This window comes from Lepeophtheirus salmonis, chromosome 3 (assembly GCF_016086655.4).
Source record: "Lepeophtheirus salmonis chromosome 3, UVic_Lsal_1.4, whole genome shotgun sequence".
Lineage (NCBI taxonomy): Eukaryota > Metazoa > Arthropoda > Copepoda > Siphonostomatoida > Caligidae > Lepeophtheirus > Lepeophtheirus salmonis.
Window position 1 is genome coordinate 14,037,872 of NC_052133.2, and position 72,089 is coordinate 14,109,960.

A 72,089-nucleotide genomic window follows, 5' to 3' on the forward strand; every position below is an offset into this window, starting at 1 on the left:
CATTAATATCATTTTACATAATCATATTTGGTTATGTGTTGAAGTACTAGAATACTACTTTCATGATTAGTTGGTTTTCTAATATTTGATGCAGTAACAATATTCATATACATGTGTTAAGAAATGTCCCAGTCTATGATAAATTGTCTTAGTTTTATATTGAATGTTTTGTATCTATCAATGTTCCCTCATATCCTTTAAGTAAAACAAAAAAATTGTCAAATATTAATAAACGATGCTCATAATAGTGGAGTCTGAAATTGATACAAGTGGAACATTAGAGGGGGGTGAGGGTTGTCAAATTATTTCTATATACATATTAATCTGATTGGGTTCGATTTGTATGTAGGTAATGGATTAAAATGTTATATGATATCGAAATATAAATTGATTAACCCTCTGACAGTGAAAAACCATTTTATAATACAGTTAGTGAACTAGGTAACTAAGAATTCCCAACAATCAATTATTCTGCAATCGTAAATATCAATTAAAATACCAAAATACTAGTATAAGAGATCGATAAAAAATAAATGCAGATTTTGAAATAATATTAACAAGATGAGTCTTAAATTGTTTTTCTTTCGCATTTTTTCGCAACAAAAAACAGTTGCTCTAAGCCTTTTTCTACCATCCTAAATACTTGAATTTTTATATAGAAAACTATATCACTATGTCATCAAATTGAGTCGCAAGTATTCAAAATATATGCTCGAGTCTTTAGTCTTGAGTCCAATTCCCCTCCTTTGTTTAAAATTGATGGTTGATAGAAATTTGCATTTTGTCAACTGGATAAAAGTAAATGTATTACTTTTTGGGGAAATAATTGAAAAATGTTTTTTATTACTCGTTGAAAGTACATCATTTTAATGTTTCCATTAAATAATCAAAATTTCGAAAAATATAATTTGTAACTATATCATACCAATGTATTATTATTATCAGTTAAAACCAGAGTGATTTTTGAATAAAGAAAATTTGCATTTATTTCAATATTGAATTCCATCAGAAATGAATAATTATGTTAATTATGAAATATTTATTATTCAAACCTGTAAACGAAATCGAAGAAACAACGAATCCTTCATCATTTTTCTGAGAGTGTGCTATTTTTATGCTAGGAGGTGCATGAATTACTTTACAATTTACTATGCAACCTCCATGAACTAACATTGTAAATTGTGTTTAAGCAAAAATGCATCATTGAAGACAATACTTAAATAAATGATAAAGAGCTTAAACGTAATAAAGTTTAGCCCCTTGAAATATATTAACTATTGAAAAAACACACCTATGTTCGTTAAAATTCATAGGGTCCACCTTAAACCCCAATTTTAACGCCTATACGAGGTTCAAAGACTTTGCACACTCTGATGAAATACTCATCAGACATGATCATCTACTCCTGCTAAATAGATGCCTTTAAAAACAGTATTTCTGTGGGGAAAGTACAGGTCTTGGCGTCAATGGTGTTCCAAATCCAATAGTCAATTAGGTTCAGGCTCAGAAATTGGACAAATTCTTTCAGCACTATTCTTAAGTGTCCTTTGACTTGTGCCCAGACCTGCTTCCACACATAATTGCCCTCCAGATAGTTTCTTCAAGCCAGGTCTTTATGGTGTTCTTTATTACGTCCAAGTACACCTTACTACCGATCATTAAGCCCTTTGTAAAAAAATAAATATAAGTGGGGGTGTTATTTTTTTCATCCAAGGTCATAACGTTCAACATCATTACAAAGGTAAGATTTTTGGTAGGCCTGTTCACTTCCACAGTCTTAACCACCAAACAAACAGAAACTCCCACGCGGAGCACATTGAACAATCAACGTTTCTTCGACGACATCACGAAACAGACTTTGTTTAATAGAAATTGTAATACGTAAAAAGGAATCTCTTAACACTGCTCATTGAGTCATTAAAAATTTGAAAACATTTCCATATTCCATTCCCCTACATTGATTTGTTTAAAAAATTTATTTAAGTTTTAATGTATGACACATTTCTACTTACGCACACTCTAAATGCGTTGAGAGAAAATGACTTAATTTGTATTTTCTAAGTGTACAACTATCTAATATAAAGTTACTTGTTACAACATTGACTTCTATCTGAGAATATATAACCAAACCAACGATGAGGTTTATTTATTTTTATTTTATAGTCTTGTTATTACTTGTTTAAGCTTTATTCAAATTCTACTTTAGAAATAATAATAAAACAAGGTGTTATTTATTGGAAACAAACTCCAGAAAAAGTAAGGATTTGAGTCCTTAAAATTGAGCAATTTCAGAATAAATGTAAGCAAGTAAAATATATTTTAATTGTACATCCTGATTTGTGGGGTTGTTTAACAGATTAATTATTGAGTACTTAATTTCAAAATTTTCCTTTTGCAAATTAAGTTAAAATATAATTAGGAAATAATTTTTTGTTGAACTCTTTGATAATATGTATAATATTTTTAATTAAAATTTTTTTGTTTTTGTTTTATAAAGTAACGAAAATTATACTTTGGAAATTTTTAATTCAAATCATTAACTCATATTCAAAAATTCTGTCTAACTTTACATAAGAATTATGCGAATTTTTGAAATCCATGATATAAATTTAAGCTTTTCGAGGGAATGTTGTTTCTAATATACAGAAATATTAGATTACAAATGTTATTTTGAGCTAAAAAGTGGAACAAAAATATGCTAAACCCTCTTTCTAACGAAATCAAATGAATAAAGATATAATTTAGTGTTAAAAAAAAACGTTTTATGTATCTATTATGTAAACAAAATATATCTGCAAAAGTGGAACTTTATGTCATAATTTTGTTGATAGATAAAAAAACATTCTTGTTTGTAATTTTTTAAAGTATCAAATGTTGCAAATGTTTTTTGACATATTTCAAATGTATGTATGTAATTAATTTATTATGTTAATATATCAAAATAGTTATTTTAAATACATATGTAAATATTGTATATGCATATCTTAGAGACACTATTACTATATATTTAGGTATACGTAGAGTTGTAAAAAAATATGACCCACCGGTATGCTAAAATCATCAAAAAGTAACATGGTAACTCTAATAGTCAAATGAAAATTTGGGAAAATAACAGTAGTTCTCATAGCCTTTTATTAGATTAGCTGCAAGGATCTATGAGAGGAAATAAATACACACAAATCTCAAGCCCATTTTGAAGACATGAAGAATGTACAATGTACTTTTGCTCATTGACAATAATTTTTTTCCTTTGTATATTTTCTATAAAGAGTTTTTATATCCTTTACTACGTAGACAATGCATAATTTTTTTTAAATCTGGGAAATTATTTATTGTTTTAATTAAAACTATATAGTTAAGCTATAATGGTATATTTATTCATAAAAGGTGGAGACGGTGAGTTATTAGTTATGAATACAACTATTTTTCTATTGGCTCCGACTACTTAAAGAAATATAAAATAGTATAAAAAGCAGCCAACTTTAAAAAATAAAAAAAACTCCATTGTTATTTGTTTTCCAGCATTTATTAATGGGTCATTAAGAACCCATTGAAATAATTTTTATTCATCTAATTTTTTGAAATAAAAACTGCTTTAAAAAAATTTATATAAAGATAAAGTATATTATCATATAAGTGAAAATGTGGCTAGCCAATACGAAAGCAAATTGCATTTCAAGTTACAAAAATTCATCGTCACAATAAAATAATTACATTTTGCTAATCCAATCAAAATATTTTATCATACAACTTTTGTCTTCATTATTTTTGATTAGGAGGTCATTATTTAAATAGAACAATGAAAATTTATATTATCTATGAACAAATGGTCGTTTTTACGACTGCATTTGATTTTCAACCTAATAAATTCGCTAAATATAGCTTAATGTATTTTTTTATGTGAATATTGTTTGTAAGACTCTAAAAGGGAACAAATTGACATTTTTAGTCCTAAAAGAAGATAAAATTGTTCATTTGTGACGTCATTGAGAGTATTTTTTAATGCTTTAGTTATATATAATTAAGTACATATAAAATTTTGCATTTTCATGAACACATGATTTTTGTGTTAATCTTCTTCTAATTGGTCAGATGGAGTTGCACTTATTAAGTATAAATAAACATTATAATATTTTAATTACTACATCTGAATTAGGAATTGTCTTAGAAGTCTAAGAAGATAATTGACAATATTTTAGGCATGTTAAAATAAGCAGCTGTGACGTCGAAACAAAAGGGAAACAAAAAAACAAAACAAAGACAAGCTCAAGAATTACTCCGATGTTGATCTCCAATTATACTCTGAGTCCAACAAAAACTTACAATTACAACTCCTCAATAAATCCTCAAGGTTACTATCCTTCTCTTATGGCACACCAAAATGTTCAATCCAGTAGAAAATTAAGTTAACTCCTCAGGAGTAAAATAATAATGACAACTGATTAAGAAAAGAAAATTATTTCTTCCGTTTGCCAATTCTAAAAACACCGGATGAGCTAGAAAATAAACTTGGTTTTTATTACTATCCATGACCAAAAAGTATATTTTCTTCTTTAGGTAGGTTTGATATACAAACCTACCTACACTTAGTTTAAGAGAACAATTTATCCTGAGTGCGTTGTCCATTGGGCTACATCATTCTACTTTTGATTGAAGGTATGTGTAGTTCTCCTGATATATCTTTTTTTGTTTAATAATCGATTAATTTTTTTTTAGAAAAGTAGGAAGCCTGAGTGTTTTAAGGACAGATGCTAAGCACTGATTCCGAGGATTAATATCCTTAAAGACTATTAAGTACTTAAACTAAACTGGATCGAATAAATAAATTGAGATCAGCATAAATCTTGTTATTATAAGATATTATAATAAATAATTTCCCATCCTTTACAAAAATGAGGCCTACTGAAAAAATATACAGCTAAAAGGACTTTTTGTCGGATATGGTGTTTCTATTTTTTCTTTGGATGTAAAAAGGGAACATTATTTTAATGTTTACAATTCAATTACATCATATTGGCATAAAAATGCTCAGTATCGCTTATTTAACAATGTGGCTGTTTTAAGAAAATTAATGTAGTAATTTTTTCCATAAATATTTATATAGTATCTATTTCGAGATAGGCAGATTTAACTTATTTTCTTTCACTAATCTTTTGAATAACGAAACAATATTAAAACTTCCTTTAATAATTTATGCACAAAAATAATACCTGAATAGTATAAGGCTTTAAAAAAATATCTGTATATATCTTTGAAAATTTTAAAGCGAATATTTAGGTATTGTACAAAAACTTTGTATAATCATTTCTAATTAGATATACATTTATACATCATTTAAATACATAAGAACTGGTTGTATTTCAAATTTGCTTAGAAAAAGTAACTTTTTAGTGTAGGATAATTAAGTTGTTTAAATAAATATTTTTTTTTGTAATTATTTATAAATACAGTTTGACTAATATTATGTGGTCATGCTAGAGAAAGAAAAAAGTGACTTCTTAGTCTAGGTTAGCTGCTATATATGATTTTGTGTTTTGGAATAATTTAAAATAGTTGAAAATTGTGGACAAAAGAATACAATAAAGAATAAAATTTTCAACTGGGCAGAAATGTGATAGCTTTCATTCCCAAGAAAAGGGATTAAAAGGAAAAAATCTCTAGAAAATATTCATTTATGTGCATGCATACCTATTTCATTTATTAACTCGTCACTCCTTCTTTTTTTTCATAATAGACAGTTTATTTTAGTTTGAGAAAGTGACCTTTATAATTAAGTTCATCTATATATTCGTTTAGTGATAAAAATATTTGGCTCACGCCTTTTTTTATTTGGAATTGTTCATCTGAAGAATGAATTTTTTTTTCCCTTAGCGGTTGTCATTATTACTTTACTAACTTCATTAAACTTCATTTAACTTCCTTTTCTACTACATTCAACTATATTGAAAATCTGATTTAAAATTAATGTGTGTTCATAGAAGAACATATATTTAATATATATATCGAGGAGTTATAATCGTAAGTTCTTGTTGAACTTAGAGTAGAATTGAGGATCCTCACCAAAGTAATTCTTGCCAATGATCTTGTTTATATCCTTCGTCCTTTGCTTGAAGTTAATCTAAAGAAACGTAGGAACAGCTTAATCCACACCCAAAAACATTATTTAAATTATCAGGGTTATAATGTTGATTTTCTGATTTTTTTTAACATACCCAAAATACCCACGATTTTTATAACTTTTGTGACTCTAGGCCACGGATTGCTGGGATATTCTAACAACAGTTTTTAATTTTTTGAAATTCCTGCCTGGGATCTAGATATGGGCGCTTTGTGAGGTGATACGCTTAAATCAGGTGACTGTTCGACAATGTCTTACTATACTTTGAATTTCTATTGGAAAATATATAACTTATACTCATTACAGTATGCAAAAGTTTCAAAAGTGCATTAGAATAAGTATATAAAATATGTATATATATTGGGATGATGCAGTTACCCCTTAAATAAGAAATATTTGTCAGAATCAGCGGAACCTAATTTTGGTTTTGCAGCTAAATGGATATTCTCCTAAATAAGTTATTCTATTTTATCAAAAACCAATCCCATATGACAGCTGAGTCATAATTGTTTTTCTTCAATAAAATTGACTCTGGCATCAATGGCGGCCTCGACTCGATCTTGGAAACGGGACATATCTTAAATATTGTATCCTTTTGTAAATTTCTGGAATTCCTCTCAGATCCTGGTGATCAGTTCTGATGCTGTGTTGCAAGAAGATCTGTTGGTGTTTCTCTCAACTATGCCCCAAACAATGAAGTCCATAAGGTTGAGATCCGTGAACTTAGAGGCCAAATAGAGGGTCTAACAAAGTAAAAAATATTTATAACAGCTTATTCAACATTTATTTTCCATGGATCAGAGTAATAATCACTTACATACTCTCCAGACAAAATACCTACTTAGGTTCTAGGAAGTTATTAATTTGAACATTGTATTATCCATAGCAGATCGCCACAAATGCCCTTGCCTTTTCCACGATTGTGGAATACATACATACTACGTTGATTGATGCTTTTTTTTTTTTCTCAACTGCTAAGTCTTTATTTATAAATATTGAGATGTATAAAAATAAAATATACATACTTACATATAAAAGGAAATTTGTGTATGTATAAAAAACATTATTGTTAAAAATTTATTTCCTTCGAAAATACCTATGACCTCAACACAATCAAATGATCAAACGAATAAATACGACGTTTGGCATAATCACATATAAATGTTCAAATACTGTTACTCAATGTACTTAACAGAAAATAACAACAGCAAAACTACTCAAATAAATAAAAAACTAAAAGAAAAATCCAACACAATCCGTAATTTCTTTCCTATAATTCTTATATTACTGAATAATCATTCTAAGGGTACATTTATATTTATATTACATGGATGGAAAATATCTAATTAATTCGGCGTCATTTTTCCACAACGAGTCTTGTAATTGGGGAAATCCTCAGAGATATAGCGGTGTATTTAGGTGTACCCATTATTAGGGGAGTCCTTAGATTTCTTCGGTCAATCACCCTCTCTTTTGTAAGCTGTCGAGCAATAAACGCTTTAAATCACTGACAGCCACACTAATTGCTTTTCCTCATCTGAACTCTGCTTCATGTTAGAAGGAAGAACAAATAGCACAAATGCTTCCCAATATCTTGGCTCAAGATCTAAAATATTTTTGGAATTAGGTAATGCAAAATCCTTTATAATTTTCAAAAGTGTTAAGGAGGGAAAAGTGTGTTTCATATCGTCGTATATTTTTCCACAGTCTTTACAATATAAAGGAAAAACTAATCGACTTAGTCGATATCTGAAATTGTGAGGTGATCTTCCGACCGTCATTGAGAACGCATAATCCTCCTTTCGTATTATTGAGGACGATCTAAGCTCCTTATGTATTCTGTAGTTATAAGACACGCAATAGGAGATTTCAAAACTTCAGATACCAAGGAGTAACTGGAAGATGCCCTTTTGCTGATCTCTGCAGAGGGTAGTACAATTTTCCAGAATTCAGAGTTGATTAGTCATCCATATTATAAAATTTAAGAACGTCCTCGTCGATGGTAATCGTTTCCAGGTATCTCAGTTGTTTTTGGAGGTTCTTAAAGATTAACTTCTTGTTTCCGTTTTGGTGGATGACATCAAACACAGAGGATTTACTCTTTTACTTTTTTGGCAGCTTCCTAGTCTATGGAATGCAATGCCACTGCATCGTTGGAATATTCCGTACCATACATCAACATTTTATAGACGGATGACTCAGATGAATCTCTTCCATTCTAACTGAGGTTTGGTGGTGATGTCCGTAAAAATCTTAACATAAATTTTTGGTAGAATATTTGATAGTAGTACTAGTCCTCCTCCATGTTGAGACCAAGATCTCCATTTATTTTTTTGACTGACGCCAAACACTTCTGGCTTGCTGCCAAAACAACAAACAACGTCTAACATGCGTATGAGCTTTAAGTTCGTAATTAAAGAACGACTCCACGCTGTATATATGGACCAAATCGATATACGGATGGGTGAGAATCAAAACAATGTACTCCTGTCTAGCAAAAACAATTGAAAAATAGAGGTTTATCCTTTTGTAGCCATTAAATTGAACTATCTTAGGATTGCAACAGGAAATCAACATTCAATTTCCCCAAGAATAATTATTTAGTTCGCATGTAGATATTGTGTTTTTTTTCAATGCAAAGTTGGTAAATGCCTATAAAAAGGCTAAAAATACTCAAAAGTTTAATTGAAAAATTGTCCAAAATTAGATTTGATCCAAAAAGACTAATTAATTATAGATTTGAAATCATTACATTAAATATTACGAGAAATGAATATAAAACTTCAGATTTTTTTTTTACCTTGTGTAATCCATAATTGCTTTTAGTTAAAATCAATATTTTTTCTCCTAAAAAAACAAAATAATCAATTCTGTATTTTATATATCCATAAATAAATAATAAAAAAAAACACATAACCCCAGGTTAATCTGGAGCAGCCATTTTTACGGTTGTATTTCAAATTTATATACTAAGAGACTATGCCAAATGACATATACAAAAAATATTTTCTTTTATTTTGACAGCAAACAAAAACTGGTATAAATTACCACACGTGCAAAAACTGACCATTAATAAAATAAAATGTCTTTGTGTCTTATATGCACAAAAATGAATCCATAACATAAAAAATATCATATATAATTTTTTTTTAATGCTAAATCCTTACAGACGAGTTAATATTTTATGTTAAAAAAGAACATTGTATTATGGTAATTATAGGTTTTAATTGTTAGCTTTTTATATTTAAATTTAATTTCTAACTCCCTATTAAACCCCTACAGGGTTTCATCAACTCCAGAAACTGAAATATTCTTGTAATATCTTTTAAATATCAAAATTTTACTTCTAAATAACTATTCATTTATCATATAGTTCCTACATTCAATATTTTGGGATTATACTTAATTAGTTTCTGAAGTTTTATCAAGTTGTGGAACTAATTATCGATATTTTTAATAATGATTTGTAGGTCTTCAAATTATTTTTCTATCCCTAACCATTAAAATGAAAGGGAGTTGGAGATATATAGTTATTTTATATCAGACGTGTTTTGTTTGATAATAATTTATTACTTTTAAAATAATATAGCCTCTACATTCTAAAAACTATGAATAGTAAAATTTAAGATTATAAGTTCACATCCATTTATATTATGGTCAAAAAGTATTCAATTTGTTCATTGATTAAAGCATTATTGTAACATATTCTTTTGTTAAACCTTATTTTGTAGCATATGGTAATTCAAAAAGTTCAAGGCTAGTAGTGATGAAATCTTTATTTATTTTAGTATTTTGAGGAGTGATTCTCAATCGTTTTACTTTGACACATCTCTTTTGAAATATTTTTTCAGTTCGTATTCCCTAAGCAGTGCAAAATATTTTTTTATGTAAATAAATATATATTTTTTGTAAATATCATCTCTCCCCCCTGGTGTATGTACGCGTAGCTTCATTTGAAAATCACTAGTACCAACAACTAAAGTTGGTTTACTGGTATTTTAATAAATAAAGAGGAAAAAGTTTAACGGAAAAGAGACAAATCTCTTTTAAGTTGTTCAATCTTTGTTATGTTGTTTTTTAAGACATTTAATATGGTATTATATTATAAAAATACTCGTTTAATTTTATGCATCGATCATCATCAATAAATTAGCTTCAAGACATAGAGGAGATTAATCTCTTTATTCCATGTATTAACATATACTTCTTATCTAAATTTTGATTAAGTCATGTAAAGAAATACTCTAAGTGTCAGGGAAATGAACAAATGAAAAGTGAGGTACAGATTAAAAATATGTGTATCAAATTCAGTGTTATATTTGAAGGTCCAGTTTTAGATGAAATTTTTTTTTAAATCCTGGAAATACAAATCATTCAAGATGGCTTACTACTGCTAATAGGATTCTACGTCTGTAAGTTTCTGAAGAAAATGCTTTTGATAAGTTTATCTGTCTAGTAAACTTTGTATTGTATGATGTTTGAAATCCTTGCGAGCATAAATTCAAAAAAAGTATAAGTTGGTAACCAGCAAGACATTAGTTTTCTTATTAATTATTTCTCTTTATTCTGAAAATTCAAACGTATTAGCGAGCAAAGAGTACTAGAGTTTTGTTTAGTGATATCCCTCAGTAGATATGACGTCTATCAAACTTTCCAAAATTTATAGGAACTCATGAGGAAGTGCATATTTTTCACATCCCTATGTATATACAATATGTGACTCACTACAAAGAAGAATTCATTTTTAAAAGATGGGGCTGAAAATATGTTATTTTTAGCTATAAAATTGATTAAAGCGCAAAAGAAGGATTTTAATTTTTTTACCAGTCATACAAAAAAATCTCCTTTACGCTCATCCTTGAAATGTTTTTTCTTCTTAGTGTGATTTATGAGAATAAACCCAAGAATTTGAAAACTGCAGCCGAGAGAATTTGGTAATAATTAGTTTCACAAACGTGATTTAGATTGTTTTAAATACCTGGGTTAAGTTTTAAATGTTGTGAATATGATGGCAACATAAACTGTACAATGTAGAGGTGAACTAAACTACTTTTTTTGTTTTTTTCCTTACAAACTCTTTATCGGATAAGCAAAATTATAACAATATCAAATATGAAGAGCTGTTTATTCCAGACATAAACATGTGACATGGGAATCATCAAAATATTAAAACGACGTGAAAGGAGATAGTTATGCATTTGCAAGAGTGATATATCTAAGTTGGAGTCCAAAATTGACTATGCTTTTCAATAACAAATGTTTATTGTATTTTAAAAAATAACGTCTATTTATTTTAACAACGAAGAATCCTTTATTTGAATATTGTTTATATTACATTATATGTATCTAATCGAATATATGTTTTATTATAATTCAAGAAACTATAAGATAAAGTGTCACTTACACTGATGAACTATTGCTATTCTTCATATTGGGGAAGGGGTACGTACAATAAGTTTAATTGGATGTATTTGCAAAAAAGGGGTGGGATGTCTTCAAAGTATGTTTTAAAATGAATGGGATCTAAAATAAAGGTAAAATGCAGGGCCTCTAGAACAATGGTTGTAGTAATTGTTATTGATAAATTATTCTAATGATGCTTGTTAAAACAAGTAGGAGTATTCTTAAGATATAAGAACTCAGAAAATATTCGTTTTTCTATTTATTTCGACTAAAAAACTTTTATTGTTCTCGTTTCTGCTTGTTACTGAAATAAATAACATAATATAGGAATCTACTAATGAAAATGATAAGCAATTACCCATAAAAATATAATTTATCTTTTTGTCGAATATTTTTTTAAATATTAAAAGTCAGCATTTTTGCAAATTTAAAACATAAAAAAATTTAATGGAGTTTTGGCAGGTAATTTTTTTTTTCTTTTGCTGAAATTTTGGATACTGATTTTCAAAACTACTTATCAACTTTTTAATCTATCCATTTATCAATTTGCAAAAACGGTTGGAAAGAGTAAAAATGTTTTGTTTTTTCCTATAGAAAATTTTACTACATCAGAATCGAATATCTCAACATTGTCTTAGCTTTAGTAAGACAAATTTTTCGGAACAAAAAATCCATCCAGAACTATGGTCTTGGGTATTCTGGAGTCTCCCCTCCCATTTTTGTGAAAAGGAAGGAGCAGCTCACCTCAGATGCTTACATCGAACTTCTGGATAAGAAAGTGCATGGACTAGAAAAAAGATCGGCACAACATTGATTTCGTTCAAGACGAAGCTCCGTGTCATTGCGTCATTAAGATCCAGCCCTTCTTGAGATACAACTTTCAAGACTTTTGGGATCTCAATATGTGGCTGCCCTCCTCTCCAGACCCAAACCACTAGGAATACTCTATGTAGATGCATCTGGAGGAGAGGATGTGTGCTAGTCCTTGTAGGAGTGTCAAGTCTCTAAAGGCTTCCATCAAGAATAATTGGACCAAGCTTGAGTTTGACTACATAGTCAAAGTCTGCAAGAAACATAGCCCTAGTAATGAGGTAATTATTACAGATGAAGCCACACAGATTTAAAAAAAGTTGTACTGAGTACAAATTCCTAATGATTTTGTTAAATATTACACACTCAAAAACTCTTGCTTACATAATATGTGTACTACTTAATAAGATTAACCCTTTTTGTTAATAAAATAAGGTTTTGTCTCTGTCTACTTGTTATTAAATACCAGTGTGCTAAGCCTAAGCTCAGTGCATCATATAAAAAAAAAGAAAGTGTAGTATATACAAAAATGAAAGTCACTTTTTTTTATTATAGCAGAAAAGAAAAATGAAGTACACATGCAACATAAAACATGTGATTTAAGATGAGGTTTAGTGTCAAGCGTTTGTAGAATTAGGAATCATATTTACAAAAAAGAGGGAGTACATATATTTAGGGCTGTAAATCCTAAGCACTTTTTACCATGTGATTTTTTTCTGTTGGGCACCTGAAAACTTTATTTTTTCAAGTTATTATTCTTATATTCTTGCGGAAATAACATCTAAGTATTGAGTAATGCTATGCCGTCTAATATCTCCGAACAATCTCGGGTACAAACACTAGTTTGAAATAAATTATAATCACTTTTGATACAATGGGACAATAGATTAAAATTGTTTATAATCCGAAAAAATCAGTAGTAAAATTTATTCTCATTTGATTAAAATACTTTTATTTAAAAGATTTAATTAAATTTTTAGTAAATTTAAATAAGATATGACATAGTTCAAGATTTGAAGTTTTTTTGTGTGATCAAATTCCTTCTTTAAGGAAGCTTATCATGGGCAATTAAGGTCCAGAAAAAATTTCTAAGTTGTCTTATACCCCTTAAACATGGTCATCAAATTTTTCTAAAAAATTTCAAGTCGAAAAAACTAACCCTTCATAAAATAATACAACTCAAGTAGGTAACATATAAAGTCACACAGACTTTACAAAATTGTGAATCTGTAGTATATTTTGACATTTTAAAGTTCAATATATATGGTCCTGACGGCTTTCCCATTTTTGAATTGCCTTGACACTGATAATAGTATTTTTTAGCTGTACAATCCAATCATTCATATTTTAAAGAAACCAAAGAGTGGTTCTAACGCCAAAATAATGATGTAATCCACTAGAAAATCTAATCTTTTGCTAATCTGCTCAAAAAAAAATTTCAACATTATTGGGGAATTTGAAGGTAAGGAAAGTTCCTAATTTTTCATTTATTAATACCGCAGATAATTTTTTACAATAAGAATACAAAATAAACACAAACCCACTCTAACTAGCAATGATAAAGACAAGAAATACTCCAATGTCGATCCTCAATTCTACTCCGAGTACAAAAAGGACTTCAACGTATAAATCTGCAACAAACTGTCACTGTTTTTGTTTATCACGCATTTGTGATTACTTGATATTTATATGTACTCTCCTCAAGAAAAAAATAGTTATGATAACAGCTTTGGAAAATAAAAACAAAAAACATTCTGATAGAAACTACATCAAGCCAGTTCCTTTTCCCTTATGATACTATTTTCTTCCATGATAATGAGGATCAACGAAGGGGTTTTTAAGATTATATCCACCACTTGTTCATTTGTAACAATTACAAAGACCACATCAAGTAATGCGTACATATACATTAATAAGATGCCTATTTTAATTTTGGGTTTGCTAAGATTTGAAAGGATAAACGGAGAATTAAGAGCAAAGTTTGAGATACACTGTTATATACTTTTTCCTTCCATTACTTAAATCAGTAATGCGAGTTAATGTTTATAATTATAGCACAACTCTCTCTTGATGCATGTTGGCCATTAACTATCTTACCTTAGAGATTAATCTAATCATAACGTACTTCAACTTTGTTTAAAGCTTTTCTCCATTGTTGAATAAGAATTATTTTTACTTTACCTCCCAAAAGTATCATTAAAATAGTATATCTATATTTTCAAAACAAAAGTTGCTGTTCTTTGTTCTAAAATAGTTTGTCTATTATTTTACTCTAATTTTATGTATAATTTTTACCTAAAATATTGCTTTATTACAATTAATTTCTTCATAAAATCATTCAAAAAATTATAGAAAAAACCAGAAGAAATATATATATTTAATTTTTTCCCTTTAATAAGTCAGATATAGTTGCATTGATCAACTATGAGTATAAATTATAGTATTACAATTACTCAATCTGACCTAGCAACTATCGTTGAGATAAACATTAATAATGCATATTTCCTTATAGATGAGTGTCCCTAAATCTACCCAACACACAATGAAATCAGAAGAAAAAAAATTTGAAAGAAGAATAAAGGGGCAATGTTAATCTCTACTATTTTAGTATATAAAGTAGCGGTAGAAAAAATTATCAAGTGTCGTTGAAATGACAAACTTTGATAATATAGATAATAACTCCACCTAGAATATTAAATATATTCATGAGCAAACTCACACGTATTTACTCAACATATAAATCTTCTCTCTTCAAGAATAAAAATAAAATCTTGATTAAAATAGTAATATAAGGTGATGAACCTGTGAATACTTAAGTCTCTAGAGTGCTACTTGGCTAATCCTAAGCTAAAAACTCTCAATACTACATGCAAAACGCCTGAAATATTTTATTTATATAAATATATTGTTATTTCTTAGATCAAAACTATGTATGAGTGCTATACATCAGGGGATTTTATTTCAAGTTCATCATGTATGATATACATACTCAATAATTATAAAAGCAAACGTATGCAATATTTTATTGATATGACTACATTGTTATTCTTAGAACAAAAAGGACTGTCTTTCATACATAGATACAAACACACTTTGATTTATTAATATAGCCAAATTTTTTATTTTATTTGTAGAAGATACGATGATTTTTGTAAAAAAAAATAATAATTTTGTTACTTTCCTTCCAGATAATGAATGAAACTTATTTGAGGTGTAGAAATAGTCTTTTTGAATATTTTTTTTAATGCTGTCTGTTTTCCATTCTTTTTTCTATCACTGATATCATTTGAATTACTGATTCTGTCGCTATTATTTGATATGGTTTTATCATAATTCCAAAATTCTTCTTCTTTTAAGAGCCAAATAACAGGGACAGAATACGACCTGGAATGGAACAGATTTTAAGTCCAATAATAATAACTTTTACTACAATTTGATCTTATTGTCCTTTATTTTCTTTCAATTATCGATAAATATCTATTTTTTTTTAAAAAGTTTATGTTATTGCAGCATATACATATATGTAACTTAGAGTTATCACATTCTCTAAAATGAAATACAATTATAGTGCCCATTTATAATAAATATGTGGTATGGCAGATAAAAAAATAGTTTTGTCTCAACTCTAAGTCCTCTAAAACTTGCCACGGCCCTTTTAAAGATTTTATGGTAGCGGGAATATACTGATTTGAGATTTTTAGATAATAGTATGCAACCATGTTGATGTGAAAAGGCATTTTGGTCATCGTTAAATAATGACAAAAACACCCAATACGTAAGCAATAAAATTCACGAATAGAATCGCCGTAGCTCCTGGACAACACGCACGGGAGAAGATATCCTCTTTAACTTATTGTGTGTACGTTCACGCCCAGGTGATGCCCAGAGAAAGAAATATATATTATACATAGTAAACGTAATACTATAATATGTTCTTATAGCTAATCTGTTCAACTCTATCCAACCAATTAAAATAATATTAAAAAGAACACTAGTTTTTGATCACTAATTTTGTTTCAATTGGATTAAAAAACGTGAATTATTTACAGTATATAAAAATTTGAGTTTTTTAATGGACAGTTTGTTTGCTTTTCTTGAAAGGGAACATCTTAAATAAATTGGCTATCGAAATCTACAACAAAAACAAAAGACAAGCAGGACCCTAAGTGTATTTTATTGAATGGTAAATAATAACAATCTTAAATATTTACTATGCCACAACACTTTTTAAATCAAATGGAAAAAATAAAAACTTAGTTTGGGTTAGATGCTTTGGTTCAAGATATAGTGAAAGGCCCTATGTTAGATCATTCACAATTTTGAATGAAATATAAAATAATTTCCAACACCCTGTCTCAAGAATGGGAAGACTACAGAAAAAAAAATTTGTTTCTTTTGTAAGGCATCAAGGGAAACGGCTAGGCATTATTTATTAGAATGACAGTTTGGTACACTTAAGAGTGTTTTTTATTTGAATTTCTAAATACGAAAGATTTACATATTTTTATATTGACACTAATGAAAAAGAAAATAATGTAACTGCCACAAAAGTTTAGAGCATCTTATACAAATTCAGATCCATTAAAAGATAATTGCCTAATAATTGGTGCAAGGAAAAATTCCCAAAGGAAAGTTGACCAACGCGGTATGTTACTCATTAGAACTTACTAGGAGATATAATTGAAGAGTAATTCCTTCTAAATTGAAAGATCTATGGCATCATCTATTTGCCAAACTGTCGTTGTTGGGTTTCTGAATTGTCAATGGTTGTTGGAGAACAATATTATGATAGACTGGAATTCTTGGTATTACCAAAACTCTGTTGTGAAAGTATTTTCGGACATAACATACTCCAAGAGCATTGTAAAATTGAAATCCCATTCGGAGGCACCAGAAAATTGTTATGTTATCTTTCAACTATGAAAGTTCCGTTTCCAACACTCTTCCGAAACTTAACTGTTGATTGTCGACCGAAAACTATCAATTATTGGTGATTCCCAGAACCTGATAAAAAATTTATAGACTCAGATATTGAAAGGATGTTAAAGGAAGGAACTATCGAAGAAAGTAAATCCCAAGGAGGTCTCAGGTCCTTGTTACTATAAACGATTTTAAAAAAACTACTTGTGATAGATTATTTTCAAACTATTAATAAATATACTTTATTAGATGCATATCTACTCCCGCAGATTGATGAACTGTTAAATAAGATTGCCAGAAATTCGGTCTTTAGAACAATTGACTTAAAAAGCGCCTATCATCAGATAGCCATTGAATAAAAAGAGAAATTTTTCAAAGCTTTTGAAGCTTGTGGCAAACTTTATCAATACTAAAGAATTCCTTTTGGCGTTGCTGTATTTGGAAGTTATTTAGAAGAACATAAAATATTTAATCAAATTTAAATAAGCCTTTGAAAAGTAAGGTCTGGTAATTAATTCAGAAAAAAGTAAATATAATCTATCGAAAATAACTCTGATGGGATGTTTAATAGAAAATCAGTATATTCTGCCGGATCCCGATAGAATACGCCCGTTATTGAGTACTCCTGCACCCGAAAGTATTGCTACATTAAGACAAGTACTTGGAATTTTTGCTCACTATACCAAATGTGTACATAAAACATTTGGTTTTTTAAAAAATTAGCTTAAAAGCTATGACTACTTACAAATATCAAGTCTTTTGTGCTGAGAAAAGAGGCCTATGAAGCTTTTAATATAAAAAAAAATTGCAAAGTCAATTTGGGTTGAAATAGACACAAAAAAATTAATGCCATTCGGGATTGATGCTTAAGAATTCGCAATTGGAGCGTCTCTAAATCAAAAAGGAATACATTTAGACTTCTATTCACGAACTTTAAATAAAAGTGAAATTAGACGTTCATCTATAGAAAAAACAGCCTATGCCATCGTAGAGGTTATCGTAAGTGGAGTCACTTTCTGATAGAAAAACAGTTTATGGTAATCACTGGAGAAGAAGCCGTTTCTTTTATATTCAAAGCAACATACTCAAGTAGAATAAAACATGATAAAATTCTTCAATGGAGACTCGATCTTTCGTTTTTTTCATATGATATTACATATAGATGAGGCAAGAAGAACATTACAACATATTTATGGTCGGGAGTATTTACTTCAATTCAAACAATTGATGACCTCAAAATCTTACATGAAAGTCTAGCTCATCCTGGAATCAGTAGATCAGCTCACTTTGACCAGTCCAAGAATCTACTCTATTCCCTAGAAGTGATCAGAGGAGTAGTAAATAGGTGTAAAGGATGTCTAGAACTTAAACCAATCTTTTATCAATGTTGTAATTTGACAGTAGTCAAAGCAACTCAACCTATGGAGCGGATTGGAATCGATTTTAAGGGTCCTTAACCTAGTTCCAGATCTTCAAACAAATACATTTTCACAATCATAGATTAATATTCACGCTTCTCATTTTTTTTCCATGTCGAGGCATGACTTCATCCACGGTAATTACTTGTCTTGCCGAATTATTTTCGTTGTTTGTAATTCCGTCCTACATTCAAAGTGACCAAGAAGCATCGTTAATGTATAAAGAGTTAAACCAATTTTTACAAGAAAAAGAAAAAGGAATCGCAATTAGTAGAGCATCACATTATCATCACCAAGGAAACGGACAAGTTGAAAAATACAATGGTTTAATTTGGAAAAGTGTTTCCTTATGTTAAAGATGACAGTATTATGTCAAAATTGTTAGGATTTGATATTACCAGATGTTCATAATTCAATACGTTCTTTATTAAACACTACTATCAATTGTAAAAAGTGTATATGAAAAGACATGTGCGACTAAGCAAGTACAACTTTTGGCTTACGTTGTAGATCTCATCTCGACATACCCAGATTATGCTGTTGTATCCGCACGAACAAAGCATGATAGATCTTTTTTTGGTACAGCGGAAAAATCACATGAAGGAATTTATCAAATACAAATGGAAGATATCACAGGATCTCAGGAAGAAAAAAAATAGAATAACAACCTCATAGTACGGAATCTGAGTCATCGTATGCACAGGTGTTGCGCAGATCCAAAAGAGTTCAAAGATCTCCAGATTATTTAAGATATTAGCAGGGGGTGAATGCGATAAATATTTAAATTGTTCCGTTTTTTATTTATAATATACATATATCGTGTTACCTAAATAAAAGAAGAGTAGTAAAAACACCGGGAGACCATGTACTAGATATGAAATAGAGGTTGTACATATTTATTTTAATTATGTTTATTTGTAGTTATTATTAAGTCATTATAGATTGTTGATATAGTCGAATTACAACAAATCTAATACTTAATTTTATTCACAAATTCATAAAGGATTCAAGGTTTACCATAATATTTTGGATTTAAAAAAAATGAGTACAATGAAAAATACAAAGCCGATTATAACCCTTTGGATAAATTTTATTTGTTCTGCCACGGGTAATTTTCCTAGTACCCTTATAGTCATGTCCAAATTAGTGATAGATGTGAAACATGGGCTGAATAGTCCTGGGCTTAACGAAGTAAACAAGTTTTTTCCCCTAGAATTTTTTTTTTAAATTATTACTATTCATTTTATGTATTGGGGTCTCCATAACACTTTTCAAGCCATTGATTATCTTAAACTGTATTTTTTCTCATCAAAAAGAAGTGTAAAATTAAAACAAATAATTGATTTTGACCCATTGTTTTGGTGATAACAAAAGTAGCGTCACACTTAGCACAATAACTCACATACTCTATTACAGATTGTTATGAAAAATTGACAGCTGGCTTTTGAAGGATTGGTAATAACTGAAATTGAAATGAAAAAATAGCCCCATCTATTTTTGAAACCCAGGACTTTTCAGCCTATGTGTTATAAAAAAGTTTCAGGAAAATGTGATTTTATTGTTTTTTACAAAGTTTTTTGTTATGGTTTGGGTGTGAGTCTGCCTTGCCATACTACAATAAATTAAAATAGTTTTTTACTTTTATACAAAAAAAAAAAAAAAAATAATAATAAAAAGTAACAATTTCATTCAAAATGGTCGTGTCGAGCTTAGGGAAGAGAAAATTATTTTTGTTATCCTCAGACTTGCCTATTCCATTTCCAAAATAGTGATAAGTCTAATGTTTGTACATATTTAGGAATGTAGCTCCAAAATGTCGTTAAATATTACTTGTATGACCATATCCTTATATTATATATATGTGAATATATATATTGTCACCAATCTGCTCTATAGCTATTAATATAATCATTGCTGATAAATTTCATGGATTTAATGTTTCTCTAAGATGAGAATGTACGGCTCATATCCTACATATATATATGTACACAGAGTAATAAAAATGAAGATAAAATATATACATTAGTAAGTACAACAATAGAAAACGTCGAAACAAGCACTCATATTTTCTATCTAAGGGATTACCTACCCCATAAAACATTTATGACTTTTCTGAACTATTTATCTATCGGAGACTTAGTATAGGCATATATATATATATATATGAGGAAATACATTGAGTAGTAAAATCACAAAATAAAATCTTGGAAAATCTTTTCAAGAATAAAAAATGAGCTAATTGAAGAGGATTAAATGAAATTTCAATCCTTATAAATTTTGAAACAAAAACATATTTTTGACTATAAAAAGAAGTACATGCAAAGTGTAAGTGGCTTGTGATGAAAATTGTTTGTATAATGGGCTGCTAAAAAATATAAATAGAAAATCCACATGGTAACCCTGACAATTGGAAGATTTTTTTGAAGGATATATTCAGCTCATATTAGCTAAAGGAGGGGGAGAAGGAAATAAACATACAAATTAACTTGATTTTCTCCGATGTAGATCCTTATTTCTATGTTGAATCCAATAAGAACTTATAATTATAACTCTACAACAAAACTTCAAGATTATTCTCCGTCTTTTACGAGTACACACCAAATCTTCAATCAGGCTTTGAATATAATTAAATCTGCATACGAAAGGAAGTTTACTACTCAGGAATTATATGATAATGCCATTCTTCAGAATGACAATTCCAAGAAAACAGGCAAGCTAAGAAATAAATACAATTTATATCACTGTCAGTTGACAACGCGCTCCAGAGAAATTATTCTCTTGAACTCAAAATGTACGGAAGTTTGCATATCGGTTGTTCCTAGAGAGGAAATATATTAAATGTGAACCTCATAGACAATTCCTGAATCCGATGGAATGAATGTAATACTATAATGTTTACTTATACTTAATCAGTGCAACTTCATCTGATCAATTAAAGGAACATAAAAAAAAACCGTTTAAATTTGTAATAAATATTCTTTAGCTTGTACCTAACCCGAGATATTGAGACCTGACACAATCTGAAAGATTTTTTTTTTCTGCAATTTGATTCGAATCGACGGAATTGTTAATTAAGTCCTTCAAAACCAAGGACACTACTGTTTCCAGTTTGATTAGGTTTAAGATATTTACAACATGAAGTGATTTAATAGCCTTTGATATACACCAAGTTTTCATAGTACTTCATAAACATCACATACCGTTTTATCAACAAGCAAAGTGATGGCTATGGATTTCTGGAATGTACAAGGTATATACTGGATCCAGTTTCCCAAAAAGATAAAATAATAAGTCCCTTTACTCTATTACTAATTATATCAAGGAAATAAAATTCAAGCGGTCTCATCTGACAAAGATTTTTTTTCATTTAATCGTAACAGTTCTCCAGATAATTTTTCCTCCATTGCTGCACCCAAGATGGTAATATATATCTGTAATACAGATAAGTTATTGCACCTGTGTAAAAACTTTACCCCAAAAACAATTGATAAAATTATGCATTAAATGTATATTTAATTTAAGTATATATTATTTATCGTATTCACAATAAAGTAATAAATATATTATTTTGAATTTTGCATTTAAATTAGTGATGTATCGAATTTTTATTAACTGAATATTTAAATATTATTGCATTTATGTTGCAAATGGATTTGGACTCAAAAACTATTATTTACTTCACTAAAAAGAAAACATAACAGTAAAAACCCTACACCGGATGTCCATTGAAATCTGAATACTAACCTGTTCATCACTCAATGAAGATTGAGTGAATGATATTACTTTATCTTTCGGTACATTAAATCATAAACAATTACATATAAACAAAACAAACCTGTGCTCTCTAGCTTACGTACAGGTCGAGAAAAGGACACTTTAATGTAATTGACAAATTTCGATTTTCGTACTCCAAGTAGTTGTATGTCTCCACGACCACTGTCTACGCCATGAGTAAGTCCGAAACGTTGGAGAGGAAGAAGGGGTCTATAGGCCAAACTAGATTTAGAGGAGTTAAATAAAACATCCCATGCTAATCCCCTCAAGTCCATGATGACCCAAGCAAGAGATATCTTGTTTTGATAACAGACTGTCCACAGAGCCGTAAAAAAGTGGGTGAAGAGGCTACTTTTGATACCAGCAATATAAGAAACCCATCTCTTCTGTTTGAAAACTCTTTTGAGTTCTTTTGAACTCTTTTTTGACACTTTTGACCACCCTACAGCCATGATACCATCCACCTCGACGACACCTTTTGGGTGCATGTCGAAGGAAAGGCGTAGAGTGCCCATTGCCGAGGCCTTCAAAGCCACTGTCAGCCAGCACTAGAGACCAGGGCAGAGGGTTACATATGCAGCAGGTGCCGGTCATTCAGCGGACGCCTGAAACCAATCATTCCTGTTAAGTGTGACAACATTAATGATTAAGAGAGCTCAGACACAATCTATTTATGGTATTTGTAAGCTGAAATTAAATTGTTACTTAATAAATTATATCTTGTTTAAGTTTAAAAATCCAAAGTTTTCAGATTTTAATGGACCATTCGTTATTATAATTATGTTCTTGAAGTGAACTCAAATATAAATCTCAGGACTCGAAGTAAAGTCAATTAAGATAACAAGTTTTTATGTAAATATTCAAATACTTGGGCTTGTGAGCAAATACATGAAATTGAAATGGACTTGCAGTATAGAAACTTCTTTTCTACCTCTGGAAAGAGCTTTTTTTATTTTTGCTTCATTTAAAGAAAGAAAATCAACTTATCATGACTTATTTTTACATTCTTGCGTGACTTGTAGGGGTTCAAATGTTATGTAGAGCCATAGAAAATATGATCAACCGTTATACTAAAAGAAAGAAGACATGGTAGCCCTGAAAATATGGAGAATGTTTGGAAAGATAATAGCTTAGCTGTCATTAGATTAACTGCAGGAAACTATAAGACGACGGAAATAAATACAAATATCAGTCCGTTATTCTCCAATGTCATTCTCCAATTCTACTCTAATTCAAACGAGGAATTATACATATAATTTATAGTTTAATATCTATTGCGATACAATATCAATAATTATAGGTATTGGTATTCTAAGCAAATATTGATACAGATTAAAACCGGTTATAACAAGGTTTCAATGAAAATAAGTGACGTTATAGATCCTTTTTATGTTACTATTTATTGAAACATCCATTTAAAAAAGGCTGGTTCGTAATAAATAATAAGTTAGTTATTAGAAATAACCAGTGGCGTCGCTTGTCTTTTTTATTGGAGGGGAGAGAGGGCTAGAGTACCCTTAAAAATTTCTTATATATATTTATAATTCCGTCTTTGAAATTCGAAGTTGGTGAAGAGATAAGTCCGAAATTTAGCAAGTAAATTTATAAATAATTAAGCATGTTCCTATAATATTGTTTTGGGCCACAGAGCCTGATTTTGACCGAAATAAAATCTGTTTTCACTTATATTTCTTTGTCTTTTCCTATATCCCTCTCTGTGATTCTTTTCTTCAACTTTCATTCTTTGTTTCTATTCAGCCCTGCAACACAAATTCCCTTTGCGAGTATATATTTAAAGTTAGTATATCCTTATAATTAATTATATACTCTTCAATGATGAAAGCTAGCAAACGATCTGGTAATAGGTAACCCTGAACTTAACTAATAGGAATAAGTTCATTAGTAATATCAACAATAAATTAAAATAGACTCCGATTGGTTTAATCATAGAAAATAAAAATATTAATTAATTAAATGAATAATACATTAACTGAATTTAATGTTTAAAAAATCGTGGGTCTAAGAAAGCCCTTACTCCCATATAGGGGATTAGTAATTACACTTAAGTTATATTTTTTTTTTTTTTTAATGAATAAAAAATTAAATATAACAGTCTTGGATGGAATAAAAAAAGTATCGTACTTTTTTTAGCTCATATTTTCTGGAACTCTATGGTTATACCATCTATACTATCAATGGTTAAATATAAAAAACAAAATCATTACGGCTCTTGTTGTTTTATTTTTTGTGAGTGGTCAGTATCATATTGTTTCTCATATGACTATATATAAAGGAAATTGGATCATTTACCCTAAGCACATTTCATAAACAAGGCAAGAGGCAAAATAAAAAATATAAGAACTAGCTAAGTTGTTTGAAGAAGAAGAAACAAACAATGGAAGTAAAATAGGAATGAGCATAAAAATGTTTTTATTTTTTATTCAAGTGAACGATTATTTATATTTTGTGTAAGTTTAAAACAAAAATTTATTACTGAAATATTAAACAAAGGACTATTATTCAAACATTAAAAAATGTATTTATAAAAAACGATTCAAATAGAAAGCAATAGGAGATTAGGGTGTGGGAAAGGATTAATACGGAAACGAAATCAGAACTTAAACAACAAGCCACGGGCACATACACACCTTTAATAATTAAAAGAACTCAAAATAATGATGTATATAAATTTTGTTTTTGTTTTAAAATACTATTTTAATATTATAAAGAGTAATTTACTTCATTATACCGGTACCATAATAGTAAATAATATCATACTATACTTGACTATAAATCATACGAGATTGGAGATAACCCAAGTTAAAAATGGAAATTCAATCTTTGTAACCTTTAAATACCAAGGAAATTACCACAGGAAATTGAGAGTTTGTCTCTTATGGATACTTCTGTATGGGTAAGAAAAGGGAATCAGAGTCGATCCGTGGACTGAGGAATGAGGCCAAGATAACAGAAAAAGTCGTGGTGCCTTGCATAATGAAATATGATCATCTTTGGCCTTTTCCCTTAGTTCACATATATACTCCAAGTCCGTCTTCCCATTCTTCTCCGAATACTCCATAAGAGACAAACTCAGAAACTTCGTCTATATAGAGTACCCTTGATATACAGGTTGCCTCCTTCCAATTGTTCTTTACCATCAAAATCACAAAGACTAGCATACTGCGGCAAAAAATCAATATATTTCCACAATTAAAAAACTGACAACAATGATATAAAGTGTTCAAAGTAACAAGCTGCCATAAAAAGAAAATTAAATATTTAATGTACTGTTAAGGTGAAGAGATGCTATCGTGATCTGAATGTAAAACTAGGGTTTTTAAATTCCAGCAATTTTAAACAAAGTAACTTTTCATGGAAACTTGGGGAAGTTAATGGGAATTTTCGACTAACAATATTGTTAAACTTGAAATTTTCAATGTTACAATGATTTGAATCAACAAAAAATAAAAAACTAACTAAAATAATGGTTTGTTAATTATGTAAAGATATAATTCTATTGATATAATTGAATGCTCATAAAACCGAGGTTGAATATACTTCGTCAAACAAATCATAATCTTTAGTGTACTCAGAAACTCAATATCTAATGATAAAAGTATTAACTAAATAAATCTTAACCTACCTACTTATATAAAAATTCCAAAAATTCGAGAAGCAAAGTTTATATGGAAATTTTTCGAAACTTTCCGAAAATTTACTGGAAACATTCCAATTCTTTGCAACTCTATATTAAATACATAAAAAACAAGCAATTTTTTTAAACTAAAATAATTCAAATGTTGTTCATATCACAAAAACTGTTCAAAATTGAATTATTTATGTAACCTATAGAATATGCTTAACCAATTTTGAATCGAGTCTGTTTCACTTTTCTCTTAACTACCCATACCTATAAAACAGTGACAAATGTGCCTGTTATCTTAAGAGGATTTCCTTGACTATTGGAGAAACTTTTTTCACCAAGCAAAATTTTACAGTTGACTTTACTTATTAATTTTTTATATTTGCGTATGCAATTTTTTCTTGTCTCCGCAAAATTCACATCGTTAGTTCGATCAAAAGTTTGAATTTATATATATAATGATAGTATAATTTTTTGCATCGTAACCTCAACACACGGTGAAAATTATGTAGGATCATAAACAACATAATTTGCAGGAAAGTCGATCAATTCACCACATTGTGTATAGCTTAAGTCTTATTTATCAAATCAAGGTCATGTTGAACATATCTAGACCTAAATTAGACTCTGATAGGCACTGTCTTGGCTTTTTGAAGACTTTGTTAGCAATATGTCCATTCCAATCGGAATTAAGAAAGAAATTCTTGCTTTGTATGTCAGGGGATAATATCTTTTCCAATCTAAACTATATTGCTATTAATTTTTTTTTAATGATTTTTAAATTAATCAGAGCTATATACATACCTCCTCTAGGAATGATCAATTCGCCAGCCTACGTACATATTGAGTTCAACATAATCTCACCGGTGTGCATTGTCATGATGTAAATCCTGTGTATTTTTTAGGTGGTCCGTTTTTTTAGCATTTAATTATATAAAAAATGTCATTTATATATAATTCTTGAAGAGCGAACTTCCTTTCCTAAATAGATTCAATTATATTAAAAATCTGAATGAACATTCGTGTGTGCTCATAGAAGACGGAGAATAACATTCAGAATTTGTTGCAGATTCATAATGGTAAATTCTTTTTGAACTTAAAGTATGAATTAGGATCGACATCAGAGTAATTCTTGGCAAAGTACTTGATTATTTCCTTCTTCCTCTCCCTTTTGTCACAGCTGATTGTAGCTGATCTCCTTATGATCAATGCTCAAATTTTCAGAATTATCCTGTTGATTTTCGATTTTTTAACATACCCAGAAAATTCACAAGTTTCATTCCTATCCATTGAGCTACATCATTCCATCTCTTATTTTCTTAGTTAGATTTTATTATTCAACTCTTATTTCAGTTATAAATTTATTTTTAACGTATTTAGATACAATTATTCCAAATGAAAACAGACTTACTTATAGGTTTGTGTTTCAGTAATAACATAGCATATGCATATATGGTAACGTTATAAAGGTAGTCTAAGTCCTACGAAACCCTTTTCAAATAAGGTTCTTGTCATTGGTCACTTTTAGAAGGTCTTCACAAAAAAATAAATACATAAACTAGTTCAAAGCGAATTAAATATTCTCATTTAGTTTGTCATTCTTTTGTAAATATACAACCTTCATTTTCTAATTGGAAAATGTCACGTAGCGAAAAAATTATATGAAGAGAAAAACAATTTTTCATTTAGGTCTATTTATTTGTCTTATACTTGTACAATACAATTGTAATTTGATTCTTTTGTAATTCTATAATAATACTTTCCTTTTCTTTAACAAAAAATAATTATATATTTTTGAAAGGTAAAAACATATGTACACGAATAAATCTATATAAATATTGACGTTTTTGGTTTTTATAAGGATTCATATGTAAATTATTGCAGGGCATTAGGAATAGTACAAGATGAAATTACTTTATGGACATTGGTTACATATAAAAACTATACAACTTGCAATTTGATAAACTGATAATTATGTTGGAGTACTATTCACATGTTTGAATTTCATTTTATATATAAGATCAATTCAAAAAATGTAATCACTCTTCAGGTCAATTCAAAGAAAAGATATAAAATTAAAAATATTTCAATACTTTTCACAATTGATTCTAGTTCAATTATCTCTTGTAACTATAAATTTACCATAATATTAAATAGTGAGTATAAAAACCAAAAGCCAAAGGACCATGTAACATTACATTCAACTCAGTAATATTTTTCATTATTCCTCCGTTGGTGAACATCATTTTATTATTTTGTAAATAAACTAGGATTTTATTTATTAAAAATTGCAAAACTGACGAATAATTTAATGAAAATTTATTTTTACAGCAACAAAAATTGCTTTCAATCTGAAAGAGGTGTTAGGAGCATTTTTGGCCCATCTGAGCAAAAATAAAAATACAAGTGTAATGTATAATATTTCCATGGAAGAACCACAATGCGCAGAAAACTTAATTAACAGCTGACCATCGCTTTCATAAGAGAGGTACCAAGGCATGCAAAAAGAGGATAAATATCATCCTATTCTTAAATTATTGAGATGTACAAAAATGATTTTTTTGTTGACAACAACTATATACCTGTTTGTGTAGTCGTGTATGTACGTATAGTTTTATATTTTTTATTATCTGTACTATTTTTTTTATTTATGAACATAAAATTATACCTATTCAAAAATATATTTTTTGAATTTTGTTATATTTTCGTATTTTCCCCATGCTTTAAAATGTGATAAGCTCGAAAATCATTTTTTAGGGATTTAAGTATGTTATATACCCGGCCTCATCAGCCTGAAAGTTTTTCTAAAATGCCTTTTTGGATGGCTTTGCCACATTGAGGTAGACCAGAAGTCAACCATATTGTTATTGTGGAAGTTTTGGTTCTTATTGGTTGTGTGAGGTTGTAACATACTATTTGATGCTGTAGGCAGTCTGGATGATGCATGGTAGTTGTCTTTTGGTTATGTACTGAAATCCTAATTAAAAATAACGTTTATAAAATCATAATTAAATTCTGCTGCATGTTTTTATCTCTACTCTATAGTGTGAGATTTTGATGTATATAGGTAGTAGATAAATATGTGTGTATTTAAGTATGAAATTGAGAGCAAGGAGAAAATCCATCACCAGCAGTTCGTTCCATAAAATATATGAATTATTCTCAGAAAATTTAATATATCTCTACATGAATATACTTTTTTTTGTACGAATAAAAAGTATTTCTTACTGATATTGAAGCTATATAAATTTGATGATTGATTTTGACGTTTTTGAAACTAAACATTATGCTTAGAAAATTGTATGTGTATATTCATGTAAATTTATATAATAGGGCGGTTGGCATGTTAAGAAAATAACCCAAACAAAAATAATTTTTCATGATATTCACGACATCTGGTTCAAAGTTTTAAAAATTGAATAAGTGATTTATTTAGTCAGCAAAGATTTAAAAACAAACAATCTAACAATTTAGTTATTTTGTTGTGACAATTTTAATAGTTATATTTCTGACCTATGAAAATATTTAATTTGTTATACTGTAAAGTAACTCTATAGAGCACAAAGTGAGAATATAACTAGCATTACTTTTTCAGAAAGTTTTCTTTTTACTCAATCGGATGTCTTTTGTAAATATCTTTGAAAATCCTTTTTTTTCTCAGCAGTAAGATTTTTATTTAAAAATATTGGATGTTTAAAAATTAATACATAAAAGGAAAATTGGGCTTGTAAAAAAATATCTTTCAACAATTTAGTTAAGAATAAATATCTTTCCAAAACCTAAGAATCATAAACAATCAAAAACTAATAAAAACAAAGCTTCACATATTCTTATATACGCTAGAATAATAGTAAAACCGACAAATGGATAGATAAATGAACCTTTATTGGTGGGGTGTATAACATGAAAAATTGTGATTACAAATAATAATGATAAAAAAAACAAACATCTTACATTTTTACAAAAAAGTCTCCAATCCAAGAAGAGGATAAAGTATTCCACTTTTGAAAAACAGAGTGAAGTCCTCTTTTCATACATATATTTTACACTTTTCCTAACATATTGCCATTGATAAGATTAGTTAAAGGTATTGTCTTAGATCTCTAAAAAGTGGAATGGCGCCTTCAGATGGGTTAGTATCAACTTGACATTTGTTCAAAAACGTATTTAAAATCGAATTTATTATTATTAGTATTCAAAGAGTTATTTACGAGAAAAAAAACCTAGATTAGATGGGCTAGAGTGCTTGAAAAATAGAGTTATTGCACGGGTTCTCAAAAGGATGGAAGGACGTTTCAACGTTTGTAAACAAATACCTTATCGAACATTCTGATCTATAAAAAGAAGAAATATATGATTTAGGTCCTGTCATTATCTACACACTTAAATCCACAAATGTCGTGTTCTTTTCTTTGTTTTTATTTTTTATACTTAGCTAAATTTATTTGTATTCTGCCTGATATTTAATTATATTGATTTGCTTTGTTAATAAAACATTTTAATTCTTAAATAATTTTTTGAAAGAAGTTAAGGAAAAAAAAAAATTATGTGGCAAATTCTTACGTCAATGAAAATGCTCAATATACTAGTAAGTACTTACATTACCATAATCTTGAGTAGCATCAAAAGAAAGATATCAGAAGAAAATGGTAAGTCAAGCATATGTAAATTATGATGATAATTAATAATTATGTTTCTAATTTACCCCAATTATTACAGTTCAAAAACATTCCCAGCTCTTACATATTGTTGATTTATCGTTTTTGAAATTTAGATAAGACATTTTTCTAAGCTTAAAGAAAAAATGACAATGTTTCAACAAAATTATCAACAGAGATAAATTTTTTATTTGTATTGCTTTTCGTGCTGTCTCATGACAAAAAGTAAGTGCATAAAATGTCTGCAAGAGATTAATGTATACAATTTCACTACATTTGGAGAAAAATCCCAATTTGTTCCGTGTATTTGTGGAACTCTGACCGAAAACATTGAATATCTTGCTACTGCTGAGATCATTATTCCTCAAATACTGAAAGGGTTGATAAGTTTTTCTTCTGTTAATTTTTGGAAAACATTGACTCATGGCAACATTCAAGGACAACACTTTAATAGATCTTTGAATCTCCGTTAAATGAATTTAAGAGTTGGCGATAAACAGAAACACGTTGTTAATTTTCAATACTTCTCTCTTTTTATACTTTTTATATGTTAGAAAAATGTCAATCAAACTTGTAAAAAAGTGAGTAACCAAATTTATCATGGGTATTCACACAATTTATTTCCAAGAACTCTACATATATGTAGTCTTCAAACTTGAACAATTTTCCCAATCAAATGAAAAGGTTTTGTGATGGTAAGCATTTGATATTTGGAAAGGTGAAATGTCATTTAATATATTGTTGCATTTTTACTCCTATATACTTGACACATTTTAAATCACAGAACTTTTTTTATTTTGTATAGGAGAATGGTTGAGGTTTAAAAATTGGCAAAATTCTTCATTTAGTCAATAAAGATGATTAAAAAAAACATAATTTTTTTTTTATGGAACAAAAAGAGAAAATAACGTAATGAACTATTATTAATTTTGTAATTTTTTTACATTTACGGAACGGAAATATCAAAATATACTTACTTTATTTTTCATTTTTGTGATCCATGATTTTATTTTCGCAATATATTTTATCAATACTTTTTATAAGTTGTAAAAATGTGCATCAATATTGTTCTTTTAAAAATGAGGAATAGTGTTAATCTAAAATGACTAAAAAAAATTTGTGTTATTTTTATAACATTCATCGAGATGTACGACCTATACAGAGTAAGGAAACAAAACTAGAAGTAACATGATAAAATTTCAATCAACGTTATTTTTATGGAATAAAGAAAAGACGACTACAATACCAGTTAGTTCTATGTTTAAATGCTTTGTTTAGCTATATATTCTTTTTAAACATGTCCTCCTTCACAAGCAATAATAGGCTCAAAACGTTATTGAACAGATTGGATGTTGCTAACAGTTTCCATAGGGTACTGCAATGTCATGACAGCATCTCAGAGCTAATCTAAATATAGATGAGAAGTCCAGCAGACTTTCTTGTCTAAGACTCCCCAAACTGCAAAGGGCTGTTTAGGGCTAGAGGAAAGTCATATTGAAGCACGCAAGAAGTCAGCCATATTGTTGTTGCATAAGCTTTGGTTCTTCTTGGCCTACTGGCTCCTTTCCCATCCCTAATGAACTTCTTGATATTGTAGGCAGTCCATATGGAGATGTCAACAGTTTCTGCAGCCTTCTTAGCACTAACACAAACGCAGAGATCGTACACAGGTTGCCTATTTTCTTGTTACTTCCACATTTTTATACTTAAAGACATGTGATAATAGTAAAACTTATTTATTTTTGTTTCAGCTGTGGCTTGTTTGCGTAATGAAACCTCTTAATTAAAAATAATGGGCAACATTTCGAGAATAGCTATCATCGAAATTCAAAAAAGTTGAGAAAAACAAACCGTCCTATTGTACAATGTATGTTCATATGTATTATTGGTATATAATATCAACTAAAAAAATTGTTGACTCATGGCTTTTACTTGTACTATTTTATTAATCAAATGTATTTCGTGTAGGTTCAGCAAAAAAACAAAACAATAGTATATATACATTTTGCAGTAAAATTCATATACAGATTATATGGGTAATCTAAAAAAAAAAAAAAGAATTTTTACACAAAACCCCAATATATTTTTTATAGCAAACGTTACCATGCTTATATTTTATTTATAACAGCTTGGTAGCTTTTTCAAATAATAAAATAAAATAAAAGTTTTCATACTTAAGGAAATTGTGATGAGATTCATATTTTGACTCAATATTTGGATCTCTGACAATATGATAAAAGTTTCAAATAAAATATACTTGTCAATTTTTATTTAAAAGTATTGAATAACCAAGCAGTTATATGCTTTGGAAAATTAGGCAAATGAGAACATGTTTGGAGGTAAATGTTAGGCAGGAAATATAGGCTGAAATTTACATATCTCTTACTGTGAATCAAACTAAGTAGTGGAACTTAAAACTCATAGGTATAGTGTTTATAGAATTACCCATTAATATATTAAAGCGTTTTGTATTCAGTAATGTGTGATTTATTTGTTATTAGTTTTGTTTACTAAATTTATTAACAAAGACATATAAGATGACAATGATATGATATTATATATACTGATATACTCGATAGGAGAGAAACTTACATTATCTAATTTATGACCATTGCAAAGAATCATGGTGCTGCCACCTTATGGTACACCACATAAGAATATAAATAATCTATAACTTTATACAAAATAATACAAGATTTTTTACGTTCGCCTGAAACCAACATGAATTAATGTTATTCAAGCCGTAAAACACGAAAATGGTCATTTTAACCTTGAACCAACATAGTTTTGGCCTTGAAGTCCATTTAAAAAATATCACGTTTTTAGAGTCAGTTTTAATGGTCTTTTTGGAGTTGTACTATTTAAATTAGATCAAATGGTATTCAGTAAACCAATATTGATGATTGGAACATTTCCTTTTTATATAACATTACATTTTTTTAAATATTTTAAAGCAACTATACAGAATACTCACTGTCATACTTACCACATTTAAGCTGCTATCAATTGTTTTTAACAAAGATAAGAGTAATATGTAGATATGCAAAAATTTCTTCCTTGTAAGCATTAGTTACCAAAAATATGCATATGATACATATTTAATTGTGGTTGGTACATTAATACTTTATTTCTCCCTATTTTGAGAATTCAAGCGTATTAGTGTGCAAAGAACACTATAGTTTATTTCTATGAGGAAATATGCAGTCTTTCGCTGTTTAAATATTTTTTATGACATTTCCTCAGGTGGGATTTACGTTCTTAGTAATATCCAAAATATATAGAATACTTTTTAATCTCTGGAATGGAATTGTAAAGGCCTGATATAATCACTCAGAATTTATATTGGCACACAAGGGAAAGATATAACGTGTGATTTGTTGAAATAAAGTAAAAAAATGAGGCGACGTCATTTTTAATCCATTTCTTTAAGAAGAGGAATAAAGACCAACAAGCTAAGTTGTATCTATGATTATTCTAATTACAAGCCTCTGATAATGTAGAAGGGACAAAAAAAGCAAACTTGGCCGGGAAACGTGTCAATTTGTATTGTTTCTAGACCGTTCCAACAATATAAAACTGAAAATATTCTCAAACGAAAATGTTTTCAAGTTTCAAAGCTATCAACTATAGTGATGAACCCCGTCAATTAACTTGAAGAGACTTACTTGGTTCAAAGATAGCTTTTCTTCGCGAGATGTTACTTTTGAGATATTTACTTTGCCTTGTTTCTAGTGATGTATGCAATTTAGCATCCCTTTTCCAAAATACACTTTTGGATAATCTCACAATTTTTCAATTATTTTATAATACTCGTCTCTCTGCAACAATAAAAAAAAAATGCTGAAAACCTTTGCATTGTGGACATAAAAGCAGCTTGATGACCACTTTAAAAAAAACTTCGCCGAGGAAGGAGAGTTGTGCTCAGAAAGATGTCATTCATTTTGGTGGCAATTGTTTCACCTCTTCCGAAATTATCAAATAGTGTATATTAATTTGACCATATAAAACAATTTAGGATTATTAGGACAATATAAAATACACAAATTCGAGCAAAAGTACAAATTTTTATCAATTTCTTAACTTTTTTATGTAAAATGGGTATGAAATCAATTTTGGCAGACCGTATGAAATGCACTTGCAGTTCAAATTTTTCATACTGCCGCTTTCTGACAATTCCTGGTCTAGACCCTACTTTGAAAATGTGATCCACCAGGTATCACTCAAAAATTGGAATGTATTTTTTTTGAAAAGTTAAATAACTAAAGAGTTGCTATTAATGATAGCAAAAATGAGTTTATTGCATTAAACTGTATTTATTATACTCAATTCAAGATAAGAAACCAATAAAGATCTTAGTATGTTATGCTTTTTTTTGTAAGATTATTTAATACGTATTACTTAATATAAACTTACTATTGATTGTAGAGAATGATATAATTGGCGTGCTATTATATAGGTAATTTAGGCTTTATTTTTTTTCTTTCTTACAGATGGAAGAATAAGAGAAACCATGACTGAATATATTTTTAACATCTGTACTTTGGATATTCTTCGCTTTAGCATGTATGTTAAGGATTAGTTCGTAAAAAAATTGAATCTAATCCCTCCCAATAGTTATTTTAAAATAACCTTCATTTGAGGCATTTGACAATGAAGGAAGTGGTTAATTAATGATAAACTTTTAAGAAAAAAAACCATATGTATGATTAAGAAAGAGACATTTCTTTATCTTTTTTTTTTATGTATTGGATCAATAAGAAAAGAGGTTTTCCATGCTGCAACATTATTTAGTATAACAATAGAACTATTGGGTACAAAATAAATGATTATATGTATATATACAGAATCTGAATCAATTAGTATTTGATTTGATTTGCAAAATGGTTTGTTACAACTTATTTTCATAGAACATTGAATAAGTTTTATACAACCATTAAATTTTCTGTTTCCAACTCAAAAAACAAATTAAAATTATTGTCATAATCCCATGTTACTTCCATTGGGGTGCTTATCTACCCTTAAGACTGAAATATCCTTGTTATACATATATATAGTGGTTATAATATTTTTATTTCAACATCGATATAAATTCTTCATTTATTCTATATGTACTTCATCAATACAATTTTGGTAGGAAAAATACTTCATTAGTTCGGCCTGGATCTCTGTTTTGCGTAAAAAATACGTACTAAACAGATAAATTTGGACAAAATTTGACATTGTCAAGATAAATAACAAGAGTAAGATGGTAAAGGTCTACAGTCTTTAATTAGCAATATATATAAATAAGTAACATTTTATTCGATTTAGACGCCATCGGCCGCTACCAAGCGCTGTATTTTGTACTGGAAGCTGGTACATGCGTTTCGGATGTAGGTAGGATAATGTTTGCTAACCTCACAAAGGGGTTGGACTTGGCACAGGCCTTGCCTTCTAATAATTCCGTTCATGTTATTGCTATTGTCGTCAACGGTTAAAACTTTTCATCTGAGAAAAACCTCAGAAGAGAAATTTGGGCAGTTTTCAACTGTCTCAAGATCTTGGTACAACACTGTAGGTGCTTGGCTTTGACGTCAGCCCAGAGTAAAAGCCTGGACCCGGAAAATAAGAGATGAAGCGTAAGTCCTTGATGTGCCTATTCACCGTCATTGTGCTCAAAGAGTGGTCATTGGCCCGATCGATCTTGGGATTAGTTGGATTAACCTCAATAGATCTGTTCTGGCCAGCCAAGAATGTTTTAGTCATTTTTTTTGTCGTTTCAGAGATTTTGGGACCTTGTGATGGTGTTGTCCCGTCATATCAGTTATATTAGAATAAGGTTGACAGTCATTCTATGGTACCCCCGTGGAGTCGATTATAGCCCCGGGCTGTTTTCTGCTAGAGTTAATCTATTAAAAATCGCTATTTGTATTGCTTTCAATGTTGTTGTTGATTTTTAATTTAAATCTCATCCTCTCATATATGGCCGTTAACTCGAATGCAATGTCCTTGCTATTCATTTTAATGAAGTCAAACTTTATCTGGATTTGTCTGTTAGAACCCCCCAAAAAACAGTAAAATTTCTACGATAAAATTCGCAATTGTCTAGTATCCGTTTAAATAAGTCAAACATAATATAGGAAAAAGTCTGCTCTCAGCTTATAATTTTTTAGAAACAACTTTTTATACGTTCTTTAATTTCTCAGAATTAAGATACTACCCTGATAACAAAAGAGCTTTATGTAAAGTCAAACTATGTCATTTCTGTCAATCTGTAGTCTCAAAATTGTAAAGAAAATAATTATTGTTGAATAAGGTGATTGCTACTATCTATGGTAGAATAGTTTATGGTATTCCTTCCTTGTTAAATGAGTTGTTGTGGACCACCCCATCGACTTTATATGATATCTGCAATTTTAAAATTATATGATAGACTCAAAAGGAATGTAAACTTTAGTTTTAGTAACATTCACTCTAGCATTAGCTAAGCTTCAAGTAGTGAGTCTGTGATTTTTCTTTAGTGATTTTATATTACTTTTTGATGTTACTTATGCATCAATGATAATTGATTTTATCAAGTTCTTCATCCCCGATTGAGATAATACTTAACACAATAAAATTCAAAGAAAAACATCAAATCTTCTCAATAATTATTTCAATAAACCTCATACATTTGTGTTTCTCAAAGATAACACCTGCTGTTTTTTCAAGTTTATATTTTAGAGCAAACAACTATGTTTAACGATTTTGATATTGCAAAATTCTTATCAAATTGATGAATTCATTGTTCAACCCCTTTGTTACATTCCATTAATGTGATTGTGAGCACTTCCGTAGAGTGTTCACTCTCCCAATATATATGTATATTTTAATAATATATGACTAAATTTACCCTTAGTAGTTGTTATCTGATGATTCTTAATTTTAAAAAAAAAAGCATTTGGACAAATAAATGTAAAAAATTTACAGACATATTTTTTATAAATTATCAATGAAGACAAGTTTTACAAAAAATAAGACATGTTTTACATAATCAGAATAAGACATACTCAAATTTCCCTTACATCTACCCTATTTATTTTAATTGTTGCGATAGATAAGTATGTTAAAAAAGTATTTAAGGCAAATAAGAAGCAACGCCAACAAATGTAACTATAAAGCACATAATTGCATCTAAGTCAATTTTTAAACTATATACAAAGGATGATTGCTGTAGCAAGGTTAAGAAAACAGGCACTTAAAAGATCAATGGCAATCACAATTCTAAGTAAATTTAAATTTTTTTAAACCATCTCATCAATAGATGTCCCAGTCTATCTTACGAGAGACATCAAACAATGAATGAAGAAAACGAAGACATATGTATTTTAAAATTTGTAAAATGTAAAAAAATAGAAATATATTATTGAACAAAGTTTTAATGTAAACTAGGTTTTAGAATCTATTGCAGTAGCACAAATATCCCTTTGTGTGGTCGTGTTCGTTGCCTTATATTTGTACAATTTTATTTGATGTATGTATGGCAAGAAATAATAAATATTTCACTAACTAAAATGTATTTTAAATATCTTAATATTTTATTTTAGAGCATGTTTGGATAATTTTGTGAGTTTATAAATGCATTAATGTTTTGTTAGAAATACGAATCCCCAAAGAGGAGAAAGAAAGTTGTGTATTTGTTAATTGAGAAAAAGAAGATGATAATAAATCATTTATTATTGTTATTTAAGCCACTAAACACAAACATAATTTCGATTTGGAGCCATATTTAGAAATGGAAAAAAAAAACTTTCTTTTTAAAATTAAAAGGTAATAACAATTGATAAGAAACATTATAACATTTGAAATATGTTAAAATTATTCAGCTATCTCGAATACGGTTTCTAAAAAATGATTTCAATTATACAAAATCAAGTAAAATGAAGCGTTTTATTTGGAAACCATTTTTTTTCAATTGTTTCGTATTATAACCAAAACTAAAGAATAAACCTTATATCTAAGCTTAAAGGGATTTGTTGTAAAAAAAATGTTTAATTTTGATTGATTTTTTCTGTTTAACTGTTAATTAATTTATAGAATATTTAATAAATATGCAAGTCAAATAAATCACTTACATCTAATCAATAAATATTGATCACATACATTTGTTAAAAAATATATTTAAATCAGGATTCATTTTTCTGCCTCTAAAATCAATATATTAAATGTGAATGTCTGTAAGTGCGTCCGGGGGTTCATAGCCAATCCAATAGAAGGGTTTTACTGAAATTTTCCATGTAAGTTCGTAAAGCTCAAAAGATGGTTCTGGTAACATTTTTTTATCCGTCAAGGTGGTTTTAAAATAATATTTTTCTATGAACGAACTTTTTGACTAACAAACGACTACTTCGTATAAAACAACAAATAAAGTAGATAATTTACCTTTGCTACAACCAGAAAAGTCAAAATTCAAGTTTGTTTTTTCTTCGTAAGAACGGTTCCGTAACTACAGGAATAAAGAAGAAGGTTTTAATATGATTCTTGGTGTAGCAAGTACATTCAACCCGTTCTACTGTAGATAATACTTCCTGAATTGGCCAAAGGATTATATAAACAAAGAAGCAATATTTTTGGCTTTGGTGAATATGATGAGTCTTCTTAGCTCTGATCCATTCATTTGAACATTTTGTGCACTGAACAGGGAATACTTTTAACCAACTATGAACATTACAGAGGATAAGCTAAGCAACTGATTTTACATATTATACATTTTACAATATAATAATTGATAAAAGATCGTTAGATTCTTTGAGGAACTATGGAATGTTGGCTAAGAAAGGCGGGGCAATACACAAAATTATGCTAGCATGGGATTTGAAACAAAAAAATCACTAAAAAAATGCTGGATAAAGAAATTGCTAATGTTACAATGGCTCGCAAGACAAATAAAAGCCTAGAATATCAGAAGAAAGGGGTGGTGCATAAACTTCGAGTGATACAATATACAAACATCTCAGAGCTGGAATAGATATGAGGATAACACTACAATGGCTCTAATAAGATCAAGAAGAGAGGATCTCGATCTAGTTTTGACAAATAATTCTCGGTATACAAGGAATATTTTTTTTTTTGTACTCCCCCCATCGATAGAAATAGAGTAAAAGAATATAATTACTCAAGAGGTGTAATAATGGAGCCATGAATGAACTTGTTAGTTTTCGTGCTTTATTGATGTTACAATGAGCCCATCCCAGGGACTAAGTGTTACATCAATAGTATATCTAGATCTTTCCCTAGATATACTTAAGCATTGGGGTAATTTTTACGTATTCGTAGAATAAACGAAACAAGGTTTCCAATTCTTAATGGCAGAAATACCATATTTTCTCTGTATGATCTACCTGGAATGTTTGTAAAAATACAGAGTGTTTCTAGTTTGTACCTCAACCATTTTTGACCTGTATCAGTGAACGAATTCTTCAAAATGACGTTTGAATCATCTTCATCTTCTTTAATTTAAGTATTCCTACTCAAATTTCAAGAAAAAAAATTATATAAGGCTTTCAATTTGTCCTAAAAAAAAGAAACTTTGGAATATCATTTCACATGAACAAGAGTCTCATTACCATAAAAAACATTCAAACGCTGTTAACTTTGGCCTTATTTGAAATACTTACTTATACGTAACTAATTCTATATATTTTTCTAAATATATAAACATACTTATAACTTACATAATATTAAAAATGTGAAGAAGTTTTAAGTTAATAGTGTTTCATACGTGTAATATTACTTATAAGTAATAACATTTTGGTTTCTTAGCAACTTTTTTCCAACATCATATACAGATTCTGAAATATAAATGAGTGTTTCATATAAATATATTTTCACTAATTGGATGCTAATGGTGAACGTGTCTGATCAGAAGAAGCAAAATGGTTCTTTCATAAGTGTTCTTCTGAAATTTATTGACATATTTGAGGGTTAAATCAAGTTTATTTTGATATCAATCCTAGATGATACTCAATGAAGAGGAAACAAATCTATTGTTGTTCGGTATATATGTGATATAGTGATACCAGAGTACTGATATAATTAAAAGGGTATTATATCAGTTTGACATTTAAAAACGGTATTCAGAACGCTATTATGTAAATAAAAATGACCCCTTAATGATATAACCACTCAAATTTCTAAACATCCCCTTCCTAATAAAGTAAAAATGAAATTAGTTTTATAAAATACAGGAATAAATTTCTGAGCTAACAAAAATTATTGCAGACGTCCTCTAAGTTTGTGGGAATGGCCTCTTTGGATAAATGTTGTGTGATGTTTGTTTTTTTTGTCTTTATTTAACCATTGCCATTAGATTTAATAGGAAAATATATATATCCATTGCAGGTACAAAAGTACGCTAAAAATCTATATAATAAGTAAACTATAACCAAAAAAACTTATGAATTACAAATACAGGTGTGCGCGTCTAAAATTGAACACACCTTTAAATTTTACGCCATGCACATAGTCATGATTTTATTGAGTTGAAACGGGTTTATACTTCGAGGCAAGGGCCTTGACTAGTTATAAACAAAACCTCAGCAAAATCTAAATAGCAACAGTGAAACAACAGCCTATAATATGGAAGGACGTCGAGTTGCAATTTTGGAACTTTCTGCACGGGGAACTCCTACTGAAATTGCCAAGGTTCTGAACTGCAGCCGCACCACCGTTTACAGCATGGTAGCTAAAAAGAACTCGTAAGGCGACCACAAGATCTAAGTCAAAGGCCTCGAAGGTTGGATGAAATGGTTGCTGGCGTGAAAAAGTATGTCGAGGACAAGAGAGGCAAGGTCACCGTCAGTTGCCTCTTTAGGGAGTTCAACGTCAGCAGAAGGACCATGGATCAGTTAGTTAAGAAAGATCTTGGTCTTAAGGTCTACAAGAGAACCCCTCGTCAAGGTCTAAAACTGTAAAGTTTAAAGGAGTTTTCAGTATTAGACGCGTACACCTGTACAACGTTATAAAAGTTTATTTGTCAATAAAAAAATAACTCCTTAAAAGTCAGAAATCTAAATCTGGTACCTAAGATCGCCCTATTTTTTGCTTATTGATTACACTGATATTACAATTTATAATTTTCAGGTAATTATATGGTTCTGTGGAAAATAACGAGCAATATACTTCTATATTGAACGGCAAGGAATCGTTGAGTGAAATTTTTAAATCTGAACCCATATATCTTGGAGCTGCTACTATAAGTATGCCTCTTAACAAATATATTAATTTGTTTGTTTTTAAGCAGGATGGTTTCAGATTACCTTTCATAAAATCTTGCAAGAGGTTTATGTATGTTAATACTAAGAGTGTATTAAATTTGAGTAGACAGGGTCAATGAAAAAAATGCATAATAAACCACAACTTAGGAACAAATTGAGGTACATAGATTAATTTAGTGTCATCTTGTAGGTATAAAAATGGGACCAAATATGTATTTATTTTAAAAAAGGGCAAGGTCAAACAAAATGTCGAAATATTTTGAAGTTTGCAAACTTTTCGACTAATAAAAAACATCAGAAATGAATGCTAATTTGTAGGAAAAATGATTATTTTTGATGAAAGGCTGTGCCTTTTGAAAATAAGCTAATCTACAAGAAGATTATTAGTTACTTTCAAAAGATTGATTATTTTAGACAACGTGTCCATTAGAGAATTGGCAATAAGCAAATATATAAAATTCAAGGTATGCAAGGGATTTAGGCCTCGTATTGAAACAATTATTCGAGTTGAGGGCGTTTATATTGTATAAAAGTTATATCAAACACTATTTCTAGATAATTTTGTTGGATAAATGTCTCACAAAACCTCTCATTTATATTTTACTCTTGAAAAATTGAAAAAAATAATATGTGTACCCCAAGATAAAAGTGTACATATAAAAACAGTAATATATATTTTCAAACATCCAAATAGCAGATATTGGGGAGAGTTGTGACACTTTTTGTTTTGGGCTCAAGAACTAGAACTTGGATTTGGACATTTCAACACTTATCACAACATACCTATATATTTTATTTTGTTTAAATTAATTTAGAAGTCATACCCTAGTCATTAACTTTCCGACAAAATTTGATTCAAATATTCAAAAGGTCCCCGTAGACCGAATTAATGGATTAGTTAATAATGTTTTCTAGTCAGCTATAAAGAAATTAAGAATAAATAATAGTTTTTTGAGGAATACTAATGGATGACTCATTACTGTTGTAATGAATCTTATTACATTTTACTTAAATATAAATATTCCATAGCACAGTATAAAGTTCAAATGCTGACGTATAAATGCATTATAATAATGTAATTTCAATAGATTAAAATAAAATCATAGTATCATTCATAGTTGGTAATTAGGATGACTATTATTGTAATTAAATATTGCATATTTAGACGAATAAAACACAACTTGCACAATTTAGTTTTACAAATCGTAACTCTTTCAGATATTGCAACATATTATACAATATATACAATAAAAATATAAAATATTTTTGAAATACCATTGTAATGGATAGATCATAAAAGTTTCGGGTCTTGAATCAGGCAAATGCCCTACCCTCATATGTCTGGGACATTGGAAATACTAGCGAAATATTTAGTGAATGAGCTGATGAAACCCAGACAAGGTCGTGCGGATGTATGAGTATAATGCAACTTGACACATTTTCTTTGCATATTATATTAAATAGATGCATGTTTGATATGATATATATTTATTAAGATTAATATAAATTAAAAGTCGCTTATCTGTAAAAAAAAATTAGTATCACAATCCTTTAAAGGATACCTGCCTGGCTAAAAGTATATTTGCTTTAAAATATCAAAATGTTATGTAATATGGAAGAATAAGCAATAAGGAACAATTGCAACGCTCGTTACAGCTGAATCTTATGTAATGAGTGTCACAATGTTTTAAATATCTTCTTATTTAGTTACTTTTAAATTCTGAAGTAATTGTTAGAACTGATGAGAAATTATTAAATAGTTACTGCAAAAGCAATTAAAAACTAACTAAAATTTTACTAAAAAAAGTTATTCCCTTAAATAATTAGTTGTAACCCTCAAAATCCGTTTTTATCCAAGGTAAAGTTGACAAAAATTATTGATTTTTTTTCTCTAAAATCTGCATTAGACTTAGAGTTGTAAATCATATGAACTGTTGGTATATTAGAAAAAAAAGAACAAGAAATACATCTAACCCGAAACAATTTGATGATTGTTTACTAGAAAATCTGTTTAGTTATTGTGAAACTTTCGTAGATTATCTATAATTAGCTAAGTGTGAAAGAAAATAAACACAAATTCAAGTCTGTAACTAGCAAGACCATAGACATAGATATCTCTGTTGTCGATCTTTAAATCCAACAAGGACTTATAACTACCCAAAAATCAAAAGTCTTACTATCCCTAATTTTTGAGGCTACAAACTAGTGATTAATTTACATTAAGATGTTATCTGAATATTTTCTGCAACAATAATTGGACTGAATGTGAAAATGGTTGAAATCCTTGTAAGCGTGAAACAGTTTGTTGATAATTTTGAGAAACGATATAAACTCTAAAAACGACATAACAAATAGTGGTCCTTGATTGCCTATACGTTTTTTAAAATCCCTAATTATTATAATATATATATAATATAAAATATTTGCACGAGGGGTTAGACAATTATCTAGCATTGAAAGTGGGACCAAATATAAGCTTTGATTTTTTTTTCGGAATATGGAAGTAAACAAATAAATATTTCAAGGCTATGTCATCAGCCTCCGATTAGCTGCAATGAAAAAATTAACAAAATATTTTAGGAAAACGTTAACAATAAAGCTATAGGGCCCTTGCAACGGGCATATCAGTTTGCTTAATGTATGATTAGAAGAGTCAAATTTGAAAAGGTTTAATTTGGTATATGACTACAATAATATACACTTGCAATATGTGTCAGGTTTCCCCTACCTTTTAAGATTACAGACAATATATTTTACAGAATTATGTCACAGAATAACAACAAAAGAGGGTGTATTAGTAAGTTATAATTGAAATGTAATGTAGCGTTAGAAATGGTCAAATATGATGTTAATCGCAAAAATATATTTTTGAGAGAGAGAGAGAGATACAGAGAAAATGAGTATCTAAATAATCCAGACAGTCGTTTAATGTTGTTTATGTTAGTTTATCTATGTATTTAGGTACATAGAAAGCACATAGGGAGAGCATTGTTTTTGAGTAGGTGCATTTATAAGAACATAAAAAAGAGATTTAATAAAGTGAAAGCTGATTGTATGCTACATGAAGGAACCCCTTTTTGATAGGAATTATCTTTATTTTTTTAAAGATGTTGTCAAATATTGTTTATTTATCATTTTTTTCTACAAAAAAAAAAGGAAAAAAAAAAAGATTATACCTTTCGAAAACGACTTATTCTAACTAAATAGAGTATTTTATTAGTCATTAACAGAAGAAATTCCTGAATAGGCTACGTGGGCAACCGACCAGGGAAGCATTCATTGAGGGGCGGTATGAGCACCCCCCAAAAAATATTTTTTCCGTCCATATCCTCTGAGTTTCAAGTCAACGTTCTTTTCAAAAAGAAAAAAAGTGTCACTTACAATACTGCAATTAAAGGGGAAATAAAGATGACTTGAATGGTAAAGAGATTGTACTTTCCATCAATGACCACGGCTTTGCTTGAGTTGCTGACATTTGTCCAAGAAAGGGAACTTTCCGAAATATTTTCCTATCTATATACATCATTCAAAATTAGTCTACCTCTTCGAGCAACTGCTCCTGAAGCTGAGGGGATATTGTTAAGGCTAAAGCTCATCAAAGCATAACATATATCAACCATATCATGATATTAAGTCATCATTACTATTAATCATACAGTTCTGAGCAGATCTCATAGGATAATATGATGAATGGCTTTACATCAAGAAAGGCAAGAAGAATCAGACTATGGGCGGCAGTTTTCCTGTTCATGTGATTTTTATTTGACGTATTGTATTGTATCGGATTGGAAAGTTGGAGGATTTTTGCAACAAAGCAAAATTTGTTATATTGATACACATTTAGAGATACAATAGTTCATTTCCTGGCCGAATGTGAAGCGACATGAGAAATTCGTCCGGAATAAATAATATTTTAAAAATATACTTAAACTTAGCCATTTCTTTTATGTGTTCCATGTATTGGTACTTATCAAGATAAAATTAATCTTATTATAGTAAAAAAAATTAAAGGTCCAGTACAAATATAGATCCACGAAAGCACCTTTAGTGACAGATATCAGGTACTTCAAATTATTATTTCTGCAGTTTAGAAAGAGAAACAGCTTTACACATTCTGTGGAAATGCCCATTCTCAAAACGTGTTTACACCACTATTTGAAAACTGGTGAAGGAACGCTTCCGAGACTGAGTCGGCAGAAAATACTTTTTTAGACAAGCGTTCAATGACAAAATATGTTATTACGCAGTGATCGCCTACGCCATGAAGGCGTCCAGACCAAAGCTTGAAGAGGGCGTATTGAATATTCTAAGGAACTATACATCGGTATTTTAAATACAATTAAATTATGGCTTGAATATATTATGAACATGTATATGTTTTATTTGTTTTTATTAGCCTAGTGTAGCATTTTATTACATTTTCCTAGTATTTCGAAATCTTTGAAATAAATTTTGGCAATGAAAAAAAAAATAATGCTAGATTGAAGATAGAAAATAGTATAAGAAAACATACAAATAGTAATCGAACAATGTTATAAGAGATACATTAAATAAACTTACTTTTGTACAAAGAGAAATCAATATTTTGATAAGTAAAATATATAAAAAAAAAAGATTTTTTAAGGCTTTCCCCTTTGTTTACCTTACTTTATGTTCATTATAAAGAATACATCGTTATATAATTTATAACATGATCAAAATTTAAATGTCTTTTAATGTTTTGTAGAACAAGATTTTTTGAAAAAGAGAAGTATTCATTTAAGAAGTTAATACTCTTAATAAAATACATAATAATGAACCAATTAAATTTTATTCATTTTTAGTCAAATACTTAATTTAAAAAATATCTATATTTTTTGTGATTTAATATATTGTATTATAGTTTTATCTAGAACGAAAAGCTTTTCTTATTCCATAAAATGTTTTAATATTGTGTCGAGGAGACCCGACATTCCATCTGTGAAAATTCTGAAAAAACTTAATGTTTTGCATATAGTTCATTCCATGGAAAATTTATACTAGATTTTAATTTTTATCTCATTTGAATAATATTCCGTTGTTATAATTCCATTCTTTCCCCAAAAAAATGGTTGTATTAATACAAAATAGTATACCATGAAACTAAGCTAATATCCTAATAAATAACAAATTGGGATGCATAATTTGAAAATTTAAGCTCATTGATGAGGAATATGAGAGATTTAATTTATTTGCATGAATAAAATTTCACATATTTGGTTTTTAGAAAGTAATGCTTTTATAGCATCATCAATCTCGAAATTATAATAATTGAATTGTTTATGTATCAAAATGATGGCTTAACTTAATTATTTTATTGGTTTCGTAATATTAATACACCCAATGGTTTAACTTAACCTTTGGGGTTTGGGTAGGAAATAAATTATATCAATAACCATTTATGAGCATGAATAAGACACACAAATTGATTTAACATTACGAGATTGAACAATAAAAACAACAAAAAAAATTAGTAAATAATTTGGTTGCAGAACTATCAAATAGTATATTAATTGTATACATCAGTTTAATAGCTTACCAACGATAATGCAAAAGATATTTAAAACAACTTTTAATCTCATTTATTATTAAAAAGTAGCTCATAACTCAAATTTGGACTCCGTCACAAATCTTAAGCAAATATTTTTGAGCTTCCCAATAATAGATAATCTTACTCAAAAGTTTTTATTTAAATCATAAATTTTTTTTTGTTAAGCTTAAGTTTTTCAAATAATGGTTCATTTTTGCAATGTTATTAGAACAAAGTTAGCCAACTAAAAATCTTAGGAAAAAAAGAGCAAATTTATTAAGTAACTATTTTTCTTCATAGTGACGTCATTGAGTGGATTTGTTTGGGTAAATATAATACATAAAAACGAAAAAAAAGGTAGTAATATAAACTTGTTTTTCATTGGTTCCTTATTTTTTAACGCTTTATTAGGGGTTTTTAATTATTCTCTATTCTATATTTATATTCTTTTATCTGGGGTCTGTTAGTAAATTTCAGTAAGTTAGTGAATTTAAAAGTGATTGAACGATGCACTTTAGCTTGTTTCATATTCTTCGTTGAAGTAAATAAATAAAAAGAATGTATAAAGAAACATTATTTAATTATTCGGTTATTAAATTAGTATTTATTAATAACTAAAAAACCAATGATATACCATCTTGAAAAAAAATATATAAGAATATTAATTTATCATATACAAAAAGCAAATAATAAATTAGGAATTTACATACAAGCTGGAGAAAAAATATGATACACATATGTAATATAATTTAATGATATGTTAGTCTTAAGGTTAGATAAACAACCTAGGGAAATAACTTGTATAATAATATTTTATTTATCTGGAGCTTGTTTTTTCTGCATATTTTGTTACTCTGATTAATTTTGTAGTATCCTGATATTACAATATACAACAATAATTCACAATTTTATTTATGACTCCGTTAATAAATAGGGATATTTGATACCCCATACTTAAAAGATTGCTTTTTTTCCTTTGAACTTACATTTTATCACAAAAAACATTTCAATATGCTCTTAAAAACTGATTATTTGAAATTTTTTATAACTTTTGGAATGTTTTTTTTAAAGGATTTATTTGTAACTTAATAATTTTTAATCGAGGTTTACTAAATTTAATTATTGTCTTGCTTAAAAGTCGTTGCTTCGCCTTTCCTATAGATTTCTTTGATTTTCCTTTTTTTTGCTATAAGAACAATAACTATAAAAAAACTATATCCTGTTAAATCTTCAAAGATTATTTTAGAACAAGTATTTGTTTTTACATTTCTTTTACCATTTTAATTGATATTTACGAGTAAAAAACGAATAGAATAGTTATTAAGAGGATACAAAAATTTAATGACGTACTTATTAACATTGTTGAATTATTTATTATATTACTTTATACGTTTTCTTTTTAGAATTTACCTTTTTAGCTATTTCACTAACTGTGTTATAAAATAGATTTTCACTAACGCAGGGTTTGTATAAGAATTTTTAGACCATAGTAATATTGTAAATATTTTTTAAGATAGCAAATCTGTTTCTCTGTTCAAGCATGTATCTTTTTTAGATAAATATACCCACCAAAAACATTTCCGTTCCATATTTTATATTAGGATGTTTATATAAGTATTATGTGTTTTGTATGTATGTAAGAAAATGGAGGTTCCTTCTAATATCTGTTCTTTATATTTTGTCATTCAGAGGAAAAACTCTCTTTTAAATATCCGTAAACAGGCAAACTTTTTTACCCAAAAAAAATACGTAAGAAAAAAATTTATTTGTTTTATATTTGAACGTCTAAATATAAACAGTAATGCATTCGAGTATGAGCTTGGTTATTATTAGATAATTGTATCCGATCCAAAAATAATGAGAGTTTATTACTTAACGATTAAACTACGTCAACTTGGTATAATTCTCTTTCGCATATATGTGTGATTCTAAACCTACAGGATTTCTCAAATTATTCAACTTGGATATTTAAACCTTCCATTTATTTATATCAACTGTTTATTATATTTTCTATTACGGTAATTGTTAATGTAAACAGTATAAATTTATTACATAAATTAACCTAGTATGTTTTCGATAAATTCATCGTTGAGGAAGAAAGAAACATATTGTAAACCTTGGGATTTTTTCAACGGTCGATCTTTCAAGGAACAACTTAAATGTTTTATACTGAATGTACAAAAACAATTCAATGATTACATATATATTTTATAAATTTATAATAGTTTATAAATTTGTGCTAATAAATTTATGGATTCCAAGAAAAAAATAATGACGACTTTTTTTTCTCTTACTCTCCTCACTTTTAAAAGAAGATTAAAAAAAAAGTAAATTTTCTACCAAAAATTCCAAGAGATAAAGAAGCAAATCAATACTTAGAAACTAAATTCCTTGGTTCCATATTGCGTGTCAACACTGTGATTAATTATTACACAGCTCAACATAACATGTTCATCTAAAATAATTTTGACTTTATCTTACAGCATTTTTGATACTGATTTTAAATATATATGTCCTTATATTTTTCGTACCACGTACATTTTTTAAGATGAAACTGATTTTGTTTTTTATAATTTTATTTATTTATTTGTGGTAAATCTTTTTATTTATATTTATACTAAAATTATTTAAAAAAATTTTTTTAATGGATCTACGAGTTTCGAATTTTGTACACATGTCCCCCTGTTGTTCTTCTAAAATATTTGTTATAGTATAATATTAAAGTACGTGTTTGTCCGGCCGTCCAGAGATTAGTAAGTTAATCTTAGTACTAAATGAAATATTAATTAAAGGAATGGAGAGGATTAGCGAGTTTGTCTTATTATTGCTAGTAACTATATTTATAATAAAATAATTCGTAATAAAATATATAATACGGGTAATATATTAAAATTATAGTATGTCTAAAAAAAGTAAAAAAAAATATCACTGCGTTTTTTGTAGTAGGAACTTAATGGGGTTGTCTGACAAGAACAAGTAACTGATTGCATATCCAAACATGGAGTGGGCACGTACCCCATTAAAACTTAATGATTTATTGCCCAGTCGAATCCCTCTAAATGACTTGCTAGATTCTATGGTAGTTGAAAAGAAAAGTTCGGAAGGTGTAACTTATGTTTCCGGACCATTTACAAATACAGATTACACTAACGAAGGTACAAATTTAGAAACTAAACTCCTTAGGCAAGAACAGTTGAATGATCGTATTAAACACTTGAGCCTGTCTAAAGAAAATCAAAACTTCTTGCTTCAAAACTATAAGAAAACAGTTTACTTTAGCTATTACAGAATTTTTGTTGAACCACAAATAAGGGAGGTTTTGAATAATACTGAATTTCAAAGATCCTTGCACTGAAACTGAATGTTTGGCCGGTTTTTGAATGAATATGTGAATTTTTCTTGGAAACAACTAGTCGCCTGAATATAAAAATGGAGACAAGAACTTGCTTGATGCTTACAAAGAACTGGAGTGCCAAATGTCTGCATTTTCACTAATATTTCTTCACCGAAAACCTTGGTGCGGGAGTGATGAACAAGAATAGCGATTTCAATAAGATATTTGCAAAATCGAAAATAGCTACAAAGGATTTTGGAATAAAAATAGGATGGCAGACCCTTGTCGGACGGTTTATCGTGATAATCAAGGCGAAATTTACAGAAGGAAGATATATTCCAAACATTTCTAATATATCATTTTTATTTATATATGTATATTATTGTTTTGTTTTCCCAAAATTAGACTATTTACATAAAATTTGATCTATGTCATCTAAGAATTGGACAAATTTGTTTAAAATTTCAAACCAGTGTATTTATAAAAGCTTGACGTACTGCAAAAAAAAAAAAATCAGATATGAAATCAGGGCAAAACATGCTATGAAATTTGTGATGAGAAAAAAATGGTTTAATTTTGTTGACCTGTTTTCTTATGTGTCTAGTGGTGTGCCTCCTCAAAAGAAGTATTCTATGATATTAGGTGGACAATTTAGACAGCAGATTTGGATTCCGAATGGAATACTTTGCCGCGTTGATCACCACTTATACCTTGGAAGTAATATTCTCTATTTTGAGACACGTATGATAAGAAGTAGACTTATAATTTTCAAAAGGCATGATTTTATTTGGCAAACAGATTCTCTAAGTGTTTTTTTAACCAAAATTTTTCATTATTGAATTGAACAATACTCAAACAGTTATTACTAACTAATTATCTTCCAAACATGTAGTTTCATGAAAAATAGGTTAGGTACTTATTAAATAAATTTTTTCTACTTAATTACAAGAGTCAATATCTAAATTAATACTGTGTTAGACACTAACATAAATAATAAATCTATCTACTAATATCATGAAAATTTAGACATACATAGCAAATAGTCATACAAGCAATGTCCTAAATTTTAATAACTTATAACACCTAACTCAAAAGTTACTCCCAAAAAAACCTCCAAACAAGATTCCAATAAATTTGATGTTAATTATGGTACATGAACCTTTAAAATCCGAATTGCATATCATTTGATGACAAAAATCAATGTGTCTAGGCAGGCATGAGAAATTGAACGAATAGTGTTTTAACCTTAGATAAAATTAAATAGACTTCAGTACAGAACAATGTTATATTTTATATACATATGTTTAAAGTATATCTACAATAATATCATTAGATTTTATTATATATACATATATTTTTTGCATTAATGCAAGAGATATGTTATATAACCATACATCAGTAAGCACTTATAACATAGATATTTTTTTTCTTTTTGTATACTTCAACTTTTTCATTATAATATATGTAGGTATACACATATAATCTACCTATATACAAAGTATAACGATGTATAAATATATCCAATCTTAATGGTTCATTTACTATGATATTTATTTTGGTTTTTTTTTAGATTGGAAATATGGAGAAAGAGTAAAAACAGTTAAAGAACAGAAATGGATTGAATATGGGCAATCAAGCTCTTAGAAAAAAAGTTATTTTAAAAAAAGTATGATTTTTTTTGGGGTATTTGCAATATGTTAAGAAACTAAAATAAAACTAAATTTCTACTAATAAGAATCGATAGTTTTCTATTTCTAAGTTATTATGAAATAAGACATGTTCTTTAAAAAAATCTTACTACTTTAAAATCTTTATTTTTCCTAGTTTAGTTTGATATCCCTGTTTACCTCTTTGTCAGCAAACTGGGATTTTCTGCATACCAATTTTTTTAAAATTACTTTAAATCTGTTAAAAAATGGTTTTTTATTCTGTAATTTTTAGTATATTCCTAAAACATCCTTCAGAATAAAAACAAAATTTTTGTTGTAGTAAAAAGGTATATTCTTGGATTTGTTTGCAAATTTTTAATCAAGGTTGGGTGAATTTGATTAATTTTTTTTGTTTTTTAAGCTGCTTTTTGCTTTTTTTTCAATTTAATGCATCTACATTGCTACAAATGTAATTTTAGCTGCTTATTCCATATATCAAACTCAATCTCATCAAAGTTAATAAGTACATTTTTATTACCTAAAGGTCGTTACAAATAATTTATATTTAAAGAAGTTTTTATGGAAAATAAAATTATAATATTTCAACTTTAATAATTAGAAACTATATCTTGTTGATGCCCAAATATAATGTTGTTAAGATTATTTAGTGGAATTTTGAGTCTATATCAACTGTGTATCACGAAATATATTTGCTTAATAATTGGGTTAACCTTCAACCCAAGTTTTTTGATATACGTCACAAAAAGAAGTTCTTTAACAGAGGGTTAAAATTTTGTTTTTGATACTTTAATAAAAAATATATTTTTGTAAAGTTATTAAAGATATGAACAACAAGTTATGCTATTTTTACATTCTCCACACTTAAAAGGCTTCAAATAAAATTTATACTTTATTCTTGCAATTTTATTGTTGTCAAAATAATTTTGTTTGTCTATCAAGAAGAGTGTTCAATTTCTTTTTTCATTGCTGCAAACGTTCCAATCTCATGAAATATTTTTGTTCTTTGTATTGTTGTGTTATAATAGACAATATATTCCAAATTATTTCCTGTCTTCACGCTTCTTTTACATTCTTGTAAATTTTTATCACAAAGGCTTATTTGTTCAATAGGTATTTTAAGTTTTTTAGACGATAATTCTTTTGATTTCTTAGATAAAGTTTTTTTTTTAAACATTATTTGTATCTCCCTTAGTCTGATTCAATTTTTTTATTTATTAATTACTAACTTGAGATCCTTTTTAACTTCTCCCACTAATGTTTACTTTCTATAATAGTTTTCAGTTTTGGTTTTTCAATTGGTAATCTAAACACAATCGGAGATTGGCATGTTAAAAGTTTTAATAGCTAAAAGTACAAGATTATACTACCGCACACTACTTTTGATATATAGTACCCATCCCGTATTAATTGTACCGTCTTTTTTTATTGGACAGGGGTGCTTACGGATAGTCTCTAAGTATTTATCTAAATCCTGAAGATATAATTTATTAATGCTTTATAAATTTCAAAAATATGAAAAGAATAAAACACAATTTTAACATCTTTGTATTAAGCTATATGGTTGCAATTTCATAAATTAGTTTATTTTAGTTTAGATTGACGTAGTATTTTAGGAATCAATATGCAACATGTAATTCTTAGCTTCAACAATAAGCAATTCTTTGATATCATAAATTACTTTTATAGATTTCAAAATGTGAGCAAATATGTAGATTTACTTCTTTGAAAATTTTCCACAAGACTATACACATAACTGCTACATAGACGATTCGTTCTTTATCGTTTTGTTTTAAAAAGATACAACGTAGGGTATGAATATCTGAAAATTCTTATTTATTGTTGTGACAGGATATGAATTTTTTTTCTAAGGCTATTTTTTTTTCAATCAAAATAGGCAAACATAATCATTCTCAATAATAAAAGACACATAAATTAAATTATAATAAAATACATTTTATTACTTCTTTCATTTTCGCAATGAAGCTTCTAAAACGATTATAAAATTAAGAAAATTTAAGTTATTAAAATGTTAGGTTTATTCTTTTTTTTTTTTCAATGACAAAGAGACCAGGAATGTGTGGTTCCCAACAGCTTTGTTTTATCTTTGAAACTTTGGCAATACTTACAGACGTGACCACTTATCAGGAAATTGTACTAGGTGAAGGTTGGATTTCAATTGTCTAAGTTTTCCGAAAGAACCTGTCGTTGTAATTTAGGGGTAGTGTGGACCAAGTAACGGGAGAACTATAGGAAGGATCTAGTTCCAACTATAGGTTATTCTTTTATAGAAATTGTCAACTGATTTAATAACTTTTTATAACTCTTGCGGCAATTTCCAGTCGATTTTTTAAATTCTACATGCCCAAAAGTCCTTACTAAGAATCAGCCTCTTGAACCAAGAAAAATTCAATGATTTCCGGTTTTCTTCGAGATTTAGGCAACATAGTTCTTAGTCTCTTATGGGAGCCTCTAACCGGCTTTGTGATATATACAGTCTCTTTTTATTCCATAAGGAGTATAACTAAAAAGATGAATTACTTTTGGGATCATGATGGAATTCCAGACCTTAATTGTATCAGGCGAAGTGATAAATATACATTTTTCTAGTTTTGAGAAATTGATGACTCATTTACTTTATAGCTCCCTCATATTAAGATGTTTAAATGTTGGAAAGCTCGAGGTGTGGAAATTTAGCCTTCAGGGTTAACTTTTCGGACGTTAAGATCACTGTTTGTTCGAGATTAACTTTGAGTCCAGAGTCCCTATTAAATCTCTCCAGTGTGAGAAATACTTCTTTGATAAAGCGTGTTAAGGTATCTGCAAAAAAAAACCATGACGGTATGAACTTAAATTATAACATTCAATTATTTAGTTTTATATTTCACCTTAAAAGATCTACAGAAAATGCAAAATCATTATTTTTTTGATATTTGTTTCTAAATTGGAAAAATTACTTTTTCTAATAAGTCTTTAAAATAAAAAAAATGAACTTTTTTATTAGAGACTTTAGTATCTTGGCATTTAAACAATTTTACACACTTCGGTTTATCCCTCCAGACTCGATTTATTAACAACAATCTTTGATGTTTTTATAGTAACTTTTCGGCCAAATTCGAAAATGTGAAAAAAATGTCCATGCTAAAAAAAAAAAAATAATAATAACTAAACTGAAAACCAAATGTATTGCTACTTAAGACTTTTAAAGACAACTGTCATCTCTTCCAAGTTAAAATAGTGTATCCAAGATATATTTTGATTCTGTGTTTGTCGCTATCCAAAATTGATAACAAACTTATCAGGTTTGTTAGCAACGTATAGATGGTTTACAATGGAAAAGTTGTCCATCCGCAGGTATGTTCTTTCCAGATATATAATAAGTGACACAGTTCTCAAAAAAATATATTTCAAATTTACGACACGTTTGCAATTTGTCTTTCTTTATTCCAACAGATCGTATTCATCGAATATAAAATTATAAAAACTTAATTTTTTGAAGCGATTTCCAGACATTGGTTTACTAAAAAATTCAAGTCTTAATGTTGTTAACCAAAGTTGAGTTATTGATTGCCCCTTGGGAAGAAACCTTCTAGTATGCATAATGGTCATAGTTGCATATATTTCTTTAAATAATATGGATCCAGAGTTCTTCTTCAACTTCATCTGAGCCTCAGTTTTTGTGTATTTCTGTATACGTAATGTTTAATGAACAATTTAACAATCAACAATCTAAAAGCGTTGTCTTTTTTAATTTAACGTTTGTTTTTTTATTGCTTTATACCAGAAACAATTTTACGATACTTCTCAGTTTCCAATTGTATATCATTCTTAACAAAAATTGAACCGGCAATAATGTATTCATTGTTGCTTCGACTAAGGTATATTATTTACAAATTGGTAAGTAATCATACTAATTGCTAAATTTTTTTACATTTTCTGATGTGTTTTGAGTTTCATTTTTTTTATTATTTATTATTATACTCTGGTCTATATATGTATTTTTTCTCATCAAATAATGCTTTTCCGCTCTAATAATTTCACATTCACTCTAACCTTCCAATGAAATGAAGAAAATATGGTTATTTATCAAAAATCATCTCTAAAAGCACAACAACAATTGAGTAAAGAATATTTCATGTAAAATATTGAAGCACAGGATACAATGCGTTTATATGTTTGAAAACAAATATTGTAAGAAAAAGAGATTCTATATTTGCGAAATGCTTCCAAAAAATTATTGGGTTTTGTGGAATTGGAGACACAAAAGTAGACACAGAAAATATTAAGGTTAGAAAAAAAATTAGAAGATATTTTGAATTTGTTTCTAAAGTTGCTTTTTAAACTAAATTTTTTACCACATGTTGTTACTTTTCATATTTTCTCTCAAGACATGATTAAATCTTTAGGAGAAATGGTTAATTTTATTATGTACATAATATAAACTAATTAAAAATATTTTTTGTTAATTTCTAATTTTGTAGTCAAATATTTGGTGTTGATGTAGTTTAATAGTTTATTCAAAATGCTGCCATTGGTAGGAACGTAGCGGTTTCAATATGCTTAAATACCGATGTGAATGAAAAAAATGTGTTTGAATCAGAAGTAAAATTTATAGAACATTTTTTACTAAATTACATCATCAGGAATATCAACCAGTAGCATCATGATCAATCAGTCTCAATCATCATGGATTCAACGTTTATAAGAATAATAAATACATTAATTAGGTTAAATTTAAAATAATGACGACAAACTATTCCCGTCATGAACAATGTCAAATTTTTGTAATTCGGTTAGTAAACTAAAGTACTCATAAATTATTTTTAAGTACAGTGTGAGGCTGTTGTATAAAAATAAACTTTGAGCGCATGCGCAGTTAGGACGTTGTTTGTTGTTTTGGCGGTGTCTTCCCTTCCTTGCTTAACCATGAATTTAAATAATAGACACGTGCTATTTCCTCACGTCCTTTATTTACACTGATCTAAAATAACATTTACCACGGGGTACATTCTAATCACATTCTTTTGTGATGTCCTCATCACAAATAAACCCGTCAAAACAAATCTTCCAGAATTATTTCTCTTAGGTCTGACAGACTGGCTTACTTCTTTGGTTTGATCCATTTGTTCATTATCCCTTCCTCTTATGTCCGTTACAAAACAAGGAACTCTGTCAATGTTGGTAATAAACTCTATATTAGTCGCTGTGACAGGGGCTGTGACAGAATCATTTGTCTCTTTGTCTTCTTTTTTCTCAAGGAAGTTTCTCCACACATTCTTAAATATCCTTTTTGACAGAATCACCAAATTTTCACATCTGGGACATATGTTATAGCAGTTTACTTGATTACATTGATTACTTGAGAGTTTTTTGTTTTAGCAGAGGAGACTTTAATTGTTCTGTGGTTCCTCTAAACTATTCTATCTTGTGAACTGAAGACTTGTGTTCCATCAGGCAAGGGTTGATTTAAACTTTTTTTATCTAAACGTCCTGCCATTATTACAAATAATTTCTTTTGGTGGTCCCATTTGACTGAATATTTCTCCGATATTCTGACACACCTCATCTTCTGTCTCACTGTTAAGAGCTTTGTATATTGCAAACCTACTAAGACCATACTCTACTACAGTAAGAAACTTATCCTTACAAACATGGGTGACCAATCTAATTCCATCGTCTCACCTTTTTGATGTTGGGTATATATAATTATATATGTTGCATTGTCTTATTGTCTTCTCAACCAAATTTTTCTGTACTTCGTATACTGATTGTTTCGTGAAATGGAATGTGATGTCTATCCCACGATGGTGTATCTCATGGCCCCTCTTCACCAATTCCTTCAACTTCTTCTCATCACTGCCACACATCACCATCCATGTCTCAGAGACGTCATTTATTTTTGACTTTGTTTGATCCTATTTTTGGCCTACAAACTAACCGGACCTCAGCCTCATAGACTTGTTTGTGTAGGGCGCAGTTGAGCAAAAGGCCAACATATCTTCCTGCATAATATAATCCGAGCTGATGCCCCAACAGGCAGAAATTCTGGAATCTGCTTAAGGAGACTGTCGGCCTGACTTACTTCCGTTTAAAAGGTTGAATCGAGGCCTTTATTTATTGAATAGTTTTTTTTGTTTGTTCTGCTTTCATTTGACATTGATTTGATAAAAGTTTGATTATTTGTTTAGGAGTAAATCCACTGAAAAAATTGTCATATTGGTTGTTAAATATATGTGTTTCAAAGGTCAATTGCAAAGAGGGATTCGAAAGAAAAACCCAATTTCAAGCTCAATATTAACAATCGATACAACCCCGTGTGTATATTGACAAGAAACTGTTGCAGAAATATATACATATTTTCCTTGTTTTTTTAGTGGGCTAAACAATATGTATACTCAATTATCTTAAGTAGGTCTAATCAAAGATAGACAATGAGAAAGAGAGAGAGAAGAAAACACCAACAAAATATATAAAATGGTTCTTATATGAGTAGTAGCAAAGATTTATGACCAGATCTATAATTGTTTAGTTTGTTACATTCATATATACACTTGGTATATGAACAAAGTATAATTCTAAGTAGGAAATAAATTATAACTCAAGTTACTCAAATACGTTCTCGATCATAAATTAACAAGAGCTGGCTGATTTAAATCATATTTTGATTGTAATGTATTTATGGACCAAAGAAATAGCTAGATAAAAGATAAGAAAATGAACTGTATCGACAAGTTTTCATTGAAAAACAGGGTGCTCTATATCTACGAATGTGTGCTCATCAGATTGAACCGACAAAACTCTATAAATAAATAAAATACAAAATCCTTGAGATGTCTTCCGAATACAAACACCATTCAGACATTGTTTGTCTTCGGACAAAAATAACTCCATAGATAATAATGCCAAATAGCTTTTATGGATGTTGAACAGATTCAGTATAGCATTTTAAATTGTTTCAGTTTGTCCCAATCATGTATTTGGAGGCGTATTTTCCCAGAAAACCCAACGATTTTAAGATATTTATGCTTTGGACAAAGGAAAGTGTGTTCTTAGCTCAGAACAAGGTTAGCTTCAGTGATTGTCTTATCTTTGGACACCATATGCATGAGAAAAGTTTTTATATAGCTGAGGCTATTTTTGGAAATAAACTGTAATTTATATTATCCTTAAATTTTCCAGATATAAAATCCCAACCCTATACATTTTATTAAGTATTACAAAATATTTTATTGTTAGTCCAACACAAAGCTATAAAACGAGTAGCCAAAAGAAGACCATATTTGTATATTTTGTCACAATTTTTTCCCACTAGGACACAGTGTTACTTACCTCACTGAGACAAAAATTTACAGTGCATTTCTTGTCGGCTGTGGAAGTCTTTGCTTTTTTTAAACGAGAGACAGTGTTTTAAATATTGATCAGTTGAATTAGAATAAGATCCTTGGAAGCTCTGGAGAATTCCGAATAACTATTGAACGATAATTCTATAGTTTTTAGATCTTTTTATGTTCTTTAATGATAAAAAGGTTACGAGACATAATTAAAGTAATGAAGAGTGTAGAATACTACTCTATAAATAACTACATCCTCTTCATGAATTCACTCTTTGTCTAAGGGGTTTCCAAACTTTTTCAGGGTGATGCCCATCTGAAAATCTATATGAACTTCTTGCCCCCCTTAAAAACAAACAAGTTTTTCTTACAAAATGAAAATAACACATTAATAAATTCAACACCCAAAAATATAGTTTCTCTTTTTCTGATTAAAACTACCAAGAAGAAGACTTCCATCCCTCACATTAGTAATTCTGAGTTTGCTAATTTGCTTAAAAAAAGCAAGGTAGAGGATAACAGATTTTACTTTTATTATATTGGCATCATTTCCTTATAACTGGAAATTAACTTGGTTGCATTTTGTCAATATATCTGAAAAATAAGCAATGCCATCTTTGATGATCTTTAGATCATTTCAGAACCCATTATTAGAGTCTTGGATAAATTCATCAACTGTATCAAACAATGAATATAAATGTTTCAAACAGTTTCCCTATTGAGAACCATCCAACTTTTCTGTTTAGCAATTAACATCCAAGCCTTTAATAATTATCAATGCAAAGCTGTTGAAATAGATTGTAATTGAGGGAACGTGCCCTGAACTTATTTACTGTGGTAATAACAGGATTCACTGATTTGTAATTCAACCTCTAATTTTTTTTGCAGCCAGATCATGCGTTTGGATTACACAGTGTACTGTATGCCCACAATTGTACAGCTTTCAATAAGAAACTAATGAAGCGACAATCAAGCTATCATGGATGATGCGTCATCTGTTTCAAGTACAAGTAAGAATGTTAGCTAGTAGGTTTTTTTTCTTCCTGAAAAAGTTAACAATGATATCAAATACCGTCACTCCTTTAGTTTTTTTTATTAGTTGTCTTACAATTAACTGTTCTAAAAACAATTTTTTAATCTTCTGCAAAAAGAGAGCATAAGCGAGAAATAAATATTTATTTCCTGGTAAAATGAACTCATCTAACTGTAAATTAAATTACATTACGGAAATAATGTTGCACAATTTATTTTCCATGTTTTAAGCCATTTCACCTATTCTTCTTTTAACTGAGTTGTTAATGAGATGTATAGATTTTATCATTTGTTCTGGTGATGTATTACAACCGTGTATGAACACAACTTTTTTTACTCCGTATCGTGTGAGGCTTACCAGATTTAGGAATCAACAAAGATATGTTATTGAAAACTTAACATACAAACTGTCAGTGGAATGTTGGTAAGTGCTCGAAACCATATTTATCAGTTGTGCCGATAAAGTATAAGTAAACATTATAGTATTACAGTGTGTTTCCTTGCTTTTTTAATGGCTACATAGATGCACTACTACAGAGATGGACTGAAGACATAGCTTTTCACTGCCTACTAAAAATTCTTTCAACATAAATATTAAAATTTTCCACAAAAACTAAATTTGGGCTTAAGATCCTTCTTTAATTTACATAAAGAAATGCTTTTTTTCCTATTCAAATGCTAAAATGTTAGTGATCATTTTTATTACTTTAGATTTTCATATACATAGCTCTTTCATGAATAAATATTCCTCCGAATCTTGATTTATTTTCAGCTATGCATATGAAAATAGTTCTTAAGGTCAAACTTAAGTTTTGTTGTAGGTTTTAATGATCATTTTGTGCTCAACTGATTAAATAACAATGATAAATGGAGATTTTCGACAGTGGGCAAAAATGCTGTGATAGAGTATAATCAAAGTATGTCTTGACATTAATGTTTCTGTTGAAGATGAGTTGAACAACTAAACAAGCTTAAAAAAAACTACTACTTGTGCATAAGACGGTTACGTCGATTCAACTATTTTAGAAGGGCTGGAAGTCACTCATATATATATCTAAATTATATGCTATGTTCATTCGCCCCACAAATAACTTTTATCCATAAGCAAAGTATCTTATCCAAACTAATTTTAGCAAATATTGGCATAAATCTATGATGAGCCCTATCAATTTCTGACCGTCGTCAAAATTGCAGCCTTGTGCGAAATATACATAAATATTGATAAAGTATAAGTTTGTATTTAACAGTTCAAGCATGGAATACATTTTTTAAAGGGACTATTAATTATAGAAATTCAAAACAGGAGACAAACCTGGATAAAAGGGTATTATGATTGCATTTCATTATAGATAGTATCTTTATCCTTTGGATCTCTGAAACAATTTTTATACAAGAAACTTATGGCTATACCTACAAATATGAACTATGGAAATTGTTAAAGGCTAGGATTTATCTTCAAAGATCCTGGAACCCGGTATTTATCAGGTTTACGCATTTGGTAAATTCCTGGGAAAACCTACATTTAATTAGTCCATAATATAAGCTTTATTTAATCATATAACTTATTAATTTCGGCTACGCATCCACCCAAAATTATACTTACATGTCATGCAAATATTATAAACCATAAAAATTTTGTAATTTAAATATAATGCTCCAAACTCCACCAAAAATTAGCTAGATCATCAATTATTAATTTTTTTTTATATTGGTTTTGATTCGGTCACAAAATTCAAAACTCTTAAAAAACAACTGAAGCACTTTTATAGATAATGAACCAAAAAATAAAACCCAGTTCTAAATATCAAATTACCTGCTTTCAATTTCTTTGGTTCTGACAAAAGTGAGGTTTTTTTATTTTTCCTTTCAAGAGAACTATGTTAAAGCTTTTATTCTACCCTCATAATATATGACCTGAACTACTACTCACAATTTGTTGGAAATTGTGTGCTTATACCAATTCAAGGAGGTTTTATATTGCCCATTGTACATTTATGAAAAAAAAAATGGTAAATATTCATTTTGTATTTTTTGAATAAATGAAAATACAGAAATGTAAGTGTCGATGTTGTCTGGAACAATAACAAAGTAGTTTGAAATGAAGATAATATGTTGGTTCCAATTTTTTTCTAACAACATTTTTATAAACTTACTTATAGAACATTTTTTCTTGATTTCCTATAAAATATCACTGCAAAACATTACTAAACACGAGATATTTATATCTTTCAATGCTTGAAAGCTAATATTTTTATCCATAACTACATAAAATTAATCAATTTAACAAAAAATTATAAAGATTATATTTTTTTTAAAGAAGTTAGAGATAATTTATGAATATTTCTTAGAATTGTTTATGAAATATATTTCAAAAGAGATAAAAAAGCAAAATTTGTTTGTCGACGACTCGTCTTTTAGAATTTGCTTAATATTTTAAGATTGTGTGGCTACTTGATCTAAGTAATGTAGCAACGAGCTTGTGCATTTGAAGCTCAGCGTGTCATATTAAAAATGAAGAGAAATGGGAGTACTTCTTATTTATATTATTAAAGCAAAGTTTGTTTGTCCTCAATATCTCCGAGTAATAACCCCGCTAGTTTCAAATAAAATGAGAATACGTGTCATTAGTATTTATTGAACATTTACCAGGATGAGCCTAATCTCTCAACAAGTAGATGCATGACAATTTACAACTCCAAGACTCTTAAAACAATATATGTACTTGATTGAATCTTTATTTCAGAAGCAATACGATTTTTTTTAAAACGGACTTTCTCGTAAACTAATTATCCGACTTTAATAAAAACCAATGCCAAATGAAAACTTATCACTTTTATATTCTTTATAATCGCCTTTGGCGTCAATAATGGCCTCAACTTGACCTAAGAATCGGGAGCAGGTCTAAACGACGGTCACCTTTGGAAGAAGCCAGAATAATTCCCAGATCCCAGACATCATCTTCAATTTTGTGTTGCTGGAGAATCTGTTGTTGTGTTGCTCAAGTACACCCAACACAAAAAAGGGCATTTTTTTACTTGTTTATTCTTTCCACTTTGATTTCTTATGATTTCCACCTGGCTTGGATATATTTTTTTAAATAATTACTTTCTAGAGGTCATTTTTCACTTTTTTGCACAAACGTTAAGCTTATATAACAGTTTAATTTTTTGTTTTTTAATAATTAATCTTAGGAGAATCGGTCAGTGGTTAGATAAAAGTTTTAATGCCATACCATAGAATGTTTACTTGTGTTATCATACTCACGTTTATATATATCTTATTTCTCATATTACAAACATTTTTCGCTATTCTTATATTAATTTCACATTCTATCAGATCTTTCAAGGAAATGAAGAAAATAAACTAAACCTTTCATCTAAAAAGCAGCAGTTTTTTTTATGTAAATTTGACTGTATTACTAGCAAGTTAATTAATTTTGTATATATGTGTAAATGTATCAAGACTGAAAGTAGGTAGTAATTTGCATTTCCAATGACGCTAAAATTTTCTTTATTGCAATATTCGATTATTAGAGAAAGTTAATATGTCACACACCAAATATTTATCAAAAGATCAATTTTTACAATTTTTTATAAGAGTATCAAAAAAAAAAAAAAAAAAAAAAATGACGAGATTGAAAAACAAATTCATCTTGTATCTGACTTCCAGCTAGAAAATAACAATATTTATGTTTGTGGTCATTTACAGCCCCCATTATACGAAAAATCTATATAAATTTGGTCATTCATCCATATTAAAAAAATATATTATGTTATTTAAAAAAAAAGTGAAATACAACGAGTGTTCCTGTACTTTGTATTTATTCAACAGTTGTCAGAACGAGTGTACTTCCCAAATTTATAATGATATTGAACACATTTTGATTTTAAATACACGTAATTCTATTTTCATAAAGTAATTTATTTATCAATTAACTTTCTTATTCATTAAAAAAATGAATATTTAATCTGCAACATTTCTCAAACAAAAAAAAAAATCACAGTAAGTCTGTTGTATGAATAATTAATATCATGTCAAACTTAGTTTTTACATAATATTAAATTAATTAAATAATCACTTCGTGATTTTGTCTTTGATATATATTTTGTCAATTACTTTACATAGGTTTGATTAACCAGGTGACACACAAGTCTTTATTTTACAGAAGAAACGGTCAAAATCCCTAAATATTAATACTGTTGAGTTGGTTTTTTTTTACATCTTATAAACATGTGTCTATATTTTACTGTTCAGGCATTCAAAATAATTTAATGAACAGTAATAATGTTATTGTATAACTTAATTCTGAAGTATATAATACCTATCAAGTAAAAATTTGAAGGCCATTTAGAGCTTCGTACACAATTTTAAATAAAAAAAGATAAAACCTAATTTAAAGGTTAATATTTTACAGTATTTTTCCCTAAGTTTTATATTGATATAATTTATTTTTTTTGTTTTGAAAATTTTACTATTTTTATGATTTAAAAACATGAAATATTTATATCCCTAATTTTTTAGTATAGAAGAACAAGTGTGCACATAAAAAACTCAATGAAGTTAGTTACATACATTATTAATGAAGAATATAAAAAAACCTACGTATATTTACGAACTTTTCCAAAATAAGGATTTTGCTTGATAGTGTACTGCAAGATTGCACAATCTAAAGGGAATCATCCAAAACGAAAATTGAAATAGTAAGGATTTCGCCATGACAAAATTAAAATTTTTTTAAGGGGGACTCCCCCTAGACCTCTCCTCATATGGGCCTCAAAAGTTTCCATATGAAGTACTTTTATTTATGCGTCATTTAAAAAATATATATTTATTACAAATATGTGTATTATCATATAATGAATATGTAAGGATCTTTAAAAAAATATAAAGACATTTTCCAAGGGTTCAAGAAGCAATAAATACTTGCTCGTGTATTGTTTGATATAAAAAGGATGTTTACCATAAATATATGTATCTTTGTGCATTTCTATTGCCAAGGCGCAACTTTTGTCATTGTTAAATCTTTCATATTTTAATTTTTAATTTGGGACAATACCCTCTATACTGAAAATGTTTTACACTTCCAATCAGTCAACCAATATTTCCATATTCGTTATGCCTCCATTATAAATGCTTAATTGATACCAATAAAGTATTTATGCATGAAAAACAAGTAATTGGTTCATCTGTTTTTCAAATCGGGATTTATTCTGACGAAGGTGGAGAAGCATTTAATTAAGAAACTAGAATTGCCAGACTTAATCAATCAAGAAAATTATCAAGAATTTTACTCCCTTACAGATCATATTAACCATCTTCTGATAAGTAGTGACCCGTTAATATTTCACATACAAAAATGTAATTATAAAGAAAATAAACAAAAGTTATTGGCAGATACTAAATCGATATTTATATTGATTAATTAAATGATAAATCTGTTGAGATAGATTAGATTTATGTCAACAAATAAATTATATTTCATTTATTTTCGATAAATGCTTTATGAATTATATTCAATCAGTTGAAGTTAATATATTTTTCATAAATAAGTTATATCAAACTTTAATTACAACTATAATTGTAAGAATGAATATAAAATATCAATTTTTATAATTTTGGCAACTTTATTAGGGAAATAAAGCAATGTGTGATAGTTTTTCAATTGATATAGATTATTTCTTTTCTGGGTAATTCCATTCCAAAACGTTCAAAAATTTAAAACAAAAATTATTTTAGAACCTAGAATTGGCTAATATTGAAGACCAAGTGTCTTGAAATTATAAAATACGTTCTCTAAAATACAGCCTGTGCACTATTAGTCGTAATGATATAAATTGAAAATCATAAAAATATATTGATATTCTTTGAAAAAAAACTTAAATTTCCAAGGATTTATTATTTACCGGGTGGTCCATTGAAACCTGAATAGATACTAATTTGATAATTAATAAAGGTTGAGTATTGAAAATAATTCATATTTCGCTATATATTAAAACATAAACAATTAGTTACAACATAAAACAAACCTAAGCTCTTGAACTTACGTGCAAGTTGAGAAAATTACATTAGAAAACGATTTACGAATTTTGATTCGCGCACTCAAAGCAGTTGGGCGTCTCTAAGACCACTGTTTACGCTTTTAGAAAGTCTGAAACGTTCGAGAGGAAGAAGGGATCGGGCAAAACGGCTCAATTGGACCCAGAGGAGAAAACAGCCCAGACTGATCCTGTCAAGTCCATGAGAGTCTATACAAGAGATTTTGGGGTTCCACACGAGACTATCCAGAGAGCTATAAAAAAAAGTGGATAGAAAGAGTTTTGTTAGGGTAGACAGGCAACTTTGGACACCAGCAATGAAAGAAACCTATCTCTTCCGTTGCAAAACTCTTTTGAATGAGTCCTTTAGTTCTTTCGTACTATTTTTTTGACAATTTTGGTCCCCATATAGCCCTGATGGCAAGGCCTGTAGTGTCTGTCATACAAACACCGAGTACCTCAAAACCACTGCCATATAGCACTGGGACGCCATGACAAAGGAATGCATCTGCAGTGGCTCCACCACCTGGAAGCCATTATTGCTGCAAGAAGTTTCTTCATTAATTATTAATGAAAGTATAGTATTATTTTTGTTTGAAATTATTTTTTTAATTTATAAATTACATCTTAATTATTCATATTTTAATTATTTATATTTCCCCGTATTCTATAATTGAAAAAGATGTTTCTGGGATCCACCTCAAGCACTATTTTACAGAAAATGATTATCCATATTTGTAAAATTATATAATAAAGATGATATTATTTTAAATTTTTAAATAATTCTTTTTATTTTGTTAATAGTTTGTCCTATATGTATTAATGAGTAGAATATCCATAGTAATTTGAAACATTGGCATAGAGCTTTACAACAAAGTATTTCTTTGAGTATACATTGGAAGATTCGTTATTAAAAAAGGTTGTTAGTTGTCTTTATCAATGACTCCCAACTCCACAAAGTCTCATGTGTTTAAAGTCCTTAGAGGAATTATATTATTTTCAAAACTTTGATTGATTACCCATGTTATTTTCAAATTTATTCAGGTTAATATTAAACAAAGTAATATATGTTACGTTTATTTTGTGTTTTAGAGAGGCTACTAAGGGGAAAGGTTACCATACCTATGCTTTAGATTGGAGATTATTTTCTTTTAAAAAAAATTAGAATATAAAATCCTAGAAAGTCAAAGGTTCACATAATATCTGTGGAGGTGGAATTTTTTACATATTTTATTTTTGTTGTAATGTCTGGAACATATAATACTATCAATCTGTAAACAGTGACCCAAGCGCCCAATAGACATGGGGTAGAAAAACTGAGAAATTACGACAATTCTATTATTTATGTTCAGAAGACCAATGATCATTTTCTTATGCAAAAAAATAAAAGTATGTATTAGATTTATTTAGTCAAACATATACCTATAAAAAAATAAGGCCTGTGACAGTAATAAATCACAGTGTTTTTTATATTATTTAATTTTAATATCAAGACTATCATAGGTCTCTTTTTTAGGTAAAGATGTACATGCAACTATTTGAATCTGATAAATAGTAGTTTTTTCATAAATATATGACAATTGGCTTGATGAACTTATGTTATAAAATTGTTATAATTTCCATTTCTTCTATCCCATTTTTAGCGGATGCGATTGAACCTTTGCTTACAGGTTTTAGTGTTATTACCCTTGATCCAGGAGTTATAGAGAAAAAGAGAGATAGCTTAAATAGCGATTATACAAACTTTTTAAGTTCGAATGAAAGTTTTTGGTCATTTTTTAATTTTAATAATCTCCTAAAAAATAAAGGAATCAAGAATAAACTTTACTTAATTTGAATTGTTGCTAAATTTATGCGAATTTTTGCAATTAAATAAGTAACAATTAGTTTTTGAAGAAGTTTTTTTTTATTGTACATATATTACATAATTACAATATTGTAGGCTTCAATCTTCACATATAAAATTAAGGAAGTCTAGAAATTCAAAGAAAAACAATGAAATAACTTTTAAACAAAACAATTTATTTAATTGACTTAACCTCGATTGAAATTAGCATAATATACGAGAAACTTTAAACAAGACACTATCGAGATAAATATATAACTGCATATATTCTGATTTATTGTTTGAAGAGTATACTGTAAAGTATTAAGGTGATAATTTCGATTCAAAGGAATAAGAGGCACTAATATAAATCTTGGGTTATATAATATCCTAGAATACATACGGTTTTTATAATTTAATCATATTGTTACTATTTGATCAATGGGTTGGTTCTTTATTAAACCTTTTAATGCAAATTCAAACTTTTTTACGTGAAGTGAGGCAATTTCATTCCCAAATATTTTTTTTTTTTAGAAAATCTGTCGTGAAGAGGATTCAACATTCAGGTTGTTTAAATTTGGTATCATAAGATCTACGAAATATCCAAGTTGAGCTGCATATTTTTTTGTCCATCGGTATTCTTTTCATCTCAGGGAATTTTATTTGCAAGAAATTTTGTTTTGTTTTTTTGTCTTAGTCGAGAAATATTTTGTAAATCGATATAAAATGCTTAAAATGAGCAATGGAATTACACTCAATGAAATCTTGCTAGGTAAAAGCCTGAAGATGGTTGGCATTGTTGGAAACACCGAACTGGCAAAGACTCTAAGTCTCTTCCATAAGGAAGTGAAGGAGATTAGCTGATAATGAGATCAAATGCAAATAACAAAAGCCTTGAAATACATCTTACGGTGAAATCCGGTAATATATATCTAGTTTCGGGCTCAATTGCCTACGATGTTGTGAGGAGGCATGAAATCTCCCATCTCTACTCCCTATTAGTGGACAAATAATAAAATTAGAGTTTGACAAAATATAGAAACAATGCTCTTAGTGCTTCAAATTTGGATATCCTCGCACAGGCAATTTAATTATACTAGTTAATTTTATAGAATACCAAAAGATTTTGTTGGAATCGGCAATGAAAAAGAGGAGAGTTGATAGCATGCTTAGTACAAACTCAAAGGGAGTAAAATCAACTGGAGAGTATTCAAACATGAAATCTGGGATTTCATTATCAGATTCCTTATTCCTTACCCAGTTCTGTCCGAAGGACTATCATAGGCAAATACAACAGAAAATCGAGAATCAATAGAAGGTTCATCATCTAGTAATCCTGTTATGACAAGCTTGGATGTCTTCTCAGCTCCAAAATGCAACCAAGTTCTTTCTGAAGAACCATTTGGTTCAACAGCAAATGAACAACACTGCATTCATCAGCGAATCCTTCAAGGTTAAATAATCTCCTCCCTTGCTAATAATATTCCAAATCAGTCATCGGACTCCATTCTCCATCAGGCTGTCCTTTCAACTATACCAGGAACAGAAGTAAATAAAGAACAGTTTAGGCCCCCTGCAATCATCAAGAAAAATACAATTGGTGGAACACTGCATGAAGAAGAAAGATTATTGCCAGATAAAGAAAACCAATCCCCTTGGTACCCGAAATTCTCAAATTAAACCCCATACTGTGACTGAAGTCTTAATGCCTACTCAGGTGGAAATCCTCTCTAAAAAGAAAAGTGGGATACATGCAAAGCATTAATGATTCAAGGCCTCAAAAAAAAAACCTATCTTAAACAACTCGATTCCGATTCAATACTCCATAATAAAAGAACATGGGAACAGTTATGACTTACAATGTAAACTCCTGGCCTCCCTATGTAGAGCATCAAAAGTAATAAAATTCATCCGAGGAGTTCCTTTCCTGATAAATGATATTGTCTAGCTTTTCTAGAAAACTCATTCTTTTATCTTCACCAAGGCAACTAGAAAGACAAACAATCTGTCGAGAGGAAAAATTGTTCTTAAAAAAAAGTCGCTTAGTCCTGAGATGAGAGAGTCTGAAGGGAATTATTTAGAAATAGAGATGGATTTTCTTGAAAGAAAAACAACACAATATGCATTATATGATCCAAACTTTAAATCTTAGTTTTGGTTCTCTAAAATAATGAAAAAAATTGACACAAAATCGGAGAATGAGTGTCTAATACTGGGTGACCTCAACATTTCTCACTACCTGTCACGTGACGCTTATGGCTATAAGGGTTCCTGTAACAAAAAAAATGAAAAATATATAGAAACGGTTATTAATGAAAAAGAAAATAGTGGACCTGGGGCTTGCGTTTGACGAGTTTGTACCATAAATGAATTTTACAGGGATTACAAGATCTGCTATCAAATTACAAAGTTGACTTGATTATGTTCTGTCTTTAATCTTTTGGTAGCTAAAATCTCTTGATGGAATTGTCTTAGAAATATCGAAAATTCAGCAAGGCAAATATTAATTCATAAACGTAAAGAAACTTCCTTCAAAAGGAAAAAAAACTAAAAAAGCGTCTAGAAGAAATGGAGGACGATTATAATACGACAAATACAAAATTGGAGGATATAATTGAGGATGAAAAAATGGGATGATAAAGAATAAATTGGTGGAGTTGAGTGTAAAAGGGAAATCTTCCTTCCAACATTTAGAAAAATGGCTTCTCGGAGGAAAAATGACTTACGTAAAACTTGCCTCAGGCGAAATATCGGAGGATCCAGATAAAATATCCACAGGAACCTGTAGATTTTATTCCAAATGATATAGTTGTTTGGTCTGTAAGCCGAACAGACTACTTGACTTCTTTTTGAAAAGTAGGTTTTTGAAAGATCCAATAAATTATAAACCTTTGTTATTTCAAAACTGTGATCCTTGAAGAACTGAAAAAAATGATTACAAATAAGTCTCAGGAAGATCCTAAGGAGATAATTAGTTTTTTTTCTCCAAAAAGAATTGAAGACCTCTTTTCATTTATTCTATCAATGTATAGAAATTACCCCAATCTTTAGGATGGCAGAGGAATAAATCTGGAGAATCTCTAATGTATGACTGAGTACTTCGGATTGGCTCATTATCACGCCCTCACAGTTTCAGGACAGGTGAAAAAAATGAGCTACTAATCTCCAAAGGACAAGGTATAATATACGCCGTGAAGTACAAGAACCAAGAACTCATAATTGTGTCTCTGAAACGATTATAATACCTCTCCATCGAAGGGAAATACTGACAAGTGATAGCTTATAAGTTACACACAATATAAATACTGAGTATTAATTAACAGTTATTTGTAAAGAGCT